The sequence below is a fragment of the Eulemur rufifrons genome, chromosome 27 (assembly GCF_041146395.1).
Source record: "Eulemur rufifrons isolate Redbay chromosome 27, OSU_ERuf_1, whole genome shotgun sequence".
Classification (NCBI taxonomy): Eukaryota; Metazoa; Chordata; class Mammalia; order Primates; family Lemuridae; genus Eulemur; species Eulemur rufifrons.
This window is the reverse complement of record NC_091009.1, coordinates 23,070,953-23,142,715: the sequence shown is the minus strand read 5'-3', so window position 1 is coordinate 23,142,715 and position 71,763 is coordinate 23,070,953. Positions and strand designations below refer to the sequence as shown.

General features: G+C 39.3%; 3 protein-coding genes across 10 annotated transcripts in view; 1 reads left to right on the top strand and 2 right to left on the bottom strand.

Annotated features, from left to right (window-relative positions):
• The window catches only part of BATF3 (basic leucine zipper ATF-like transcription factor 3), an 11,312-nt gene extending 779 nt beyond the window's left edge, over nucleotides 1–10,533 (bottom strand). The window contains exons 1-2 of the mRNA XM_069459621.1: nucleotides 10,456–10,533; nucleotides 7,738–7,884 (exon numbers count right to left, since the gene is read on the bottom strand). Of these exons, the coding sequence (XP_069315722.1) occupies nucleotides 7,738–7,884; nucleotides 10,456–10,533 (225 nt within the window). The remainder of the gene's footprint in view (nucleotides 1–7,737; nucleotides 7,885–10,455) is intronic.
• A 23,739-nt stretch (nucleotides 10,534–34,272) lies between these two features.
• Nucleotides 34,273–53,116, bottom strand: NSL1 (NSL1 component of MIS12 kinetochore complex). Of its 4 annotated transcripts, XM_069459538.1 has the most exons (7): nucleotides 52,875–53,116; nucleotides 50,498–50,576; nucleotides 46,928–47,058; nucleotides 45,529–45,583; nucleotides 35,896–35,963; nucleotides 35,087–35,153; nucleotides 34,531–34,602 (listed from the first exon to the last, which is right to left on the bottom strand). In XM_069459538.1, exons 1-7 carry the CDS (start codon nucleotides 53,106–53,108, stop codon nucleotides 34,583–34,585), a joined length of 654 nt encoding a protein of 217 aa, XP_069315639.1. In that variant the 5' UTR covers nucleotides 53,109–53,116; the 3' UTR covers nucleotides 34,531–34,582. The 4 variants fall into 4 exon arrangements, with proteins under 4 accessions (XP_069315636.1, XP_069315637.1, XP_069315638.1 ...); XM_069459535.1 differs by lacking the exon at nucleotides 35,087–35,153 and having other exon boundaries at nucleotides 34,273–34,602; XM_069459536.1 differs by lacking the exon at nucleotides 35,087–35,153 and having other exon boundaries at nucleotides 34,273–34,602; nucleotides 45,529–45,580.
• Nucleotides 53,117–53,218: 102 nt separating this feature from the next.
• On the top strand, nucleotides 53,219–71,132 carry TATDN3 (TatD DNase domain containing 3). Of its 5 annotated transcripts, none has more exons than XM_069459414.1 (11): nucleotides 53,219–53,335; nucleotides 55,059–55,091; nucleotides 56,079–56,152; nucleotides 56,368–56,452; nucleotides 60,067–60,129; nucleotides 61,047–61,156; nucleotides 61,320–61,375; nucleotides 62,684–62,796; nucleotides 65,277–65,279; nucleotides 66,990–67,088; nucleotides 70,418–71,132. In XM_069459414.1, the coding sequence occupies exons 1-11, from the start codon at nucleotides 53,270–53,272 to the stop codon at nucleotides 70,559–70,561; spliced, it is 846 nt and encodes a 281-aa protein (XP_069315515.1). In that variant the 5' UTR covers nucleotides 53,219–53,269; the 3' UTR covers nucleotides 70,562–71,132. The 5 variants fall into 5 exon arrangements, with proteins under 5 accessions (XP_069315515.1, XP_069315517.1, XP_069315514.1 ...); XM_069459416.1 differs by having other exon boundaries at nucleotides 70,452–70,538; XM_069459413.1 differs by lacking the exon at nucleotides 65,277–65,279 and having other exon boundaries at nucleotides 67,011–67,088.
• Nucleotides 71,133–71,763: the final 631 nt, after the last annotated feature.

The following is a 71,763-nucleotide window of genomic DNA, read 5'->3' as shown; positions in this document are numbered from 1 at the left end:
GCCGCTGCAAAAACGTCCCTCCTGCCCCTGTGCAGTCAGTCCCCTCAACTGCTGAGCTGCTTCCCGAAGGTCACTGTTGGGTTCATGGCTATACTCCCAGCACCCAGAACTGTACTTAGAACGTAACAAATGTTTGCTGCTTTCACGAATACATGTGCTGTCAAAGTCAGCACTTGCATGAATAAATGAATGAAAACATCCCTTGCCTTGACTTTGCTCCAGCACTCATCTATTATGTTTCCACTGTATCAGGGTTTGCAGCAGCTTAGAACTGGCGGGGATCAGAGAGACCCAAGCCACACAATATAGAAACCTTCCATGTGTAATTCTAGCGCAGACATCCACTTGTGCTGGGCACCTCCTCCTTTAAAGGACAGTCCTTGTCATTTCTGAGCTGCTCTATTAGAAAGCTCCTCTTTGTACTGATCCAAAATGTCCCTATCCTTCAAACCCACCTGTGGGCTTGGTTCTACCTACTGGAACCACAAAGAGTAAATCCAATACTTTTTGCAACATCACAGTTCTTAAAATGTTAGGAGATAGCCCCATCCCACTTCCCCTTAGGTATTTTCTGAGCCCAGCTCTCTCAGGTCCTCTGAGTTCCCTGTGTCAAAACTTGCAGCCCCTCTACCCTCCTGGAGGTCATCCCTGACACACTCTAATTTTCCAGAATGTCTGAGAAAATGTTGCTCCCAGAATGCAGTGCATGATTCTGGGGGACTTTGCAAAGGGCAAATGCATGGTGGTGGCCTCCCCTTGTGCTGGACCCCGGCCACTGGGGATTCTCTCAGAGCTTGCACAGAAGTGCAAGCTTTGTCTGCACCAGCTGCTTCTCTGTCTATGCTCGGACGATGACTGTTGCTGTGAAGCTTAAGGGTAGGGCTTTACGTCTGTCTCCAGTGAATTTCACTCTGTTCACCGGGGCATCTTGGAGCCTAGCAAATCTTTTTTTTTTTTTTTAGACAGAGTCTCCCTCTGTCACCCAGGCTACAGTGCCGTGGCATCAGCCTAGCTCACAGCAACCTCAAACTCCTGGGATCAAGCGGTCCTCCTGCCCCAGCCTCCCGAGTAGCTGGGATTACAGGCATGTGCCACCACACCTGGCTAATTTTTCTATTTTTAGCAGAGGCTGGGGTCTCGCTCTTGTTAAGACTGGTCTCAAATTCCTGACCTCAAGCAATCCTCCCGCCTCAGCCTCCCAGAATGCTAGGATTACAGGTGTGAGCCACCGCACCCAGCCCGCAAAATCTTTTTGAATCTCAATTGTGTCATCTCATGGATGTGTGGTCCCACACAGTTTTAAGCCACCCACTAACTTGATAAGCCGGTCTTCCTTTTCTTCATCCAAGTCATTAGTAAGTTCTACAATACACAGCCAATTGCAAGCCCTCGACAGGCTGACAGTCTTATTTAAATCTTGCTAAAATGTTGTTTTCATTCATTTCTAGCTTACAGTTAGGCTTTGTTGTCCCAAGCTGGTGGCACAACCTTAATGCCCATCACCCTTTCTCTCTTACTAGTAATTTTTAAGAACTATCACTAAAGAAATCTGATCTTCTTATGGCCCCTGAAGGCACATTGCAAATTCCCAATCCTGCTGCTTTGCTCATGCAGTTCTCCTCAACTGGACTGCCTTCCTCTTTGCTGTGTGGGCCCAGAGCAAGCCCACCACCTCCAGGAAGGCTTCCCTGATCACAGCACCTGTAGGAAGCATGTCTTTTATTATCTGTTCTATTCAGTCTTGTACCTTGGTCAATCTCATTCATATTAAATAATGCCTCTCCCCAAAGATCAGTAATGCATAGCACCCAGAAGCTTCTGCTACCCTCTGCTGTACCCCTGCCGGATGGGCCACAGTGCCAGCATCTACGTGCTCAGTGGCTCCCCGGCCCTCATCCTTTGACTCCTTTCCTTACCCTTTCCTTCTCTCCCTCCCCCTCTGACACCTTCCTCCCTGTCAGAATCAAGGGGTCCAGAAAGGCTGCATGCGGAGCCCATCTGAGCCGCTCCTCAGGCAAGTTCCCAGGGTGGTCTGGAACACTCTCCAGGCCAGCAGGTCTCCCGCCTTCTCCCTGCAGGCTGCCCTGGGTCAGTCTGGCTTCAGTGGCGCATGGCCCCATCCCTTCAGGCCTCCTCCCCGCCTCCTCTGGCTCTCCTCTGGCCTCTGACAAGCTCTAGTCCTGGAGTCAGAAGTCAGTCTACAAACCCAGCAACGAGCGCCCTGGGGCAAGGGGAGGGTCTGGATGGGAGGAGGGGGTGGCGGCTGAGGATGGAGGGGATGAGGGATGAGAGAGGCTACAGCGCATGCGCGCATACACACCACCCTGCAACTGGAAATGCCCTGCACCGTCAAATGAAACAGAGCGTAGACTTGAATGGTTCCAGCAAGTGAACCTTTTAACCAGATTCCAAAGAATAGATAGCTCTCTTCCTTTGGCAGAATATTCCAACTACCTTTCTACAATTACTGACGCTCCGAGCTTCGGAGCTTGGCCTCCGGAAGCCACCACGAGGAGCCTTGAGGCCTGATGCCTTCCTGAGGTTCCACAGCTTTCCCCAAACCCCTGCTCACAGCGTCTTCAGAGCTGCGTCACAGGCCGCCAAGCAGGCCCCTCATCTGCCTTCTCCACGGGGACTTTCTGTCCTGGGATTTAAGTGTTACTCATAAACCTGCTGAGGGACTTTGATTGAGCTGAGAGAATAAAAAGACGAGAAGTCGAATCTTCCCACGGGACCACAAGGAGCAGGGAGAGAAGGAAAAAGAGACCAGAGAACGTGAATGGGAACAAAGGGGAGCGAATGAAACCCGCTTCGTGCTGGGAAGAAATTACTGGATTTAATGCAAACAAAAAATAAGCACAGAACATTAAACCCTTTGTCATTTCCAGAGAGATGATCAGTCTAGCTCAAATCCCACTGAGTTTCGAACCTTTGTCACAGGAGGGTCTGAGGTTACTGTGCTGTCTTCCTGGGTATTTGGCGGGACACAATTTCAACGCAGAGAGCTAGAAATTGGAGGTGGTGAAATCACTGCGAATCCTAGTTCTGCCTCAGAAATTAAGCTGCCGAAGGCAGTGGTTCTCAACAGGGACAATTTTGGCAGTTTCCAGGGGACATTTGGCAGTGTCTGGAGACAGTTTTGCTTGTCACAGCTGGGTGTGGGGGGGATGCTACTGCATCCAGTGGATGGAGGCCAGGGATGCCACTCAATGTCCCGCAGTGCGCAGGACAGTCCCCGCCAACAGGAATTATCCAGCCCCAAATGTCAATAGTGCCGAGGCCGAGAAACCCTGTTCTGGGCATCTAAGGGTTGGTTGCCTGGGGGTCCTGGGTGCTGCTGAGGCAGAAGACAGGAGCAAGGACTGGGAAAGAAGCTGATGTGGGTACCGGGGCCAGAGATGATAATTAAGGTGGGAAGGAACGGTGGGGCAGGCAAAGGCATCAGGACAGAATACAGCCACACACAGATCCCATTTCACAAGTTAGAAAACTTAAGCTCCAAGAGGTCCAGTGACTTTTCCAAGGTCACACAGACTCAGGATCTGATCCCTGACTCCAAGGTCAACTTGCAACAATTCTCATGCAACATCAACAATTCTGCTTTCGGTTGGCAGTGCCTGGGCCCAAATTTCCCCATGGTGGTTACCAGAAGTAAGAGGCCGTTAAGATCTTAGGATTTTTACAATAAGTCTATTCCCAAGCCTTAGCACTTCCCAGCAGAAAAATTGTGTCACCAGCAAGGGCTGTCCACATTAGTGTCATCATCAGTTTCTAAATCAAGTGGGTACTGACATGAAGCACCATCTTAGAACATGTAATATCTGAAAAAACCGTGGCAACACATAACACAACCATATTGCCCAAGGCATTTGTCAGTTTGTGACATTTGGGGCTCTTGAGGATGGCATCGCCGCTTTCCTTTTCTGACTCAAAATTCTTTCTCAGTCTTACACCTTTGGGTGCCTGGTCGAACCAGTCTGACCCACTTCTGAGCCACCTTTCAGCTCGTCTTACAGACCTTGACTGTTTGCTCAGGCTGTGATTCGCAAATGTGGACCCGGGCATGCACCTAACGTTCAGAGATGAATGGAGGTTGAAATCCCCGCCAGAGGTGTAAGCAGGCTGAAGAGATGACTTGCAAACCAATAGTGAACGCTGAGGTGCGCACACACGTCCCTGCAGTCCCACTGGCAGCCACCACTACCTTGAGGGGAAACTCTAACCGAAAGGTGCCCCAGCCCTTCCCGCCAGCACCTGCTCGGCTTCTCCCCGCCCCGCCCCCCTCCCCTCCTGGGAGGTCCCGCCCCATGGGCGGTCCTCGGGACGGCAGGGAGGTGGCCCGGAAACTCGTAAGAGCTGGGGCTGGAGCTGGTGGGTGACAGACGCTCAGGAAGAAGTGGGGTGTGTGAGTGAGGTGAGCGGGATTGCAAAGTGGACATTTTAAACAAGACTTGTTATAAATGGTCCGCCTCATGGTATTCAGCAAAGTCAGGTACAGGGCTTGAGTCACTTTGAGATATTTAGGAATGCGACCCCATGGTGCGGGACGGAGGAAGGAATGAGTAAAGCCACTTGGATGGGCCACTCCCTCCAGCAGTAGCAGGCAGTCACGGCAACCCGGTGGCTGTTTTCTGGGCCCCTTGGTGCCTCCCAATGAGCTGGCCTCACTCCAGCTTTGAGGAGGTTTCCATGCATGGTGTCCCCATCCTGGATGTGGCCTGGGAGCCCCAGGGGTCCCGAGTGGCTTTCTGCTGTGACCCACAGCAGTGTGATAGGTGTTCTGCACTCAACTTACCGGAGCGCAGAAGAAGTGCTCTTTACTCTGTTTTTCAACCAGACACTCCACCCAGTATGTAGGTTTAGCCACTGAACTGTGGGCTATGCAGAGCACAGATCCCCAAAACTGTGGTGCCCTCCTGCAGGGAGGCTGGGGATGAGCAGGGAGGGGATTGTTCAGGTGTGCCCTTCGGTTTGGAAATGACATTCCTGTTATTCTGCAGGTGGTCTGAAACGAACTTCTATTTTCCCAAGCCAGTCGCTGCCCCTTCACATGCTCTTGTGACCAGTGACACCTGTGTGTGGCTAGTGAGGGTAAGGTGAGGGTCACAGCTTGGGGTCTGCATACAGATGGAGCCACTGTCCTGACCCCGTGTTGCCCAACAAAGCTGGCCTGGCCGTGGTGATCTGTCAGCAGTGCATAAGCCTGACCCATTCCTCTAGCCTCGCCGAGACAGGGGAGAAGGGAGTGTTCCCCTGTGGAGGGACTGAGCTTCAGACCAAGCCACTCCATTTCTGGAAAGGGAAGCTGGCTTAACTGTCATGCGACACACTCTCTGGGCAGGCGAGCAGGCTAGGAACCCTTATGTTACCTTCTGTGGCAGGCAGAATAACGGCCCCTCAAAGAAGTCTACATGCTAATCTCTGGAACCTGTGAATATGTTTCCTTACATAGCAAAAGGGACTTTGCAGATGTAATTAACAAGTGTAAAATGGGGAGTTATCCTGGATTATCTAGGAAGGCCCAGTGTAATCACGAGCATCTTATAAGTGAAAGATGGAGTCAGGAGAGTCAGAGAAGATGTGACAATGCAAACAGTGTCAGAGTACACAGCATGAGAAAGATGCCACCGGCCATGTCTGGCTTTGAACATGGAAGGGGACCACATGCCCAGGAACACAAAAGGCTCTAAAATCCAGAAAAAGCAAGAAAATGCATCTTCTCTCGAGCCTCCAAAAGGAAGGCAGCCCTTCTGACCCCTTGACCTTAGCCCAGGGGGACCCATTTCAGACGTCTGACCACCAAAACTGTAAGACAGTAAATTTGTGTTGTTGTAAGCCACCGAATTTGCAAGAAATTGTTACAGCAGCAGTAGGAAACTAACATAGTTTCCTTTGGAAATCCTGTGCATGCCAAGGACAGGAATGACATCTTCCTCCTCTCTCTGTGACCCAATGGTGATGCCTTGGTATTTGTGCAATGGATCTACTCTACATTGCTCCATGAAAGATCTTGTCCAAGACACATAGTCTAGAAGCTTCCTGAGGGGTAGGGCCCTGGCCATCCAGCTGTCACATGTGGTCTGAATACAGGGCCATGCACTGTGAGCCACAGGTCCCCTCTGGGGATTATTTGCTAAACATGAAGCTAGAACCACAACTGCTTCCGGAGCAAGGGGGAAAGACTAAAGGACACAAAGGGCATCGCAATTCTTCTGTGGATATTTTACAGAACGAATAAAGGCTGGAAGGACCTTCCCTGACCCTAGTCTGGAGACTCCAGTCTCCTCCTTGAGCCCACCCTTCCTATTTCCAGGAAAGAATCTGACAGGTATAAGATATGCCACACTGCTTGAAGTTATGTTAGTGGGTCACCTCTCCCTGGAGCATGTGCTTTCTGAATTTGTTCTCTGCTCCTTGTTAAAAGAGTTTTCAGAGATTGCTCTTCTCTCCCCATAACACCTCATAGTCTCTGTGCTGTCAATGCCCCAGCATGGCCTTGCTGAGACAATCTATGGCAAGAAAGCGTGGAGAAAGCAGGAGAGAGCTCAGCTAGATTCTCTAATTATGCACACCAGCCCTGGGCAAAGACAAGAACACAGAACTGTCATCAATTTCCTGGATAGATTCTTGGATGCTTTTGTGGCCAGTTCCTGGTGTGGAGCAGTTCCATGTCCTAGCTGTGGAATTATGGGGGCTTATGCATAAGGGTCGAGGAAAATGGGATGGCTTAGGATAAATCCTAGACTCCTGACTGGAGTGATGAGAAAGATGGAGCGTAGTTAATTGCTCCATTAACTATGATTTGAAAACAGTGAGAAGAGAAAGTCTCAGGGTAAACAGACATAACGCTCTTTTGCCTGCAGCAGGCCCACCTAGAGGCATCTACACTGACGTCGAAGTTAAGGGGTCTAGAGTCCAGGGCAGGGGGCTTGCCTGGAGTAATCAGTATGGGAGCTGATGCTGGAAGAACAGATTAATAGATTAATCTAATAGATTAATCTTCCGGGATGAGAAGAAATGAGGGCAGAGTCTGAAACCCTGGTCAACACCAATATTTAGGGAAATAGAAGTAGAAAAGCTAACAAAGTAGTGAAGAGTGTCAGGAAAACTAGGAACTGGTGGTCTTCCAGAAGCAAAAGAGGGGGAGGCTTCAAGAAAGGAGAGGTCAAAGTGCCAAATGTTCCAGCAAGGTCCAAGATGATAGGACCATAAAGAGGGCCCTGGACTAGTGAGTGGCCGCGGTGGGGCAGCTTGTGTAGTGTGCATGCACGTTGGCTCCGTGTGTGTGGGTGCACATGTCGTGTCTATGTGCACAGGCACGTGTGTTGGGTGAGGAGGAGGAGCAGAAATGAAATCACAGAGGCTCGGGGGATGAACAGGAGCTGAGGACACAGAGACAGCAGGTGTAAGTTACTCTTTTTAAGAAGTAGGGAAACAAAGGAAGGAAAGAAATGGAGCAAGAACCTGAAAGGGAATCAGGTCAAGAAGAGGCTTTGTTTGTTTTCTAACAGAAGAGACTTGAGTAGGAGAAGTACCGACTGGGTGAGGGAGAAATGAAGATGCCAGTGATCAAAGAATCAGAATGCTGGGTTGGAATGACCTGGCAGAATTAGACAGGAGTGTTGCTGAGTTAGTGATAATGAGGACAGTGATGTCACCACCCCCACATCCCCGAGAGGGCGGGGGATGGCCCCTTCCTGGTTGCCCTAAGGTGGTCTGCCCCGATCACGCTCTCACCTCATGGAGTTTGTCGGCCTTCTGGGTCTGCTTCTTCCGACTTCTCTGAGCAGCAACTCGGTTTTTTTCTCTCCTCCGGACCTTCCTGTCATCATCCTCAGGGCTCTGGGTGGAAACATTAGGGGAGGCGTGGTGTTGAGGCCCCATCTGTCTGCATTCAGCATTGCTCACTGAGGTTCGCATGCTGGGTGCAGTCTACAGCAGTGGGCCAGCAACAGCCCCTTGTCAAGAATCACTGGCTGTGGCTCTGCTTAACTGTTAAACCCATGACCACCTTGAGAAATGTGTGGGGTGACCACCATTTAAAAGATGAGGAATAAGAAACTCAGAGAGGTTAAGGAACTTGCCCCAGGTATCACAGCCAGTAAGTGGGTGAGTGGGAAGTGGAACTCAGGTCTGTTGGTCTCCAAACCAACGTTCATAAACCTCTACCCCACAGGGCGTGTGCCTGGAAGAGTTGTGGTGTCAGTGTCATTCAACTGGGACTGGGAAAACCAGGGGGCGTCAGCTCTCTGGAACTGGCTGTTTGCCAGCCCTTACACACAAAACAGGTACTTTTGATACTGTGTGCAAATCATGATGACACTTACAACCAATTGCAACCACCCAACTCTGCCGACACACCAAATTATCTTAACTCCCCACTGACATTGTACCCATTGGAACAATGCTAGACTGGCATTTTGTTTCAGAGATCAGAGTGAATCAGAAAGCAGATTTATGATGTATCTTGAAAGCTCTTAGCTATATGTGAGATTTGGCCACACTTAGTCAAACCCTTTAAGAGTGATCGTAAAACAGACAGGCAGAAAAATGCATCCACCACAGTAAAAACACTTCATTCAGTTGCAGAAAACATGGAAAAGTACAGCAGTATTTACTTTCCAGAACTTGTAAGCAAAGACATCAAAGTGAAAAATTACTACCCTTAAAGAGTTTAAAAGTCAAGAGGTTAGTGGGGTACAAACACAGGAAAGCCACTCAGGTATTAATAGTAATGGAAAGCAAATATTGATAACCAAAATAATGGATATATTCAGTTATCATTTGAGCTGGTCTTGAATTCCAAATAAGAAAGATGCAAATCATCTTGCCAAGTTACTGCAGGTAAGAATTTTCAGCATATGCAAGAATTATAAGGGTTTAAAAGGAGAAGAATAAGTAACACACATAACAAACAGAAGTGGCCTGGAGACAAAGCCTAAGGGAACAGAGACAGGTGTAAAAATGTAGTCTTCCAGAGGCAAAGAAGTCTGGATAAATACAACCAGAACATCTTGGGGGAATATGTGATATTAATGACAGAACTTTAGCTTTAGAGTCACACAGGTCCTAGTTTTGTCTCTTAGTGTCAATACGGCCTTGGGTAAATGATTTAAAGTCTCTGAATTTTCAATTTCTTCATTTATTGCAAGTATGATTCATTCATTCTCTCAGTGTGTATTAACTGAGCACCTACCATGTGCCAGGCATGTCTTAGGCACTGGGGATACAAGCCCTACACAAATGGTCAGTGATCTCTGCAGCCTTCGTGCTAACAGCCTAAGGCTTAGGGTTGGCACAGATGAGATTTTGTCCCAAAGCTCCCAGCCCACCGTATGCCCTCAAGAAATTACCTGCCTTTGTTGAGCTTGCATTATTTTAATTGAATCCCCCATAGTGCTTTTCACCATATCAGGCCTCTTTGTTCTCCATAATCAAAAAGTCACAGGGCACAAGAAAGTAGCCCGCATACTGCTCTCTGGGAGCTGATATTGGTCTTATCACCTATCACATATGGTCACACCTACCAACCTAGCAGAAACATTTAATCAAGACAGAGAAGCAGATTTGAGATATTCATATACTATTAATCATATCTCATTTAGTCTTCAAAAACCCTGAGAGGTTGATGTTATATTCATTTTATAGATGGGGAAACTGAGGCCCGGAGAGGTGTGTGGGAAAGCTGAGGCCCAAACTCAAGTTCTGTGTGACAGTCTAGCATCACCTGATGACACTGTGTGCCAGGTACCTAACTGGGAAGGGGGCAGGGAAGAGGGGAAGTAAGGATGAAAATACTCAGTCTTCCTCCCAAGGCAGCTGGGCGTGAAGTTTCTGAATAGCCATCACTGAGGGCAACGTGATCCTCAGTTCCTGAGTGCGCAGTTTTAAATGTTGCCCGGGACACAGCAGAGGACTGACAGGATGGGGGCGAGGGGTTTCCACCAGCGCTGGGGGTGGAGTCTGCCCACTGTAGGCCCCCACCGCACACCCCCAAGCTGACCGGTCCCGCTTTCCCCATTCGAGCGGCAGGCAGAGGAGGGTGGATATTGGGAGTGGCTGGGGACGAGCCACCCCTTCGGGCTGAATTGTCCCTCTCGGCCCTCTGGCCCCCTCCCGGAGCCGCCGGGAAGGGCTACAGCGCGCAGGCGGCGCAAGGATGGGGCGGCCCCCGGAGCAGCGCGGAGCCCACGTGCAGGGGAGCTTGGGCCGTGCGCGGCCCAGCCAGGCGTCGTAGCCCTCAGGTCTCTCCACCTCCAGGGGCGCAGGAGCCATCCTAGGCGCCACGAACACTGTGCGTGCGCCGGGATCCCTGGACCGCCCCCACTCCCACTGTCTCTGGCAGCGCACTCCACCCCCGCACCTCACCGTTCACTGCCGGGGAACCACAGCACCCACCTGCTAGCCCCTCTTGCGCCCCCATCCCCACAACCCCGCCGCCCCCTAGCCCACTACCTGCGGCTGCGGCTGGATCCCGGGCGTCGCAACGCTCCTCTGCAGGACGCTGCAGGCGACCGGGAGCACTTGCGACATGCCGGGCGCTCCTCCGGCCCGGCCCGCCCCGTCGCGCAGCCTCGCAGAGGAGCTGCCGCCCGGCCCGCCGCGCCCTGCACGCGGCGCTCTGCCTACAGACGCTGTCCCGCCGCGGGCATCCTAGCGCTCGGCACCTGCCGGCCGCAGGCCCTCCGCCCCGCCCCCTCCGTCTTCCTTCTTGCCCTCCCGCTCCTCCGCGCCGCGATCGCCCGGTGTCCCCACCCCCCAGTCCCAGCCAGCCCGCCGTCCTTCCCGTCCACGAGGCTGCCCCGCCCCCTCCTTCTCCCACCCCCGCCTCGTTTCCTCCTCCCCCGCCCTCTCGCCGCACCTCGGGGTCCTAAATCCCACCCCTGTCGCGGCTTTCTGCTGGGGCCCCCCCGCGCTTCATGGAAGTCACGTGGTGGCTCCGAAACTCCGCAGGGAACGTGAAGCCCACCCACGAGAGGCGACGCCAGGGCGGGTGGGGGTCAGGAAGGAGCGACGCAGCCTTTGGGGTCCTTGGCCGCTGTCGGGGAACTGGGGTTAAGAAACTCAAGTGGGTGGTTTGGGGCTAGTGGTTTTTTTCCCGGTCGCATCACGGCATCTTCCTGCGCATCAGCCACGCCTTCCCGCCGCCCCCTGGCATGGGGGTCACAGTCTCCGGGGACTTTCTCTGCCGCCATCAGTCATCTGGGCGCCACTCTCACTCCTGCGGCCCCGGTGGCGCAGGCCAGGGAAGGGGACAGCAGACTTGCGCACCCGAGAGCCACGGGCGCCCCAGGGCTTTTCTGCGGGGAGCACCTACCCTTCTTTTCCCGGTCCCGCCGGCCCCAAGGGTGAATTCCCTGAGTGGAGGGTGCACGGAGGGAGGTTGTCCCGGACAGGAAGGGTGACGGGCTTTCCTGAGAACGAATCTGCCACGTTGCACGTCACTAATGACAGGTTCAGGGATCTGGACCCTCTGAGTTAAGGTTAAATGGACCAGATCCTTTTTCTTTGTGAAGATTAAAGTGGCAGGTGCCCTGCCTGCGGGTGAAGACGTGTAGTTGCGGCCACGCTCATGCCAAATCGGGGACCGAGTAGAAGTACAGCATGTTCCTCTCCACCTGCCTATCAGTTAAAAGATGCGAAGTCAAGACTTGTACATGGTCCCAGCAGAGTAAAATCTAGCGGTTACGGGTTGTGGTCTGCTTGCTGTGAGCATCAGGAAAGAAAGATAACCGCGAGTCTGGCTGGGCGGGTGGGAACCAGAGCAGAAGGGCAGAGGTGCCTTCCGAGTGTGGTCGCTTAAGGCTCGCGGCAGCAGTGGGCATGGGGGACGGGCATTTCTGATTCCCAGGCCAGTGCACCTGGCCCTCCCTCAGGACTTAAGACCCACCCTCGCCAAAGCTTTGAGAGCGGCTTGAGTGAACTTGAGGGCCTGGCTGCCGGCAAGAAAGCGAGTGGAGATTCTTGCCTTGTGTGAGCAGGAGCTTTGGCCAGCTGAGAGGCGGGGAGGATGACAAAGGGTGGGCTCAGCCCTTTAGAGTCGTAGTAGTACCACATGACGCGCCAGCAAGAGTCACACTTGCAAGGTGCACAACACAGTCATCTCTACTATCTCCCTTTTATTTCATCACCCAGCGTAATTCATGGTTGCCCCGGGGCTAATATTTTGCATCCCACCAGGTACACACCAAGCGCCTAGCACATTGCTCTTACACACAAGTGCCCAGTACATTTATGGCAGTAGGTCGGCTGAGAGCACTCATTCTTGAAAAACTAAAAGGTGTCTCTAACAAGATAGGAAAACCTCTAGGTCAAGTGGTCATAATTTTCAGAAGTGATTTCACTCCCCAATGTTGTTTGTGCATGGAAAGGGCAGGGTGAAAACACCGTGGGGACATTTAGGTGCACTCCCACGCTTCAGTCGGGTTGTGTCCCCTTTTCTGCTCTCCCTTAGCCACAACACATTCTAAGTCCTTCAGGGCTGCACCTTCCCTGCCTCTCCCCTCAGAGCCTGGGACAGTGTCCCAGCACACAAGAACTCTTCATACAGGCTTATGTTATGCGAGGGGTTCTTCAAAAAATATTTAAAGGAGGAGTCGTAGTTAACTAGCATTTAGGGAAGAGAACAATTTGACCTACATGTCATACATCCAAATGAATGTATTAAATAGATACAGAAATAAAAATCAGGGAGATAAAGCATAATTAAGTCCTTATTGAAGTCCTGGGAATAAGTCAAGGAGAGGATTTTTCTAAGACAATACGTGATAGGAGAAATGACATTGGTAAGATCTGAACTATATAAAAGTGCCAAGTTGTTTTAAATGACAGTATAACCAGAAATTGAAAACAGATTGGGAAAATGCAGTGCAAATAAGAAAGGGTGAAAATCTTTATTATGTATACACCCCATGAAAAGGAATAAGGAAAATACCGAGACAACCCCTCAAAGGTAAATGGCACAAGTGACATGAACAGACATTTCCCAACAGAGGAAATAATCAAGGAAAATAGTATAGGAAAATACATGTTAAAATAAGAATCTTTTAAAAATAATCAAATTAGATAAAATAAAAAGTTGTAGTATCAAATGCTGGTGAGAGTGTGTTGAAATTAGCACTTGCATATTTCACTGGCTTCATTGTAAATTGGCACAAACCTATTGGAAAGCAATTTTTTTTTTTTTTTTTTTTGAGACAGAGTCTCACTCTGTTGCCCGGGCTAGAGTGAGTGCCGTGGTGTCAGCCTAGCTCACAGCAACCTCAGACTCCTGGGCTTAAGCGATCCTCCTGCCTCAGCCTCCCGAGTAGCTGGGACTACAGGCATGCGCCACCATGCCCGGCTAATTTTTTTTTTTTGTATATATATATTTTAGTTGTCCATATAATTTCTTTCTATTTTTAGTAGAGACGGGGTCTCGCTCTTGCTCAGGCTGGTCTCGAACTCCTGACCTCGAGCGATCCACCCGCCTCGGCCTCCCAGAGTGCTAGGATTACAGGCGTGAGCCAAGGAAAGCAATTTTATTGTAACTTTAAAGAACCATGAAAGAGCCATCACGTTTGACTCAGTTTTCCCACTTCTAGAAAATCATCCTAGGAAGATAAGATCATTGAATACTAGGGAGAAAAATACTGTATGCACTAGAAGTTCATAATAACACTTTAAGAGTGAAAAATTGTAAGCAACATAAATGTCCAGTGATGGATGAATGGCTAAACAATATATGTTGTCGCCACAGGGTAGAATTCCATGCGTCTTGAAAATTACAAGCAGGCAGACAAATTTGCTACAGGGAAGATTTATTTGATATGAGGTAAAGTGAGAAAAAAAATCAGGATATAAAAAGTACATGTATAACATGTACAGTATGTAAAAATGTATGCATCTGAGAAAAGATTAGAAGAGAACACACCAAGGTAGTAGCTTTTCTCTCGTGGTGGAATTATAAATAATTTCTTTTAACTGTCTTTTTAAAATTTTTGAATAATTGTTTTATTATGTAATCATCTTCAAACATTTCATATTTATATGTAATATAAATATATTTATATTATTCCCTTCCCTGGCACTAAGCTCATTTGCCATGCCAGAATGCCAACACTTCTCTAAGTGGGCTACTCTAATACCAGCCAGTTTTCTTGCTTTTCTGTAATATTTTCTGGTTCATTTTATTGTCCTTAAATCAAAAGGAAAAAGAAAAATGAAGAGGAAAGAAAGATAAACAAGAACAAACATTTCAAATGTCTCCTTTTCTTTTTCTGCCTTTTGTTTTCATTTTATTTGTGTTTTTTTTCCCTTGAACCAGGAAGAGAAATTATATGATTTGGCAATTTCCTATTAATACCGCAGTGACCCTGGATTACATCTTTTGGGCCTAGGGAGAGGAGGTGCAGGAGGTTTATAGCTCAGTGATCAAATCTTCTGGTGATTCACTTCACTGGAAGACTGTTTTTTGTAAACACACGACGCTCAAATGCTAGAAAACTCTGTCATTAGTTCGCTTTTGCTCTTCTCTTTTGGGGAAATTGGCCTTTCAGTAATTGCATTGTTACTGCTCTTTCTCAGAAGGTGGTCCTGTGGGCTGCCGCTGGCGCTTTAGAAAGTTGAAGGCAGAGTCCACTGTGTTTACCGGAAGTCAGCCACTGTGTGTCCGGCACCGTTTAGGCACTGGGACACAGCAGTGGACAACAAAAGATCCACAGCTCACGGAGCTCAGGTTCCAGAGGACGGAAACAGACAATAAACAAAATTTAGTAGTAGCAGTATGTTAGGTGGTGGTACGCTTGATGAAGAAATGAAAGGCAAGGAATAGGGAGTAGTGGGCAGGGGGGGGTGCGCATTTTTAAATAGCAAGGTCATGCAAGGCTCCTCTGAAGGAGGTGAGAAGGGGAGCCTTTGACCATCTGGAGGAAGTGGTCTGGACTGCATGACAGCAAATGCAAAAGCCCCAGGGGAGCATGCCTGACCATTCCAGAAACTGCAGGAGGCTCATGTGGCCGGAGTGGAGTGAGGAAGGGGTGGATATCAAGAGATGAGGTCAGAAAGGCAGTAACAGCCAGGTCCTGCAGGGCCATTGAGGCTACTTGGCTTTTGCTTGGGGCAAGATGGGAAAACACTGGAGGCGTTTGAGCAGAGGTATGACATGATCTGACTTAAGTTTTTACGGGATCACTTCGGGTCCTGTGTTAAGAATAGACCGAAAGGGGCAAGGAAGAGATGGGAGGTTCTAGTGACAACCCACAAGAGCTGGGATGAGGGCTTGGAAGATGCTGGGAATGGTGGGGGCTCAGCCAAATTTGCCAGAAAGTTAAGGAGCTTAAGCTTTAGGGCACTTCACTTGCACAGGCCTCTGTCACAGCCCAGAAGGAGCCCTAGCAATGTGTTCACATGGTGACATGTTTTAATACATAGTCCATTTGCAAAAATAGGATATTTAAACCATAAATGATTAAGACCACTATCTCTTCTCACCCCAATATCCCCTTAGACCCCTCATATCTGGTGGTGTTTTGCACCACCAGACATGGACATTTGGGGGATCCAGCAAAGAAAGTTTCAATCAGATATATTCATATATTAGGCTACATGTGATGATTTAAAGTCACTTCTGCTAGTTGCAGTCACATTTTTGCTAGCTGTATGGCTTCCAGGAAATTCCTACTGTCCATCGTGCTAACTCACCTGACGACAAACATTGTACTGAGACATAAACATCCCCTACACTGCCCTGCACGAGACATATATGCACCAGAGGGGTGGAGGAGAAAAAAGATTTGAAATGACAGCCCCAGAAGCTAGTCCGTGAAAATTCTTCAAATCATCACACACACGTTAAGGTGTAAGCAGAGGATTCAGTTCTAGTTTACATCTCATCAAAACAGAATTCTTTCCTGTTAGAAATAAAGTCAACAACACAGCTTACACAATTATAAATGTAAAATAGGGTTTTTTTTTCCTTTGTTATCCAGAGTGACATATTCAATAAAGTTTGAATATGACATTTTAACTATTTGGAAATACGTTATGAAAGATTTCAATAAAATGTTAGAAATTATAGACTCCTGATGGGTTTGTATATGGCGAGCACCGTCCTCTGTCATCTTTATATTTATTTACATATTAAAGCACTGAAAGAAAATATATTGAATTAATGAAATGTAAAAAAGAGGTCAAATAAGCAATTAAAATCAATAGAAATTTTTCTTAGACCAATAAGCAAATGTTCACAACAAATTTCAGGTGATACTAGAAGCAATAGTTTATTTAGAGGGAGAGATAAATGTCACATGGAAGCAAAGAAAAGGCTTTTGGATTGTTTGATCCAAAATGATCCAAAAATGAGGAAGAGTGGATCATATAAATACAACAGAAAAACACAATTCTTGCTGGTCTCAGCTGAAATAATGACATCATTGAGGATAATGCCAACTCAGGCCATGACAGTGAGGACATGGATAACAGATTGGTTAATGAGTGTCATCGATTCTACGAATATTTAAGATGCATCACTGGAAAAGAAAGCATGCAATTCCCTGAAATATCACAACTCATATATAAAAACAATAAGAGTTTTTTCCAAATCTGATAATTCAAAAAAATTACACGACATTACCAGTAAATGATGTGTTGTGAGGCTCAAAAAAAAAAAATTATCTAAATATTTTTCAAAACCAAATTTTCACCCATTACATGGAAAGACTGAATTCTCTTTCTAGTCTCTATAGCAAATGGGATTATGGAATCATTGCCTCATGAGTAGGAGAGCAAACAGCAAACAGCTGTTAGCTTAGCAAACAGCTAAAGAGTACAGTGTAAGAAAAAAGTATTTAACCAGCCTGAGCAAGAGCAAAACCCCATCTCTACTAAAAAATAGAAAGGAATTATATGGACACTAAAAATATATATATAAAAATTAGCCGGGCATGGTGGTGCATGCCTGTAGTCCCAGCTACTCGGGAGGCTGAGGCAGGAGGATTGCTTGAGCCCAGGAGTTTGAGGTTGCTGTGAGCTAGGCTGATGCCACAGCACTCTAGCCCGGGCAACAAAGCGAGACTGTGTCCCAAAAAAAAAAAAAAAAGTATTTAAGCGATATATCAGGATGTTAATTAGTAAATATATAGCACTTTTCTTGATTTTCTGATATTTTTGTATTTGTCAGCTTTTTAAATTTGTAATTTTTGTACTTTTTTTTTACAATGAGAAAATTACTTTCCTAACTCCAGCTGTTGTCCAACATTCTGTGATACTGTGATAGAAGTGGGCAGGTATCTAGCACTTACTAGCTAGCTAACTATAAGCCTCAATATTTTTATAATACTTGGTCATACATGATAATAAAATCTAGAATTAATCAAAAAGTATATAGAAGAAAAAGATTCCCCATCATCCAATCACCTACACAGAGGTAACTGTTAATACTTTGGCATTTATTGCTGTCCTACAGTTTTCTGTACAAGTATATGCGTATATATGTGTTTATATGCATGACATCATACCCTAACTTGATTTTTCACTTAAGAACATTATAAACATCTTTCCATGACCATAAATTTACATCTGCATCATTATTTTAAAATATGCGTTGTTTCCATTGTAGAGCTATGCCATAACTGATCTAAGTCATTATTATTTTGTTCTCAATTTTTCATATGGTGAAAAAACACTGTTGTAAATATCATTGTGCCCACGTGTCTGCATTTGTCAGATTACGGTGTTAGGTTTAATTCCTAGGAATAGAATTGCTGAGGATAAGGAATAGGTATATTTTCAAGGTATTTGGCAGGTATTGCAAAATGATCTTGGAATTAATAGTCCTACCAGCAATGTGTGCAAATCTTAGTAGCTAAGTAGGCAACATTTTTAGGTGGGCTACATTTCAGGGTCAGAAGAACTTCTCAACTTGTTGGATTCCTGATAAGGAAAAAGAAAACAGGAACAGATAATATAAGATAGGGACCTGTCCCCCAACGCCCCCCCAAACGTTAAGGTTGTTTTGGCAACTTCCCTTTCATGGGCACTTCTCCATCCATCGCCTCCCCGAAGCCAAGCAGCATCCCTAGAGCCCAGCAGCCCCCAAGGAGCAGGCAACACAGATTGACTCTCTGGGCTCTGCAGCCTAATGCAAAATGCATTGCCAACATTACTTCTCCAGCAGGCTTTTCTCTCCCCCAGCTCTCACAGAGGAGATTAGGAAGAAATCAAATCAAACCTGGGTGTTTATCTTACCTGTACTAAGGGTATTTCCATTTTAAAAGGCGAAAATACAGATGATACAGAAAATAGCATACTTTTCGTCAATGTCTGACACATCCACATGCTTTTGTTTTCTATATTTTTGGCTACGGCGTATTCTTTAAATTTCCACCAGCAATATATAAGTGGTACAACTTCTTTTCAGGCTTTCCAGCATTTGGTGTTGTCACTATTTTTTATTTTAGTCATTCTGATGGGTGTGGGATGATATCCTGTCATGGCTTAATTTGCATTTTCATGAGTAATGATGTTGAACATCTTTTCATGTGTTTATTTGCCATCTAGATATGCTCTTCTATGAAATGTTTAATTGTGTCTTTTGTGCATGTTATAATTAGATTATTTGTTATTCTGCAGTTGAGTTTTGAGAGTTCTTTATATATTCAAGATACTAATCCTTTGTCAGATATGTGATTTGTAAATATTTTCTCCTATTCCATAGCTTGTCTTTTCATCCTTTTAACATAGCAAAATTTTTAATTTTGATGAAGTCCAATTTATCGATTTTTCCTTTTTTTTTTTTTTTTTAATAGAGACAGGGTCTTGCTCTGTTGCCCAGGCTAAAGTGCAGTGATGGGATCATAGCTCACTGCAGCCTCAAACTCCTGGGCTCAAGTGACTCTCCCTCCTCAGCCTCCCTAGTAGGTGGGACTACAGGTACAAACCACCAATTTTTCCTTCTATGAATCATGCTTTTTGTGTCAAGTCTAAGAACTCTTTGCTTAGCCCTAGATCCTGAAGATTTTCTATTTTTTTCAAATGCTTTACAGTTTTACATTTTATATTTAAGTGTGTAATCCATGTTAATTTTTCTATAAGGCATGAGACTTAGGTGGATGTTCATTTCTTTCTTTTACCTATGGATGTGCAATTGCTCCAGCACCACTTGTTGGAAAGGTTATCTTTCCTCTGTTGAATTGCTTTTGCACCACTGTCAAAAATCAGCTGGGCATATTTGTATGATTCTGTTTCTGGGTTCTCTTCTCCATTCCATTGATCAATGTGTCTATCTCTCTGCTGATAGCCCACAGTCTTCAATATTATAGCTACATAGTAATTCTTGGAATTGGATAGACTTATTCCTTCCACTTTCTTCTTTTTCAAGATTGTTTTAGCTTTTCTAGTTCCTTGCCTTTCCATATAAATTTTAAAATAATCTTGTGTGTATCTGCAAAAAAAACCTTGCTGGAATTTTTATAGAAATTGCATTAAACATGTATGTGAATATGGGGAGAATTGATCAGGTTGAGTCTTCCAATCCACGAACATGGTGTGTTTCTCCTTTATTTACATCTTTGATTTCCTTCAATGGCATTTTATGCTTTTCAGCGTACAAGTCCTATACATGTTTTTTTAGATTTACACCTAATCATTTTTTGAGTGATTACAAATGATACTGAATTTTTTATTTGTCCATGTGTTCATTGCTAGTCTAGAGAGATACAATTGATTTTTGTAGGTTTATCTTGTGTCCTGTGAACTTGCTGCACTCATTAGTTCTAGGAGTTTTTTGTAGATTCCTTGGGATTTTCTGTGTAGACAATCATGTCTTCTGTAAATAAGACAGTTTCATTTCTTCCTTTCTAATCTGTATACTTTTTCTTTTCTTTTCTTGCCTTACTGCACTAACTAAAATTTCCAGCATTATGTTGGATAAAACCTGTGAGAGCAGACATTCTTGCCTTGTTCCAGATCTTAGAAGGGAAAGCATTTGGTCTTTTACCATTAGGTTTAATAATGTTGGCCGGGCGCGGTGGCTCACGCCTGTAATCCTAGCACTCTGGGAGGCCGAGGCGGGCGGATCGCTCAAGGTCAGGAGTTCAAGACCAGCCTGAGCAACAGCGAGGCCCTGTCTCTACTAAAAATAGAAAGAAATTATCTGGCCAACTAAAATATATATAGAAAAAATTAGCCGGGCATGGTGGCACATGCCTGTAGTCCCAGCTACCCAGGAGGCTGAGGCAGTAGGATCGCTTTAAGCCCAGGAGTTTGAGGTTGCTGTGAGCTAGGCTGATGCCACGGCATTCACTGTAGCCTGGGCAACAAAGCGAGACTCTGTCTCAAAAAAAAAAAATAATAATAATGTTAGCTGGAAGTTCCCCTTTATTTCTACTTTTCTGGGAATTTTTATCATGAATCATTGTTGGATTTTGTCAAATGCTTTTTCTGTATCAATTGATATGATCATGTGATTTTTCTTCTTTAGCCTTTTAATACGGTGATTGATTGATTTTCAAATATTGAACCAGATTTACATCCCTGGAATAAACTCTACTTGGTCGTGGTGTATAATTCTTTTTATATATTGCTGAATTCTCTTTTCTAATATTTTGTTGTTTTATTGTCTATATTAATAAAGGATATTGGTCTATATTTTTCTTTTTTTATACTTATTTTTGTCTAGTTTTGATATCAGAGTATTACTAGCATCATAAAATGAACTGAGAAGTTTGTTTCTTCTATTTTTCTGGAAGAGATTCTATAGAGTTGGGGTTACTTTTTTAAACGTTTAGTAGAACTCTCCAGTAAAACCATCTTGGCCAGGAGATTTCCTTTTGGGAGTTTTAAAAGTATGAAGTCAATTCCCTTTGTAGTTATTAAAATTATCTATTTCATGTTGGATGAGTTATGATAGTTGGTGTTTTTCCAGGAATCGGTCCATTTTGTGCAAGTTGTCAAATCTATATTTGTACAATTGTCTGTAGTAGTCCTTTACTCCTTTACTATCCTTTGATATCTGGAAGTTCTCTAGTGATATTCCCTGTTTCATTCGTGCAATTCACTGATGTTAGTGCTCTTTATCTTCTCTCTTTTTTTCTTTGACAGTCTTGCTAGAGGTTTGTCAACTTTATTGATCTTTTCAAAGAATGAGCTCTTTGTTTTAGTGGTTTTCTCTATTGTTTTTGTTTCAACTTCATTGATTTCTGCTCTTTATTATTTTTTTCTTTCTGCTTGCTCTGGGCTTATTTTGCCCTTCTTTTGCTAGGTTTTTGAGATGAACGTTTCGAGACATTTGGTGCTATAAATTTCCCTCTTGGCACTACTTTGGTTATTTTGCACAAGTTTTGATATATTGTGTTTCATTTCTATTCAGTTCAAGTTTTTAAAAAATTTCCTTCAAAACTTTCTATTCCCTATAGATTATGTAGAAGAGTGTTTAGTACACGTGTTTGGAGATATTCTTATTACCTTTCTGTTATTGATTTCTAGCTTGATTCCATGTGGTCAGAGAATACTCTCAGTATGATTCTAATTCTTTTTAATTTGTTGGGGTTTGTTTTATGGCCCAAGAGATAGTCAACCTTGGTATATGTTCCCTGGGCACTTGAAACAAATAGGTATTAGGTAAAGTGTTCTATAAATAGCAATTTGATCCTGTTCATTGGTGGTGCTGTTGAGATCTATATCCTTGTTGGTTACCTGTCTAGTTGTTCTATCAACCATTGGCAGATATCTTAATTTTTCCCTATTAGGTGTAAAATATTATCTTATTGTGGTCTTAATTTGCATTTCCCTGAGTTCTAGTGAGATTGATCATCAAATTAAATGTTTTCCTTCCTCTTTAATTATACTTTTTAAAACATAATAGTTGATACTTGACCCGTTATTCAAATCTATTGCTTTCTTTTTCCTTATTTCTATTTTTTTCCTGTTTTTGTTCTTATTTTTATATACATAGTGACCTCTACCAGTGCATCTGAATAGAGAAGTCAGGAATATGTCTCTGGGTGATTCTCCTTGTGTATTTCCACCTGGCACAGTGCCACCAGTAATTAGACGCATACTCAGGTCAAAAACCTCCAATTACTTCCCCATTTTCTGACAAATATAATCCTAAACTTTAGCCTGACATTTAAGGCCTCTATGGTATACTTCTGAGTTGCCTAATCCACCTATGTCAGTGCCTTGCTATGCCCTGGCAAAGTTGGTCCCTGCTGCCACACTTTTAGCTATGCCATTCCCCTTGCCTACAATGACCTTTGTCAACCAAAATTTTATTTATGCTTTAAATGTGGCTCAAATGCTCCCTCTATGGAGACTTTCCTGCTCGTTCCAACTGGAAGTGATTGCTCCTTTTCTCTCAACTCCTAAAACGGCCCCCATATGACGGCTGCATGGCTTGGGATCATGATGCACACATCTGGGAAACTACCGGGCAGTCTCACCTCAGTCATTCAGACCAGGACTGTCTTGTCTCTTTACACCTATTTTCTGGCTTGTAGGAAAAGTGCCTCTCTTTTATTAGTATTCTAGCTCACATAGTGAGCATTGTTAAAATTACATCTCAAATGACTATTTCAACCAAAAGTGGCATAGTAGGCAAACTGCCAATTTGGTGAGCGAAAATATTACCAATATAACAGATTAAAAGAATGAATTACTCAGAATACGGATGAATTTGTCTATGGAAGTGATTTCCATATACATGTCGGTTAGATGTGGGAAATGAACTATCCTCTCAACGGCAAAAAAACCAAAAACACATGTTTTTAAAATCTCATTTGTTTTATTGTGAATGGAAGTTCATACTCCACTAAGTTTGAACTTTTGTTTCAAGCTACTTAGTTGATCACAGATTTGGGAGTAATTATTGTTTGCTGATTGTTTCAGTAAATTGTATATTAAAAGGACTTGAAAGAATAAGTCTACATAACACCCTTTTGTCATTTTTAAAAAGATTCCAGGCAAGTACAGTACAACAAATATATAAAAGTAGCCATGAATTTTTATATCTTACATGGATGCAATTTCATATACCAGGCAATTTATTAAAAATCGAAACATACATTTTTAAGTCTTAAAAGACTAAAAGAGATTTTTTAAAATAACAATTCTTATCTTATTATAAAAATGAAAATTTAAAAATACATAAAATAGCAAGATAATGCTTATTGATCATTAATAATAAAATATTAATATATTTGATTACTAAATAGTTAAAATAATTAAATTATTGTTACCACCCATAATCCCTTTATCCAGAGACAATTGCTGATAACATAGAAAGACCTTGGAGATATTGTTCTAGATTTTTTTGGTTTGTATCTAGGCAAGATTGTACTTGATAGTTTCTGGGTTTATTTTTTTTTAACGAGGAGTCCGTATTGCCTTCAGTGTTCCAGGACTGAATAACACTGACGGTCGGCAGTTCTTAGTGTTTATTTTTGCTTCCACATGCTATTCTTCAAACCCATTTTCTCTTGTTCTCTCCCCAGCAGAGGCAGAGGAGTGCTGGCTTCACACTTCTGCCTAAGAATCTTTCACAGAACTGAATCACTGCGCCTTAACCTGCTCTTCTCCAGGGTGAGTCAATTAATTGTCTTTCTCCTTGGTATTTGAGTCTCATTCTCCAATTTTTTTTTTTTTTTTTTTTTAAGTCAGAGACACTGACCAAGATGAGTAAAAGCGGGGTGGTGAATAACTGTAAAGAATGGAGGGCCTTTTGGGAAGGGGTTTGACAGAATAGTCCAGGCATTTCCTGCAAAAGTTTAGCAGTGCCTCGGATGCCTCTGCATAGGGTGAACACTGGGTGAGGCTGAGATTTCCTAAGGAAATCACTTTGGCGCTGTCACTCCACTGCTGGGGCCCCCTTCCCTCTGGCCTCCCAGTTACTTCTAGAGAGGTTCAGTTTGAGGCACAGGATGAGCATGGCTGTATCTCTTAGGTTCACCGGTGTCGGGGTGCAGCAATGCCCGTCTCAATGCCTCCACGTTTAAAAGTGGCTTCCCTGGAAAGAGACAAGGAAACAAGGAAGAGCCAACTTAGGTGAACCCCGACCACCTGGAGCTCCCTTCCAAGTTGAGTAAAAGCAGTCTCTATGAAGCCCAAGCTCCTTGAAGAACATAATCCCCAGGACATGTCCCCTGCCAGGAAACACATTGCCAGCAGTCGCTGGGGTCTCTCACACCATTCTTTGTGGCTCTCCCTTTCAGGATGAATGTGGGGAGAAGTGGCTGGGAAATGGGCAAGAAGCCTGCATTTTTTTTCCTGCTTCATCTACTACCATTGAATTACCATTAAATTCCTGGAACTGCCTTTACTGTTTTTTTGTGGCTCTTATTAGGAACCACATTCTTGAGTCATACAACCAGTAAGGCTTACTAAATATTTGCCATGTGCAGAATCCCAAGCCAGGCTAGAGTGCAGTGTCATCATGATAGCTCACTGCAAGCTCAAACTCCTGGGCTCAAGTGATCCTCCTGCCTTGGCCTCCTGAGTAGCTGGGACTACAGGCGAGCACCACTATGCCCAGCTAATTTTTCTATTTTTTGTAGAGATGGGGTCTCGAACTCCTGGCTTCAAATAATCCCCCCACCTCAGCCTCCCAAAGTGCTTAGGATTACAGGCGTGAGCCACCATGCCTGACCTCAACTCCCTGCTGTCAGGAAGGTGAATGTCAAATAAACAAGTAAGCTAGTTGTTAGAAGAAATATGCTTTGCTCTCACTCTTAGAAGGCTCAAGGGTTGCCTCAAAGTGATTAAGCTCATACCATTTGCCCAGAGTACCCCAATCAACCTCTATCATCTCCTGTCATTCAAAGGTTTCCTGAAACCACCTCTTCCAGGAAATCTTCCCTAACTAGAACAGTGAAACCTCCTGGCCTTCCTCCACACTAACCACTCTTCTCAAAGAACTTCCCCTTTGTTCTCACAGAACATAAATGCTGCAATTTATTTATTAGTTTAATGTGTGTTTTGAATAGAATCTTGGGAAGGATATAATTATAGGTCATGCCTTCTGAGAAGGAGAATCGTGTTTAACTTGAAGTGCAAATGACCGCAACGCCTCAGAGCAGCAAAGGCTGATGTTATAGGTGTGATTTTGCAAGTAGTTTGCTCAGACTTTGCCTTCAAAACCTGAAAGTCTGTGTTTCCAGTGGTGCTGCTTATATGTGCAGCATTAGCCAGATGCTTCAGTAGTATTCATTCAACAAACGTTTACTGAGGGCCTATTATGAGCCAAGCACTGTGTTAAGGTACTGGACATGCAGTGCCCATTGAAAGTTTTTAAGATTATTGTGGTGGACCACCAATTTGGTGACACATACTAAACCATTTTTCTAAGTATTCATGCCATGTGTAGTCTCCTGCCCAATTCCTTCTTGAATCTGTGCTGGCCTGTGATCTGCTTTAATTAACAGAATATAGAAGTGATATTATGCCAATTCCAAGTGATACTATGCCGCCCAAGAAGGCCTGGCAGTTTTTGCTTTTGTGGTTTTGAGATCTCTGAGCTACCATGTGCAAAGGCCAGTTACTCTGCTGGAGAAATCACTTGGAGAGTCCACCTGGGAAGGAAGAGGTTCTGAGACTACAGGGAAAGGGAGAGCAGCTCAGCTATCCCAGTGTTCCAGCAGAACCCAGCCTCCAGCCAACCCAGCTGAATGTAGCCACACGAGTGACCACCAAGAAGACCAGCAGAAGAAGAACCATCCAGCTGAGCCCAGCTCAGATTTCAGAATTGTGAGCAAAGAACCATTTCATTGCTTTTTTAAGCCATTATTTTTGGGATGGTTTGTTATATAGCAATTAATAACCAAAAATACTCATCATTCCTAAAGAGAGGAGGGGAATCCTCCAAAGCAGCTTCGGTTCCCAGTGGCACTGCATTATCCTCAAGGATGGCTGTGACTTCCCTACAATGTCCGGATGGATGGGCTACTCTGCAGTCCTCAAATGCAGGATTGGGGCACTCTTCTTAATGTTCCCCTGAGAGGCTGCCAGGCACCTCAACTGGCACCAAATGCCTTCTGTGCAACCACAGAGCTAAGGCAGGTTCCAAGAGCCAAATGGCGTCCCTCCTTCTGACGAAGGATTTTACCATCCTGTCTTACTTATCTTGGTGGGCAAGGGGCAGGGACAGTGTGCTTCCTGGCTGTGTCCTCTCAGAGACCCTCCAGTCTACTCTGGCCTCTAAGAGGGGAGATCAGGCTCTGGCTCCACTAGCTTCACCCTCTTTGTCTTCCCACAGTTCACCAGGGACAGAAGGGACAAAGGTTTCCCCATTTCCCTTCTCTCCTAGACTGTCCCTAGAACTACTCCACCAGGCCTGGCTATTAAGGTGTTAAATGGGAGCTAATGGAATTTAGAAAATACCCTGCTTTGTGAACAATATATAGCTTTCAAGACTTGCCATGAGACTCGCAGCTGATCCATACCATAGCTGATCCCAGCCTTTGTTCCAGGCAGGGCCAGTGCACCACTTCCAAATCACCGAGGGGCAGTAAACCGCAGTGCTCAGCACGTGGAAGGAAGGTCAGCAAGGAACAAGGTTTAACTGGGGAAATGAATATAAGTCAGCTTAATGTTTTTGAAACATTATCCTTGTAACAGACACTACCTAAATTTGGAAACCTGATATAATTTCAAGCAGCAGGGTGGGCGCAGTGGCTCACACCTGTAATCCTAGCACTCTGGGAGGCCCAGGCAGGAGGACTGCTTGAGCTCAGGAGTTCAAGACCAGCCTGAGCAAGAATGAGACCCTGTATCTACTAAAAAAATACAAATAATTAGCTGGGAACTACTAAAAATAGAAAAAATTAGCAGGGCATGGTGGTGCATGCCTGTAGTCCCAGCTACTCGGGAGGCTGAGGCAGGAGGATCGCTTGAGCCCAGGAGTTTGAGGTTGCCATGAGCTAAGCTGATGGCACGGTACTCTAGCTCAGGTGACAGAGCAAGACTTTGTCTCAAAAAAAAAAAAGAAAAATTTCAAGCAGCAGTCAACTAAAATGATTCCTTTTATAATTTAGGTTAATATCATAAATATGCCACCGAAGAGAAAAGACAATGAATTAGATGTGTGGTACATACTTCTCTTAAAAACTTTATGACTCAGTTGTCTGGAAGTTGCTTGGAAACCTTATTAATTTACAGTTCACCAATTCAGAATTTCTTATCATTATAATCCTGAATAATCAGGACTGTTAGCTTCCCACAATGGCAGAACAATTGGCTATGATGATTTGTATTTCCCAAGAACAGTGAAAGTACATATTTAATCTCATTAAGATAATCAATTGCATTCAACAACTCTGGGTACTTTCTTAGATGCTGTTATTACCTGGGAATATTAGCTATTCATTAACTCCTGGGAAATTTAGAGACATTCATTAATACCATATGTTGCCATATGTCATTGGAAAAAAATAAAAGAACTAACGAGGTAGCTGTGATGTAACAGTAAGGGCGTGTGAGACTCTGGACAAGGCCTTTGCTGGGGACCCGTGGACCACAGGGAGAAGCTGGAGGAAGAGCTTGGAGTCAGAGGCCTCGCTCTGATCTGTATAGGTGGGAAGCTGGCCAGGTGCTTACCCTCCCTCGTCTCCATCCCTTTGTCATGAGAACAGGGATGGCAATAGCCCCAACCTCACTGGTTCTCTTGAGGATTGAGATGATGCATGTGAAGCTCTCGGTGTGTTCCTGGTGCACAGTAAGCACTCAATATGTGGAAACTACTAGTATTTTATTACTATTACCTTCAGCAAATAAATGCATAAGATTATACTTAAATATTTACAAAAGAAAGTAAATGTTTCAATTGTACAATTCTGGGCATATAGTGGATCCTTTATAGGTCTGTTTTAAAAATATTCTGCTTCAAACAATTCTATAATTCACACTATTTATTAATGGCCTTTCGCCCAATTTGGGGGCACTGTCACAGTTGTGGCTTCACTTAATCCCTTCCTTTTCTTTGCGTAATCTTTTATCTTGAACTACCAAGAGTAGATGAATTGTGGCCTCATGTAACTACAACAAATCTGACATTGTGGGTTTGTTTAAACAATTTTTTTTCAAATCAGATTTATAGGGAGATATGAAAAGTTTTTTTGGTAGGAAAAAGAAAATGGTTTCTGAGAATTCTGAGGCTCGATCTGATGTATTGAATAGTGAAGGGGACCACAGACTTATCTGCACATCACATATTCCATTTGTGAGCTCTCTGGAGAGTGGAATCCCTTCACAGACAGCTCGGGGTAAACTTGATCGTGCACCCCTTTGCTGCCACATCTCGGCTTGTCCCTTCTCTGTTTCCTCTCGTGGGCAGATCACAGCTCAGTCCCCCACCCCCACTCCAGGGCAGAGCAAACTCAGTCCAGTGTCTCTGGGAGGGCAAGCCTAGGAGTGCTGGGAGTGGGCCAAGAGCAGTGGGTGTTTATGTGTTTGAACTTTTGTTCCCTTTGACTACAAAAGACAGAAGAAACGAGGAGTAATTTTAGTAGGGAGTATTTCTGAAGAATCAATCATCTGTCCATCTGAAAAACTTTTAAAAAGACAGATTCATGGGTTGGGCTTACAACAAAAAGAAATTGCAGTAACTACTAAAATTTGCCAGTAAATTACAGGAATATCTTAGTGCCCCATCAGTTTCCGAAAGCAGATGAAGCCATTTCTTGCAAGCAGCTAATTCCACAGAAGTCTCCAAACCCATGAGTTTCACTCTCGTGTTCCCTCTGGGAGCAGAAGTGCCGGTTTGCTCCAGCTCCCTCTCTGACCCCTGATGTCTCCCATAGCTGATGGCAAATGGCTTGTGAGCAGGGTCAGGCCTTATATCCACATGCCTCTTGGCACACTGTTTTAAGTCATTGAGTATTTGTGGAATAAAAGAAGATGTGATGATGAAAAATGATTCTAAAATATTTGCCCCGTGGTTGGGAAAGATCACAAGGCCCTGGAGGCAGAGGTATCCTACAGGTTGGCCAACTTCTATTATTCTGCCAGTGTTATCTCCTAATTTCTACACCTTCACAGAGACAGGCAGACAGGGTGTAGATAGACTATGACAAATTAGAGGCAATTCATACCCACACTTTTTTTTTTTTTTTTTTTGAGACTGAGTCTCACTCTGTCACCGGGGCTAGAGTACCATGGTGTCAGCCTAGCTCACAGCAACCTCAAACTCCTGGGCTCAAACAATCCTCCTGCCTCAGCCTCCCGAGTAGCTGAGACTACAGGCACTTGCCACCATGCCTGGCTAATTTTTTCTATTTTTAGTAGAGATGGTCTTGCTCTTGCTGAGGCTGGTCTCCAACTCCTGACCTCAAGCAATCCTCCCACCTTGGCCTCCCAGAGTGCTATGATTACAGGCGTGAGCCCCCACACCCACCCACCCACACTTATTTTAACCCTTTCCCCACCACATTTTTATCAGGGAAGGAAATGAAGCAAGATACCAAGGTCAAAGCCTGCTCTCTTTTCCTAGCCACTCTTCTGGTGGAGATGCTCAGCTGTGAAATGGCTCAAAAGAAAAGGAATTTCAAACGTAGGAACAAAGGAACAAGGGAGCCCTAACATGGAAAAAAGCAACTGAATCAGCTGGTGCTGCAAAGGGCAGAGGTGGGCAGACTACAGGCTTGTTGGAGTGATCTAGGCAGCAAGCACCCTGGGGGAAGGGCAAGCAGAGGCTGCCTTATGGAGGAACTGAACCTTCAGAAGAATTTGAAGAAAGAACAAGAATGAAAAGCTTGAGCCTCAGATACTTATGGGCCTGTGAAGAGATGCACGGAGGGGTCTCACTCCCATCAGGGAGTGAGAGGGGCATCAGGGGCAGAAGTGGACAGAGAATTCCACTGCCATCATAGCAGGTGTGGGCCACAGAGCCACGGGAGTGGGCAGCAAGGGGGGTTCTTAAAATCTGCCAGTAGTATGAGCCCAAAGGCACTGGAGCCATTCTCTGAATAAGACTAGTGAAGGTGATGATACCCATAGCCTGATCTTTCACAGGCACAGGAAGCACCTCAAGCAGAGGACCCAGAGGGGAGGAGTCAGGTTTTATTATCTGTCTATGCCAGGTAACCCAGAAGTCAAGGGAATGTAACTGAAGGAAAAGAGGCCGAGGGGGTAAGGATACCTGCTAGTGCCATGAGGTCATTCTGAGGGGTGTCCATGCAGCCTCTGCTCCGATGTCTTGCAAGGATGCAGGGACTAGACTTTAGCTCTAGTAGCTGGGAGACTCTGGAGTCCTAATGCAGGTGAGTTTCCCAGTGATTTGCCCTCCTCAGTCCTTTAAATCTCCTTCCCACCCACCCCCAGCCCCAAGCAATAATAAACCTATCTCTAAGCTCAATTAATCATGAACATAAATGCCCAAGTCATTAATGCCTGAAATTGTGATTGAGGGAAACTGACAAGTTAGAAATTTGCAATCTGAAATAATTCATTCATTCAACCAATGTTAGCGGAGGGCGCATGGGGTATAAGTAACGTAGAGATACAGCAATGAATCATGGGAGGACTCTTCACCCTCAAAGCTTTGAACGAATGTAATACTAATTTCCCCAGATCCTTTCACATAAAATCCCCAAGAACTGTTCAGTGGTGCTCCAGATTCCACCCCCCCCCCAGTTTTGTACACAGAGGCTGGCTAATACACTCTTATTTGCAAAACAAATGGTCAAAGAGGAGGAAACAAACCAACACAAAGAAACCAAAACTAAAACTCTCAGCCCAAAACAGAATACAAGTCTCATCTGAAATACACTGTGATAATGCAACTGAAACCCTGAGAAAGCTTCTGGGACATAATTTGTTACTTAATTCTCAACAATACCAAGAGTGGAAGACAGTGAGATTATTCATGTTAACTTGTATTTGTGATACAGTTTTAAAATGATTTTAAAATCAAATTTATTTTTACCCAAATTTTATATGCACATAATTTTAAAAATCAAACCTATAAGGTGTATATCAAAAAATATCAGTCCCCGGCCCACTTCCCCTGCCTAAGTTCATCCACAAAGTTAACACTTTCCATTCTTCCAACTCTTTATTCTTGTATTTGCTGAATAACATCCATATTGTATGAACTTGGTTCAGCTATTTTAGACATTACCCACTTGCAATTGTGGTGAAGACTTCACTCCCCCACATTGCCATTTGAAGGCTCCTCATCACCAACTCTAAGCACTAAGTTTTTGAGAGCTGACCTTGCCTACCTCTGCAGATTCACCTCTACCAAGTCTCTTTAGACAAGACCAACATATAATAGGCAGACCTGAAAGTCCTCCAGTACACCACGCTCTCTCAGAACTACCTGCCTTGGCAAATTCTCCTCACACTGCTGGGAATCTTCTTCCCTGATTATTTGTCTAAAACATTCGAGACTGCTCAATTGTTACCTCTTCTACAAAGACTTCCGTGACTTCTTCCCCGCGCATACATCTATTATGTCATTTGTTGTATTGCATTATCATTTGCATACTTATCCTTTTCACTAGAATATGAGCTTCCTGAAGGCAATGTTTGTCCTACAAGTGTTTGCATCTCGTTTATGAAAACAAGTAATAAAAACAGTGTTCATAGAATACTCACAACGTGCCAAGTTTTAGTCTAAGGACTTTATGTTATGAACTCATTTACTTCTCATAAGAACCCTGAGGTAAGCATTATCATTACCCCCAATTTGCATATGAGAAAACTGCAGCACAGAGAGGGTCAGTAACTTGCCCAATGCCACTTACCTAATAGTGGGAGAGCTGAAATCTGAATCCAGATGATCTGCCTCAGAGGCTATGCCCTGACTCTGGATCTGAACATTTGCTAAATAGATGAATAAATGAATAAAGGTGAATAGGGAAAAGTCAAGGCCTCCAAGAGAAGTCAAACAAACTCAGTCTTAGAACTAAGTACATTTTATAAGATGAAATCATACTTTAATGCAAATTTAAAAAACTGATTTTATTAACTTTGTTCTCTATCTAGCTCAAGCCGTAAAGACCCTAAACCCTAATATGGCTGTATTTGGAGATGGGATCTTTAAGGAAGTAATTAAGGTTAAATGAAATCATAAGGGTGGGGTCCTGATCTGACAGGATTAGTGTCCTTATAAGAAGAGACACTAGTGAGAATTAAATGTCAGTTGTTTAAGCTACCCAGTCTGTGGTATTTTGTTATAGCGGCCCAAGCTAAGACAGTTCTAATGGCAAAAGTTTAAAAAAACACAGATTTTCCTTTACTAATTTGAGAAACCAGCTAGATAACAGCATTTTCTCTCCCTTGGGACTAGATTTGACCTTCTTGTGTTTTATTTTTTTCCAAAGGAGAATTTTAAGACCCTATCCAATCTACCCTTTTTATCATAGAGAGATCAAGATTTGATTTTCAATCTTTTCCTTCAACCTTTCCAACATTCCCTAAAACTACAGACTTACTTTTAATCCTCTTAGCTTGCTAGTTCTTGGCCTATGCAGAAATGCAACTTCTCCTCTTACAGTGTATGCTTATTCAATATTACTACTCATGTCAGTTGTGTTTATCTTAGTTAAAAATGCTAATATATTGTCTCTTCCAACAGTAATTCTTTTAAACTCTGCCATAACTATGGAGTGAAACTTTGAGCTCTCAAAAAGATTTCAAGTCTCAGCTGTCTGGGGGCTTTAAAATATAACAAACTTTTTTCTCTAATTTTAAAAATTTCCAGACACAAAGTAGAAAGACTAAATCCATCAGACATTTTCAACATTATCAAGATTTTTGCCACATTTGCTTAATCTATTCCTTTTCTTTTTTTCTTTGCTGAAATATTTCAGAGTAAATTCACAACATCAAGTCATTTGGCGGAGGGGTATTCTCTTATATAATCAAAATGCAATCATCTTAAATAATAGAATTAACAACAATTCTTTTGTTTGGGGACTTTTGAAGTGAAACATCATATGGAACTTTAATACCATGAAAGTTACCACTGCAAGAATAAGAATGAACCTCAAAACAGTTTTAAAGTCAAGTCTAATATGTTCTGAACTATAGGGTATGGATCTACTATTCAACTAAAGCTGAGCTCATGAATGCCTAAGACAACTCTTAAAAATACACAGTATCAAGATTTCAGTCTTTGTATATTATTTTAATAAAAAACACGCTGCTTTGTACAAATATACAGATCTCAAATTGTAATATTAAAACACAAATGCAAGAGGGTCTTTGTAAGTTTTCTTCACTGAGACAGACCTATTAAATCTAGACAGTTACAATTATTAAGACATACTGAGCAACAGAAGTACAGATTTTCCAATCTCATGATTAATAAATTCCTCTGAAAATGGATGAAGGTATTATAAGCTTCAAAAAGGGAAACAATAAGTTAGATGGCCCTGCCTACATTGTATAACAAGAGTAAGAGACACAATAAGAGCTATAAGAAACTGTACTTAAATGTTAGAGGTAAAGGCAATATAGCTTTCTCAGACTCCTACCAATGATTAAATATCTGATATATAAACATTCTCAAATGTGAAAGAGTTCATAGTATGACTGCATCTGTTCCACAAAGACAATTTTCCAATGTATTAATCTGATATATATTTTATATGAGAATGATCTATAAAGAAATAAATGAGAAATCCTAAAAAGAATTTATTAGCTCCAAGACAAATTATATTAAAAGGTCTATGGAAAACAAAATCGTGGAAAGGGAACCTTGGCTATATGCCAATTTTTATTTCTAAGAGTAATTCCTGCATAAATAACTTCATATCTTACAAAATAAAACAAAAACAAAAAAAAATTAATCCCACAGATCCAAATTAGCTAAACACAGAGTAACAAAGTCAAAGCCAGTCTTGTCACCTACACATTAATTTGGTAAATCAAACAGCATCTAAAAAATACTGCACCTGCTGTTGTGCAGAACTGATGATGATTACTTTCCAGCACATAAATGAAGAATGATTACACAGCTTTTTTTCTTTTTTAAGAAAGATATATATCAGGAAAACCTAACAGAATATGTTACTCATGAAATTCCACAAAAGCTATAAAGCAGCCAAGAGTTGATGGCATTTAAGGACAGTAAAAGTTTGCATTCTTAATGCCCATTGATGGGCTTTGTGCCAATACTAAAAAAAAAAAAAAAAAAAAAAAAAAAAAAGCTTTTCATTGAAAATAAATGAAATGGTGAGGAAAGAAATACAATATCATATCACATGCTAGCATAGAGCTACTATATTTGTATAAATCAATCACTAGTAAAAGAGTTATTTGTTGTTTTAAATGAAGTCTTGTCTAGGTATTAGGCTATAATCTAAATGTTGATATCGCCTATTTTCAACTCCCAAAATAAACAAAAAGGGCTTATGTGTAAAGATTAATTCTCTTTGGCCGCAATGGATACCATTTTCTTTGGGGGCAGTCTTCAGTTCGCTTCCTTTTCAACACCACATTGGAGGTTTTCCTGGAAGCAGTCTCTGTTGGTGTGGTTTCTATTTGTGCAATTAAGCTCTCAGATTTAGCCTCTGGTTTCCTATAACAACTGGAAAACACTTCTTGGTGGATCCTCTGAAGCTGGACAATAGGCTGCATCTTTAAAACTTGGGAAAATCCGTCTCCTTGTTCAATTAATGTAGGCAAGGACTTTAAAAAAAGAAACAAACAGTAACAGTCGGCATTAATCTCAGGTTGAAACACAAACACAGAGAGAGGGACACAACGTTCTAGATTTAATTCTTCAGCTCAAGGCTTATTCTGAGACCTAACGTTCTGGAGTCATAGATATTTGACTTTACCTTCAAAATACTAGTTTAAGCTGAGGAATTTTTAACTAAAAGATATGTTCTATTCCTACAATGCCTGGTAGTAAAATACAATCTTGGCAGAACAGGAGTAAGAGTATTTCAGAGCTAAGGATTTAATGTCTGAAATTCCATATGTTAGAAATAATGAGTATTTTAGAAATTTTAATCATCACAAGCATGGATCAGTACATCTTTCCTGTAAAGGACCCCAGAGTAAATATTTTTAAGCTCTGGGGGCTTTACATCTCTGTCACAAAAACTCAGCTCTGCTGTAGGAATGTGAATGAATGAACATGGCTGTGTTCCAGTGAAGTTTTACTTACAAAAACAAGGGCAGGCGGAATTTTGGTTTGGCTCACCATGGTTTGCCAACTCCTGATCAAAAACAAGCTGTGAGAGAAGGATGACCACCAGAAAATCATGGAATCAACCCAAACCACAAACGAATGTTATAGAAAATTAACATTAGAACAGGGGAGAGTCTGAAGGAGTTTAAAAATAATTTTCATATACTAGAAATCTAAATGTTTTTCTACCTGGGTAAGTAAATGTCAATAATATAAAATAATTCTACTATAGTAATATTAAAACTCCCAAGTTGGAGACGTAGTCTAATATAGTGGTTAAGAGTACAGATTCTGGAGCCAGACGTCCAGGGTTTAAATCCTGGCTCAGTTACTTACTTGAGCAACCTATTAGTTAGCCTCTCTGTGCCTCAGCTTCCTCATCTATAAAATAAGGAAATAATGGTACCTATCTCACAGGGTTAGTAGAAGGATTAAATGAGGTAATACATGTAAAGTAGTTAGATGGTGCCCATAATAAGTGCTCAATTAATTTTAGCTAGTATTACTATACAAAATTATCTGATGAACTGCTAATGCTCAGAACCCCAAAACATAACCAATCTTTAAAGAAGTCAGGGATGATACCTGGCACATAGTAAGTACCTGATAAATGGAGTTTATTCTAAATCTTACTGTCACTTAATAAATTCGTTAAAGATCTATTTATAATAAAAGACTGCTGAGAATTCCTGTCACAGAAGAAATAAAACACATATGAATGTTGAAAGCAAATACCTAGCCATACATTTTGTTCACTTTATAATTTTTTGGTGTGTAGCTCTCACCTTCATGGCTTCACTCATCTCCTTAGCTATTGTTTCCCCTCTGCATTTCAGATTTTCCATATGAGAGGCTGCAAAGAAATCACCAAACAGTATTTTAGGTGTTTGATCAATAGCAAATCATAAAAGGCATGCAGATGCTATCTGGACAAAAATCTGCTATGACTATTCACTTTAATTTTTCTCAGAATACTTTGCAATCTATTAAAACAAGTGTCCTATTAAATTTATCTAGATAAATGAAAAGACTGTGAGAACATTATAACACTAGAGTAAAACTAAAAGTTATAAGCCTAAGATGGCAGACAACATTCTATCGAGTAGTCATAACACTGTGTGCCCCTAAAGGAGAGCCCAATGTTCACTCTATACATTACCTACCACTGTGTTCAACATTTTTGAGCACTATCATCACATTTTCAATATAGGCTAATACTTAATTTTTGTGTTACTCTGAATTTTATAAAAATAAAATGTATTTGAACTTAGAATATACAATCACATTGCATTAAAGCCATACCTAGATGGAATTTCTGGAAAAAAAAATCTAGAATAGATGGTCTGTAATATTAATTTCTCCTTCTTTACTTCTTTGATGCTTTTCTGATTCCAAATACATTTTATTTTCTTCCAATCTTTGTTATGAATGTTCATGGCTATTCCATAACAGAACTGCATATTCAATGATACAGAGGGATAAAAATCTTACTAAAATTGCGAACAAAACTGGAAATAAGAAAAATCATTCCATTATGAAATGATCACATATTAGGGGTTTTTTTTAATTTAAATTTTTTTTTTTTTTTTTAGAGACAAGGTCTCAGTCTATTGCCCAGGCTGGAGTGCAGTGGCAGGATCACAGAGCTCACTGTAACTTCAAACTCCTGGGCTCAAGCAATCCTCCTGCCTTAGCCTCCCAAGTTGCTGGGACTACAAGTGCATACCACCATGTCCAGCTAAAAATTTTTTCTTTTAAATTTTTTGTAGAGACAGGGGTCTCAATATGTGGGTCAGTATGTTGCCACACTCCTGGCCTCAAGTGATCCTTCCGCCTTGGCCTCCCAAAGTGGTGGGATTATAGGCATGAGCCACCGTGCCCGGCCCAAATTAGTTTTGAGAAGAGTAGTTCTCAAGAGAAATTTCTTAAAAGTCAAAGCAAGTACATAATCATGTTAGGAGTGGGCAGGAGGTTGGTAGTAGAGGATGTGCTACACCAAAACAAGGGAACAAAACAAGAAAAAGGAGAAAAAAGGAACCAGGAAACATGATTCAAAACAGGAGAGAAGTAAAGGAAATTCCCAGGATGATGAAGAAAGGAACAGATGGGATGAAAGCTCTGCAGCAGGCCTAGAGAGCAGCTAGTTCAGAGCGGAATAGGAAGAAGGAAGGCTGCCAGAGGAGCAGCCCCAAGAAAAAGAAAAAGAAAAAGAATTTAAAAGTGGATTTGATGGATAACCTGAAGTGCCTGCCACATTGACAGGACCTTTACAGTTCTGTTACAATAGACAGAAGAGAAAACAAAGCAAACAGAAAAATAAAGCAATTATCATTCCAAAAGGGGTGGGAAGCTGTTCAAGAAAAAAAAATATTCATAGTAATAATTACCTGACTCAGATTGAAGAACATTTACATAGTCATAACAATAGAAACACTAAATACTAATTTTTTTTTACAAGAATGAGATTAAAAGTGAATCTGTTAGGTACAGATTATTCTTTTGAGAAACTTGGCTATGAAAGGAAAAAGTTCAAAGAAGAGAAACACAATGGCATGAAAGCTTTCCCTACCTGTTATACCATCAACCCGTTCCCACAGTAGTATCGGTCAGCAAACATTCCCAATCAGTCTCATGTAATTTGAGCAACCCTGTGAGGTAGGCAAGTTTCCAAGCTGAGAAATGTATCTAGACTTGAACAGAACTCTTACCTCCTAGCATCCAAAGTACCACACTCTTCTACATTCTACATGTAACTTTCCAAAATATCACTCTGCCAGGAATTATAATTCTGTTTATATCGTCATAAGACTATGTTAACAAATGGTCAAGAATTAGCTCCAATGCAATGAAAACCTCTTGAAATAAAAATAATTAAATAATTATGTCTGGTAAAGAAGTAAAAATAGAACTCTAGAGTTTTAACTATTAACTTTACCTTTTTTTCCAGTTAAATGAATTAAGTCCTTTGCATTTAAAACTAAGTAGCATCAATACCTTTAGTAATAAAACCAAACAAAGATTTTTTTTTTTTTCCCAAAGACAAAGAAATTGGCATGGTGGCACCTGCCTGTAGTCCCAGCTAGCTACTCAGCAGGCTGAGGCAGGAGGATTGCTTGAGCCAGAAGTTCAAGGTTATAGTGAGCTATGATTGCACCACTGCACTCCAGCCTGGGCAACAGTGAGACCCTATGTCAAAAAAAAAAAGACAAAGGAGGGAAAAACACACACAACTAAAAATGATCACTAAATATGTGAATATGTTGTTTGTAAATACATCAAAAAGGTACTTTCCAACAATAATATCTGCTTAGGAAATTTCAAAATATATAAACTTTTCATTCCCTCACTCAAAATGATTCTAAATGATTGTTTCACATTTTGTAACTAGTAAGAGTATTACAGAAACACCCGACACACAAATATCTGACTTAAGAATGTCTTCTATGCAAGACGGCTGGTCCATGCCATGCAGGAGATGGATGGGCTTCCTCCAGAAGGGTTCTCAATGCCTCCTCTCTAGAGCCTCATGGCACTATTTACTCTTCTCACCACAAACAATGGCACCGAAGGATCCAGACCATTCCCTGTAAAATCCTACTTAAATGTCATATAGTGGAACTAATATGCATCTTAAATATGATTTTCCTAGTGTTTTTCATCATAAATGTGTAGCATTTCAGTTCCACTGTAGGTTAAATAGGCCTTTAAAGGGCAGCCTAGAGACTTACTGATTTATAATACCATTTATAAATTTTTTCCAGTGGAAAATACATTTCAAATTCCAAATTTCAGACTTAAATAGGAACTTTTAAAACATAACCATTCGTAAGTGAGTGGCTACCTGTAGGTATTGTGGCAGTGGTTTAAGCAAGACAGAATTATTGGGAAAGAAGAGGAACTGCCTCTCAGTCCTCTATTTGTAGGGTCAGCAAAAGAACTGGAAGTATCATTAAGTTTACTGTAGAGAAACTTAAAATAGCTCCTTGCCATTACTACATGTTTAGTGAAGGATAGGGAAAAGGGGGAGTCTTTTCAACTAATTTCACAGGACTTTTTTTAAAAAAAGAAGACAATATGGAAGCAATTATTAGTTATACTGGTAGGATTATAAAAGGTTATAACTGGCAAATGAGAACCGTATCTTATTGGTAGGTAGCTAATCAGTAGATTGCTGCAAAGATTTTTTTTTTTAAAGTTTTCTCCTAAAAATGTGGAAGTTAAGCACCATTGAGAACACTGCCTTCCCTAGTCACTTGCTTTCTAAAACATAGGGAAATGAAAAAGTGGAAATGAAAGATTGAGTAATCAACCTAGTTTTGCTTTCAGGTCACTGCACTGACTAAACTAGGAAACATGAACTTCCAAAAGCCTGCCCAAATTCAGAAATTCAGCAAAAGGAAAAAAAAAAAGGCATTAAGTGAGTGCTTCCTTTCTATTTCCAATGTATTTTATGAGTTTGAACAAGCAACTATGCACAGGACAGGACGTGTGGCTTGTACTGGCTTCTAAAGAGGTAACTAAAGCCATGAATTAGAACCATGAATTGGAAAGCAGCATCCCTGGTAAAAATGAAACGAAAAACTAAGCAGTGATTTATGATTTTCTGGAAGATAACCCTTTGCTACAACTTAGAGATCAGCTGAACCTACCTGCTTGGTAGACACAACCCTTTGCACCCACTCCCTCCTTCGGTACCTTGTTGTATCTCTCTCAAGGCACACTTTCAGACTGCTGGCCCTAAGCTTGTATTATCTGCCCTCAGCCAAGTCTCTGATCTGATCCTGTAATGCTCTTTCCCTCTATTCACTCCACGACAGCCCCAATGAGCTTTTGTTCCATGAATACTCAAGCTCATTCTTAAAAACTCTGTTCTACCTCTTCCCTCTGCTTGGAAAGTTCTTCCTCTTGATCATCACCAGATAAACTCCTTCCTGTTCTACCTCAGAAAATTGTTTCCTATCACCTAAACACATCACCCTAGCACTGATATTACCAGCTTATTTTTATATTTATTACTTTTCTTCTCCCACTAGAATACAAGCTATATAGAGCAAGAACTTTGTGTTGTTCGTTACAGCCTCCACATTGAGACACTTCTGTCATACAGTAGACATTCAGTATATATGACTGAATCAGTAGGTGAGTAATAGTCACTCACTATTTATTGAGCTGGTGCTATATGCTGGCTACATGTGATGCAAATATAGTGTAGAAAAACTAACGGAGCTTTCAGTTTTGTGAAAAAGAGACCATAAACAAGGAAATAAAAATATCTGTAAATTATAACAAGTGCTATTAAGGAAATAAACAGGTGTCATAATAAAGAACTGGGGACAGTCTATTTTAATTAGGGTAGTTAGGGAAGATCTTTCTGAGGCGGTAGCATTTAAATGAGAAAGAATTGGCACCTTTGTTGAAAATCAGTTGGCTGTAAATAGGTGGATTTATTTCTGAGTTCTCTATTCTGTTTCATTGGTCTATGTGTCTGTTTTTATATCAGTACCATGCTGGTTTTGTTACTATAGCTTTGTAGTATATTTTGAAGTCAGGCAGTGTGATGCCTCCCATTGCTAACTGCTACGGCTGACACCATGCACACTGCCAAGGGACCCAAGGACCCACCCAGCTCAACTGTATCACTGCCAGCACCTGAGCAAGCCACCTGGAGGCCTAAGAATTGTGTGCATGAACTCACTAATACTGATGCCTGTGTATGCTGCCTAGGGGACCAAGGATGGGCACAGTTGGCCCGCTACTGCCACCACTGGGGCCCAGAAACTGGCCTGCCTGGAGTCCCTGACCCCAGCAAAGCCTCACCACGGCCAAGAACCACAGCCTAAGCCACAGAGGAAATCACAGACACCCCTGACACTGATTACAGATAAAGAAATCATACTATACTACTGTATGCACCCAGAATCAAAGCTAAGCACCCTACCCAACCAACACTACAGCTACATCTACAGGAAAAAGTCTTTCCCTATGAAAGCCAATCAAAAAAATTAGAAGAAGCAGCAGTTACACCAGATGCACAGATATCAACGTTAGGACACAAGAAACATGAAACTAGACCCCTATCTCTCACCGTATTCAAAAGTCAAATGAAGATGGATCAAAGACTTAAATATAAGACCCTAAACTGTAAAATTACTAGATGTAAACATAGAGGAAACACTCCACAATACTGATCTAGGCAAAGATTTTATGGCTAAAACCTCAAAAGCACAGGCAACAAAAACAAAAATAAGACACATGGCATCACATCAAGCTAAAACCACCTGTACAGCAAAGGAAACAATTAACAGAGTGAAGACACAACCTGTTGAATGGGAGAAAATATTTGCAAACTATTCATCTGACAAGGGACTAATATCCAAAATACATGAGAAACTTGAACTCAAGAGCAGAAAAACAATCCCATTAAAAAGAGGATAAAAAAATCTGAACATTTTTCAAAAGAAGCCATACAAATGACCAACAGATATGTGAAAAAAAATGCTCAACATCACTAATCATCAGGGAAAGACAAATCAAAACCACAATGACATATCATCTTACCGAAGTTAGAATGGCTAGTATCAAAAAGACAAAAAGCAAATATTGGCCACGAGGTAGAGAAAAGAGAACTCTTACACACTGCTGGTGGGAATGTAAATGGTGTGACCACTTTAGAAAACAGTTTGGCAGTTTCTCAAAAAACAAAATATAGAGTTACCATATGACCTAGCAATTCTATCTGTACTCAAGATAATTGAAAACATATGTCTGTACAACAACTTGTATATGAATGTTCATAGCAGTATCATTCATAATAGCCAAAAAGTAGAAACAACTTAAAAAAGTCTGTATACTCATGAATGGATAAATAAAACATGGTCTATCCATACAATGGAATATTATTTACCAATAAAAAGAAATGTACTGATATATACTACAACATATAATATAAATGAAATTTAAAACATTGTTTATGCTAATTCAAAGATGCCAATCACCAAGGACCACATATTGCATGATTCCATTTACATGAAATGTCTGGAATAGTCAAGTCTATAAAGACAGGAAGTAGATTAGTGGTTGCCAAGGGCTAGGGGAGAGAGATGAGAGATTGGGGATAATGATTAAGGGGTGTTGGGTTTCTTTTTGGGATGAAAATGTTCTAAAATTAATTATGGTAATCGTATCATTCTGTGAATAAACTGAAAGCCATTGAGTTGTACATTTTATGTTGGTGAACCGTATAGTATGTGAATTATATCTCGATAAAGCCATTAAACAGAAGTGTCAAAGATAATGGTGTAATATATTCAACATGATGAATGAAAGTAAATAAAACAAAATTCAAGAGCAAGGATGAAAGATAAACTAAGAGAGTTTAACACCCACAGACTTTTACTTAAAGTATCTAAAGAAGCACTTCAGCAAGAAAAGTGAACCCAGAAAAAAGATATGAAATCCAAGAACCAACAATAATTACACAATTTGAAAAATCTAAATAATAAATTTAATTAATCATTGAATACAAGAAAGGTAGTAACCTTTAAATTGTGTTTTTTAACAATAGAAAAATTAAAATTCTAGATAAAAACAAGAAGGTAAATTAGCAGAGGGATGTGCCTATTCAGCGAGTAAACTGTGCAAAGGTCCTTGTCTTGCTCATGAGAGGACTTAAAATACTGAATAATTCCAAACTGTGTTAGATAATTTTAGAATTATAGTATGTTAAAATTTTATAGGAAACACTAATGGAATAGAAACACAGTATATAGTTTCCAAATAAAAAAAGACAAAAATAAGAAAATAAAGAAAACTTTATCAGCCCAATGGAAGGCAATAAAGAGGAGAAATGGGTTAAAAAAAAAAAAAAACCCACAAAACTCCTACACAATATTTGGAAACTAAAAAATATTTAGAGCTGAACTATGAAGGTTCTGTATGTCAAGGCTTGTGGTATGTGGCTAAATCAGGACTTAGAGATAAATTTGTAGCCTTAAATGCATTTAGTAAAAATAAGACTGAACTAAATGAATTAAGAGCTCAATTCTCTTAAAATAAAACAAAATAATAACAGACATAAACCCCACATGCTATTTTTATGCTAAAAGTAATAGAAAACAAAAGCAGGAAGACTATACTAAAGATAAGATCAGAAATCAAGGAACTAGAAAACTGGAAAAAAAAAAATAATAGAAAACTCAACTGACTTAAAAGCTGACTCTTTGAAAAGACTTATTAAAAAAAACAAGCCCAGAGCAAAATATCAAGAACAAAAGAATCTAAGTGTTCCTCAAAAGACGAATGGGTAATTAGTGGTATATTTATACAATGAAATACTATACAGTAGCTAAATGAATAGAGAGTCATGTGTGTATCAATGTTCAAGGGGAAAAAAAGTTGCAGAATGATATCATCAGTATGATACAATTTATATAAAAATTTAAAAACAAATGCCATACATTATTTATGAACACATATCTACAAAGTAAAGCATAAAAACATGGATAGGAAGGATTCACACAGCCTGAGGATCATGGTTATACTTCTGAGCTAAAAGGGAGTGGAATGGGATGGTGAAAGGCACAAAGAAAGTTTCAACTGTATCTGTACATTTTAGTTGCTAAAAAGGTCTGAAGCCAGTAAGACAAATGTGAACAGCCCTTAAATATGGATGGTAAGTACAAAGATGTTCATTATGTTATATTCCATATTTTCTATATGTTTGAACTATTTCAAAGAATAAAAAAAATCACTTTGTCTATGCAGAATGAGATGGAAGACGGCAAGAGTGAAACAGGAAGACCAATATTATAAGGTATACTACTGTAAATAGGATGCAACTTAAACAGGGTTATCATTACATAGCATCTCCTTATAAACAAATACTTACGCATTGTTTTAGTTATAGTTTATACAGCCCCTTATCTGATTTGGTTTATACTACAACCTTGATAAGTAGGCAGACATTCTGTAATGTTTAATGACATCAGGCTCCAAATCTAGAATTCGCCATTTTACCACTAAAGAAACTGAGCCTTGAAGAAGTGAAGTGACTTCTTGGCCAAGGATATGAAGTTAATAACTACACATTAATTTTGCTATCTTTAAGGAACTGATGTTATTCTGAGCTTATAAACATTAATATAAATGAATAATGATAAAAATCTCAAAATGTATCCAAAAGATAGATTCTAATTATTTTTTTGCTTACTTTTGAAGTCAGAATCATATGATACATTAGATTCTTCCACTAATACCACATAATCAGAATGGTGGGAGTAAAATCATGTACAAAGAATCATTTATGGTTTCCCTCCTAAGATAACAAGGTAACCAAGTTTCTTTAGAGAGAAATGAACTATGTCTAAAAAGTAATACTTGAGTATATTATGATACCACAAGTTTCAATTACCATTTTTATGTTATTCAAAACCAAAACAAGCATATGTCAACCACTGCATTTTGGCAACTACCCCTTTTTAGTGAATGATGACAACTTATTAAGTGTTAGGTCAATTTTTAATGTCAAACATTGTGAGTGATGTGATTTTTAACCAACTTTGATGTAGCTTTATGCTTGTATTTCCTCCTCTCAGTTTATCCCATTGGCTTAGGAGATTTGGGAAGGCGCAGGGACATGGTAAAAAGTAGTTCAGAATTCAACAAAGGTCAGGTGCTCAGAGCTGTAAGTATACATATTCTATACAAATAAATCAAGAATTTAACTGTTCTTTCTTAATTTGCATTTTTGAGTACCAAAGGCAAATTTCAAAGATTCTCTTAGGAAAACTGTTATAAACTTTAAAATGTGAGAATAGAGCCACTTGAAAATATATATGATCCATGTTTTTAGCAATGCCAATTCTGTTGCTGATTTACGTAAGTCTGTATCAATTGTATTTCTCTATGTTTTAGGGAATGCATCTAAATGGAAGCAGAACTGAGTTCAAAGGCATAATGAATGTACTTACCTATTCTTAAATTCAACATTAAATTTTTCATTGTATTTTATTTTCTATACAACTAGAAACCAACGAAGGTTACTGTACTGGGGAGTAACACTATGAGAATATGCTTTAATATTATAACTTTGACTGTAATGCAAAGAATGGTATAATAGCAGTTAGAGACAGAAGGGTATTATAATAGAAATTAGAGATGGGTAGTGTTATAATAGTCTAGATCGGGACAGAGCTTTATAAAAGTTCAGATTCCTGGGTCCTACTCCTGGAAATTGAGTCAATACGGTATAGAGCAAGTTCTCGTAATCCTAAGTGAAGAGCTAAATATGGATGACGGGTAGGAAGTTAAAGCATCAGAGGGAAGATACTCTTGACACTGACCCTTTTAGAAGAGTATCAGGAACTCATGAAAATTACATGCTGATGCTTCATTTTTACCATAAATAAACACTGACTCACCTGGATCAGGGTCACATTTTAGGTCCAGTGTATGTACAGTAGGATGGTACTGCTTCTAAACAGAATACAAATTAAACAGATTTAATTTAATCACTTAATGCCTCATATAGACATTTTCTTCAGCTAATGTAGGCAAATATACCATACTATCAGCAGTATCATTGTTTTGGGGAAAAAAATAATTAGATCCTAAAATCGATAGGGAAGGGAGAGAAAAAAAGATGAGACCAAACTAAGTCTGAACTATACCTTTTACAGTACTGCCACCTACTGCATATACTAAGGAACAGCATTATAAAAAAGTATAACCAGAAAAAGCATCAAGCAAATAAAAAGCGCAAAGACTGAATGCTTGTGTTTAAAGTGCAGGGTAGTCTCCAAATTTTGAATGGACTGTGTTTCAAAAGTTTATTTAGGACAAGTGTTTGGAACTCAAAATTCATATTTCATCCTGAGCAAGAGCGAGACCCCATCTCTACAAAAAAAATAGAAGGATTAGCCAGGTGTGGTGGCCCATACCTGTAGTCCCAGCTAGTTGGGAGGCCGACGTAGGAGGATGGCTTGAGCCCAGGAGTCTGAGGTTGCAGTGAGCTATGATGATGCCACTGCACTCTAGCCTGGGTGACAGAGCGAGACTCTGTCTCAACAACAAAAATTCATAATTCCACAAAAACCCCATTCTAAAAAGTGGGTTGGCGCCACCACCACACTAAAGGCCATACCTCACTGGAGGGGCAATGCCATTACTAGCAAACCTCCTCCCTACCACATGCAAGGGAAGATTAGGTCTTGTGGACTTCATCTTTGTTTTTTATTTATTCCCAGTCCTAAAAATCTGAAAAGATGGGAGTGTGATATGGTTGGTCATTGACATCTATAGTAATTATAAGTAAGAAGCAAGTCTATGGCTCTGCCTATCTAAAAAACTCAGGCTGAAGGAGCTGACTTCCTGATCTTGTGACCCAAATGGTCATGATTTTTAGAGCAAAACAAATTATACACAATTAATAAAGCAAATTTCAGTATTATGAACATGTATTGAAACAATCTTCATCATCAGTTTAACTAAAAGATCTTTCAAAACATACTAATATGTACAAATAATGTGTCAAACACAAGACGACAAATAGAAAGAAAAGGGTTAAAACATAAATTTCCTTTTCTATCCTGGTCTCAGAATCATAATGTCATTGTCAGTCTTCCATCTCCAATTTCAATTTTAATACCAGCTATATGCAAAACTAGTATGACTAAAACAGGAAAAAGTCTTATAAGAGACAATACTGAGGCAGGAAAGAAAAAGACAACAAAATGTCATGTATCTCCATGTGGATCTTATACTTTAATTTTTTTTATTGTGGTAAAATATATATAACATTTTAAAGGCAAATCATCTTACCAGAATTTCTTGTTTTGCTTTTATGGTGTTGATGACACATTCCAGGATCTTTCTGGGATACTGCTTACGTTTTGTGGCTATATCTACTATGATTTCATCAAACTCATCTTCAAGTACTTTGATGTCAGAATCTATTTCAGGGAAAAAAAAGTATGTCTAAAAAGTGCCTTAAAACTCGTTGTTTATATCCTATATGAAAATGTGATATACACTAAATTTAGAAAACATAAACTAATTAAGGGAAACAAATAAAGCAAGTTAATGGATGCCTCTACTTTTGTGATTAATTAATTTACTCATCGAACAATCAATTATTGAGTATCTATGGAAGCTAGGCCTAAACCAGAAAAATATAAAGATGAGCACATGATCCCTACTCTCTAAGTGTTCACAGTTCACTGGAAGAAAAAGATAACTACAAGGCAACCCGATAAATGCAATAGAGGTATGAATAGAATGTTATCAGGCCACAGCAAAATGAAACACTTTGCCTGAGAAACTTAAGACTTCAAAGAAGTAACACTTGAGTTCGAAATATAAGCATAAATCCAATGGATATAAAATGGTAGAGAAAAAAATAATAGGGAGAAGCATTTTAGGCAAAAGAAACAGTATTTGAAAGATCATAGAGTCCTTGGGGAACAGAGAAAAGTTCTAAATGGCAGCACAATAAAGTAAAGGAAAAAGGGATGATAACTAGGCTATTTTTTTTTTTTTTTCCAGACAAGGCCTCACTCTGTCACCTGGGCTAGAGTGCAGTGGTGCCATCACAGCTCACTGCAACTTCAAACTCCTGGGCTCAAGTGATCCTCCTGCCTCAGTCCCCCAACTAGCTGGGACTACAGGTGTGTGCCACCACACCTGGCTAATTTGTAATGTTTTTTGAGAGATGGGGTCTCACTATGTTGCCCAGGCTGGTCCCAAACTCCTTGCCTCAAGTGATCCTCCCACCTTGGCCTCCCAAAGTGCTGGGATTACAGGTGTGAGTCACGGGACCCAGCAATATTTTTTGAAACATTTTGAGAAAGTGCTGATACATATCAGCATATACATGAATATCAAGTAAAGATTAATGAAGTATATTAATGAGATATGGTGTTTCACTCATGTAACAAATATTCACTGACTCCAACTAAACTGCTTCTTTAGAGGACATACTAAGAGATATTTTTTACTTTGAATACTCATTCAAATGAGCAGCCCTTTCTAAATTTTAATTTATCCATTAAAAAAGTTAAATCGGTAGCCTGAAAATAATAATGTACTATTTTACAATCAGTTAAAAAAAACAAAAAAAAAAGGTCTCCCAGCTAAATATTTTTTATAGGGAGGAAAATGGTTTCTTAGCGTCACCTAAGGATAAATCTGCAAAATTGAAATGTATAAACAAATCTGAATAGGAAAGAATTACTCATTGACTTAAATATTTAATGGGTGCCTACCATGTGCCAAACTAAGAGTTGAGAACATAGAGACGAGAAAAACAGATATAGGACCTTCTCTCAAGAAACTTACATTTCAAATCTTAAACTTGCCTGGTTCAGCCTCCTGGAATCAAGCCCTTTCAGAGTAGTTACAGAGGGAGAGGGGAAGACGTTTGTTTCACTTTTATATTCATTCATTCATTTTTTTGTTGGTTCACTCATTTACACAATGACTTCGTGTGCCAGGCACTCGGAAATCTCAGTTAATAAAACACAAAAACCTCTGCCCTTGTGAAGCTTACTTATTGCTTCTATGTATTACATCAGAAACAAATCCTATTAATTCTATCTTCTAAATATCTCTTGAAACTTTTTCTCTCCTATTGTCTTGGGGCAAGACTTCACCATCTTTTGCTGTACTATTACAATAACCTCCCTAAGATCTGACTGCCTGGAATTTCTTCCTTCTCCAATCCATCCCTCACACCACCAGCAGTTAGCTTTCAAAAACATAGACCTTTCCATGTAATTCTACTTTAAAACTCTTCATTGGTTTCCCATTGCTGACAGAATAGCCTTCAAAGCTCTTCATGCTCTGGTCTCAACTTATCTTTCTGGCCACATTTGCCATTAGTTTTCACAATTCACTTCTGACATCTTCCAAACATATCACTCCTTTGTGCCTTTGCACATGCTGTTTTGTTTCAAATGTCCTCCCTACCTCCTATCTAGCAAACTCTCACTAATATAATTTAATATAACATAATACAAATTTAATACAATAATATGATGTAATATTATAATATAATTTAATTTAACAAAACCCTACTGTGTTAGGTCTTCTCCCACTTTCCAAAGAGTGTAGTAATTCCTTGTCCGTTTCCTTCCATAACAATGAGTTCCTATATGGTAAGGACCAGGTTTTTTCATCTATTTCCCAGCATTTGGCATAGGGCCTAGCATTTAACTGGTACCCATGAAGAAGATAAACATGTAGTATTCTCAATTATCTCCCCTAACAGTCATGAAGGGAAAAAGGGCCAAAGGACAACCACACTTCCCCCCGCATACTAATCTATCGGAAAATACATTTCTTAATCCATAAATTGATGAATCACATTACTATAGGCAGCCTGAGACCAAAGGCAATTCCAAAGTAACTTAATAGAACAAGTCAGATAAGGACAGTGAAAAGCTGTACCGTTGAAAGTATTCCTAGGTGATGCTGATAATAAACCCAAGGACTATACAGTGAAATCTCCTGGGCAAAATATTATCTTAATGTTGAGAATAAAAATTATAACCACAGAGGGTTGCTTGGTGGGCTTAGAATCAACTCAAGGGTATAACTGGATAATCTGAACCTCAAGCAGTGACATTGAGCTATGCTGGTCAGATCCAAATAACATCACCATAGAGACAGACAAGCTACTCTGGCCCTCTTGTCAGGGTAGCTCTTCTCTGGACATTGCTGCATATGCATTGGGGAATGCTGCCTCTCTTCCCACACTTACATTCCTTTTCCACTAAATTTTTTCCTCCCTAATCATCTTTATATTAAAACCCTGATTTCTTTATATGTCAACACCATTAGTTACGGTACAATCAAGTCTGCTTTGGACCAAGAAAATATTCTGTCTTTTTAAGGAGCCTTCTACAAGTATGTGACCTCATCTTTTACGTAGTAAAGTTTTTAACTTCACACTTAATATTCTATGTTTATGCTAAACATAGTATAGTTTAACTTCACACTTATAAAGGTATTTCACTATCTGCTCTAAGGATCACTTTCAAAAATACAACTTGCTTTATATAATTACATGAATGCTTTGGGCCTGTTTCTTCATCTGTTGATAATTCTACAGTATTTTCCAATAAACTATTAACAAGGGTACTTTTGAAGATTAATCAGATGAAAGTCCTGTTTAAAATTCCAGATAGCATATATGAAGGATTAAGGTACCTACTGTTTTGGCCTCAGATTATGACTTAAATAGTCTGCTATATTAGTTTTCTCTTTTTATTCCCCTAGTAAAGAATTTTTTAAAAATAAGTGACACTGAAAACAGGGATTAAAAAACAGCATTCAAAACATTAGCTGCAAAAATAACCCAGAAATTAATGACATAAGGAAAAAGTCACATACCCATAAAACAATTATCTGAAGCTTCCTGCCATGCTTGTCCATTAATGCTGACATTCTCTTGCACAGCTGATTCAAAAGTCTGCAATAAATTCACAGCATTCAAGTCACTAAAAATAATTTTAAACTGAATTCAAACATTTTGGCAAAACAACAATCTCAAATGTGTGACAGAGGATATAAAGAAAAATAGCAGACTAGCCTATTATTCATTTTTTTTTTTTTTTTTTTTTTTTGAGACTGGGTCTCTCTCTGTGTTGCCTGGACTAGAGTGCAGTGGGATCATCTTAGCTCACTGCAACCTTGAACTCCTGGGCTCAAGCTATCCTCCTGCCTCAGCCTCCTAAGTAGCTGGGACTATAGGCACACAACACACGCCTGGCTAATTTTTCTATTTTTAGTGGAGACAGAGGTCTCACTCTTACTCAGGCTGGTCTTGAACTTCTGAGCTCAAGCAATCCTCCTGCCTAGGCCTCCCAGAGTGCTAGGATTACAGGTATGAGCCACCCACACCTGGCTCCATTAAATTTTTAAATACGCATTCCCTATTACCCAACAATTTCACTTCTAGCAATGTATCCTAAAGGACTATTCTCATAAAAACATAAAGAGGATGTACTAGGAATATTCATTTCAACACTGTTGGAAATAATGAAAATTTGTGGAAAAAACCTAAATTCAAAATTAGAAGAGTTAAATAATATATCCAATTCACGCATTACTCAAAAAGGATAAAGATTATCTCTACATAACACTGACAAGTAATAGTCAAAGATATATTTGGTTAAAAGAAAGAAAAAAAGCAGATTGAGGGATGGGGAAGGAGAATTCAAAGACGACTTATGCTTTATGCTATTTTTTGAATTTTTTACAATAAGCATGTATTTTGTAACATTTGTATAATTAAAAATAAGCATAAACCAAATGACTGATAAGTACATATTCTACACTTTAAAGATTTTACACAGTAAAACATTTACTTGATGCATGGACTTTCAAGGATTATCTGAGAATACAAATTGTCTTTGTAATATTCATTGCAGAGTCTTATCAATACTATTTTTAAAGAATATATGCCACTGTTATGCAGTTGTAGAAAAAGAGATACATCTATATAGTTAAAGCTTCTACCTTATTTAAAATAAAACACAAGTGAATTTCCTTGGTAGTCTAAATCCTCAAATCTTTACCTTCAAATTGCTTTACTGTCCCATTAAACAGAATATAGTAGCTTAAGCCAAGTTCCTTTTTCTGTAAGGTAACTAAAGGTTTAAGCACCTTAGCATTTCGTAGAATCAGACAATTTCTAAGACCATTATAGCAACAAAAGTCTCCCCAAAAAAACTACTAAAAATTTCCTGAGATGTGTCTTTATTTTAGTCTTGCTTGCAAGGAGGGAATGACATAAAAGCCACTGTATACAAAACCAGAATACAGAATCACAACCCATGGAGTCTTTCTTCATTCTTCTTCCACTTAGCCTTTATTTTTACTGTTTGTACTGTGGTCATTTAAACTCACAAATGTGCTGCTTTAAAGCTTTTAAACTTCTCCTTCTACATATAAATAGATTGTGTTTCCTTATGACAGGCACCAATATCCTCTATTTCTTGTGCTCCCAAGAAATTATCATCTCAAAGGCTCTGCGAAGTATTTGAGAAAGGAAGAGGAAATGTGCTATAAGGGCCACTGTGTGATCTCAGATAGTGACATTTATAACAAAGAAAGTTTCTTTTGTCTATTTTAGACTTGTAAGGAAAACGTTTTCACTCTATTTTCAGGATGTTCTAAAATCGGCAAAAGGAAAGACCAAAAGCTGGCTGGGTGAAGGACTGGTTTCAGGATTACCCTTTCCTGGGGAATTCCTCATAAAGTCTATGCCTGCACTGTCCCACAAGGAAGCTATTAATACTAGCCACTTTGCGGTTACTGAGCACTTAAAATGTGGTTAGTTCGAAAGATGTACTGTAAATATTAATACGAGACACTAGATTTAAAAATCTGAGTATGAACAAAAGAATGCAAAATATTCATTTGTGTTATACGTTAAAATATTTTGGATTTGTTGGGTTAAATAAAATGTTTTATTTCAATTAATTTCACCTGTTTGTAATTTGAAATGACACAAATTATGCAAAATAACATAAATTTTAAGCTTGCCTTGTATTTTCACTGGACAACGCTGGTCTAAGTAATTAATAATACCCAGCTGCCATCAGCATCTATTTCGTTCTCCCCTCGCGTTTTTCAGGCTACTGCGACAGTAGCCTGGGGCAACTTTAACTCTGCCGAAGCCTGGCGTACGGTATTTCTGAGCCCTGAGACCCGTGGTGTGGGGTAAGGGGGTAATAAGTAAAGAAGTGGCTAACTGGGCGCGTACCCACTGCGCATCTCGCAGCGCGGGCTCCCGAATCTCCTCCGGCAGAGCGTCCCCGAGCTTTTGCACAAAGCTACGGCAGAGTTGTAGCATTTCCGTCACAGCCCGCTTCGAAGTGCAGCGCACCCGAAAGTCCTCTCGGGGGATGACAGGGACCAAGGCCTGTTTGTCTGTCCCGGCCACTCCCTCCCCGTCCCATGGAGGGTCAAGGACCACCAACTCAGAAGCCCCAGCCATTTTTCCAGTTTGAACTGTGGGCAGGGGACTCTGGGAGCGGAAGAGCGCGTTCCCGCTGGTGGAAGACGCACACGTCCGGCCGGAAGCTCAGGCCGCAGCAGCTTCAACGTTCCGACTCAGGCTCGGCTGGCGCGTTCAGGGCGGCAGAGGCAGGGACGGCAATGGGGACGGTGGGCGTAGGGCTGGTGGATTGTCACTGCCACCTCTCCGACTCGGACTTTGACCACGTATGTGAGGGCAATGCGGGGAGCGGGAAGGCCCCCGTCCTTTCCTCTCAGGTTATCTTTGCTCTCCTCCCTTAGAACGAAGCCCCATATCCTCCCCAGGCCCTTGTATGTGGCCCTGTGACCTGCCCCTCATTCCCTATTTAACCTCACATATACCGATATTTATTTTATTTTTTTCTGATTTAAGAGCAGTAAGCTCTCTATCTCCATAGGCTTTTGTTTGCTGTTCTCGGTTCCTGCAGTTCTCCCCACTACCTCCCCTTGGCCGGAGTGTTTTTCCCACCGGCCTCTCACCTCCTGGCTAGGATGCCACTTTTCCCAAGAAGTGGTCCACGAAACACTTTCTAACCGGGCAGAAGGCAAACAAGGAGAATAAAACATACACAAAATCAGTTACAAAGTATTTTACCTGCTACAGTAGAAACTAGAGACTGGTAACAGAGAAGGAAGAGCGGGAGTCTATTTGAGGGGCGGAACCTCTCCGGAGGTGACGCTTCAGGCTGGGAGGACGAGGAGCCGCCCAAGCCAAGAAGAGGGTGAGGGTATAGTGGTGAGGAAAGCAGGTAGGTTGCTGGCACAAGTACATTCCAGTTGCCAAAAGACTGGATGGAGCCTGATGAGCTAGAAAGAGAGACGTGAAACAAGACTGGGAATAGATGAAGTAGGTTAGTAAGGAGTTTGGATTACGTTAGAAGCACACTGTGAGTCCATTGAAAGGTTTTTTGGTTTTTTTTTAAAGGGAGAATGACAAGATCTTATATCCGTTTTAAGACCATTTTGCTGCTGTGTGGCAAATGGATGGAGGAGAGGCGTGGAAGCTAAAAGACCAGTTAGGAGGCTTTTGCAGTATATAGACAAGAGGTGTTGGTTGTTGGCATCATGGTGATAGTAGGGAAGTTTGAGAGATGTAGATGGATTCAAGATATATTTTAGAGATAGAATTCACAGTACATGCTGAAGAATTGGATGCAGAGAGCAAGGGAAAGGCGGGACTAGAGGATGGCTCAGATTATTAGCTTGTGCTAATATGAACCATAATTGGTGGTGCTGTTTACTGAGATGAGGAAAGATCAAGGTTTGGGATGAGGGTGGGGAGGATGGCAGAAGGAATAGGCTTGTGGGGAGAAAATAAAGATTTATGTTTGGGATATGTTGGAAAATCTAATCCCATCCAAGCAGAGATGTCACAATAGTTATTTTAAACATGAATCATGGGTTCAGGGGAGAGGTATAAGCTGGAGATAAAAATTGGGAACTCAACAGAATGATGATATTTAAAAGTGTGAGAGATAAGATCACTTAAAGCAAAGAAAGGAGCAGAGGGTCCTGAAGTCAGAAAGAAGAGAGAGAGCCAGTCAAGAAGACTGAAAAGCAGCCACCAGTGAGAGAGAGTGGTGTTGCAGAAGCCAAGAGTGGAAAATATTTCAAGAAGAAAGGAGCAGGCAAGGGAGGGGTTCCAAATGCTACTGAGGGGTAGAGTAAGAGAAGCATGGAGAAATGTCCTTTATATTTTACAATTGAAGTTTCTTTCTTACTGGAGTGGGAACAGAAGGCAGACTTTCCTAACAGAAGGAGGCGGTTCAGTGTAGCCTCTTTGCTTTCCACCACGCTGTTCCTTGCTATCATTGTCATTCTTACGGTGTCTCAAATGCATTGATACACACATCCAAAGGGCAGTTACTTATTCATCTGAAATAATGGTGATTACTTATGGTTATTTTAGGATCTGGATGATGTGTTGGAGAAAGCCAAGAAGGTAAGTCAATATCTTTAATTGTTACTAGGACACTGGTCTTTAAGAATAACAACAAAAAAAGAGAAAATATCTATCATTGCCCTTTTGTTTTTTATTTTTCCTACTAATTTTAAGCTAAAACATCTTGAAATTTGCATATACTGTGTTGATGTTGTTTCAGTCACTAATAATAAGTAGCTTTTATTAAGCATTTTCTATGTGCCAGTCACTGAGCTAAGCCCTTTCTGAACTTTATCTCAATAAATGTTTCACAACAGCCTTCTGAGAAAGTTACTATTTCATAGCCAACCACTCTCCATTTTATAGATGAGGAAACTAAGGCCTAAAGATTAGTAACTAGTCCAAAGACACACACTAGTAAAGTGATAGAAACAAGTTAGTCTGAATTCAAAACGTGTTCCCACAGCCACCATGTTTACTATGGAACAGATTGGTCCATCTTTCAGTTTTTAAATTCACATTATTCTTGAGATATGGGATATATATATAAAAGTTTTCTGAAACATTTTGATTTTCTTGGAAAACGATTATCATTTGGGGATATATTTATGAAATTTATTGTAACTAGTATTTTGTGGTCTTCCCAGAAAGTGATAGAACCAAAACTGGTTGCCAGTACATTTTTATATACAGCCAACTTTAACTGTGGCAACTTAATTAGGAGCCTGGGCTTTGGAATTACATAGGCGTAATGACCTTGAACAAGTTATTTGACTCCATCCAAAAATTTGTCTTCTGATCTATACAGTGGATTACAGCAATGCCTACCTCACAGGTTTGTGTAGATTAAATGAGGGAATATTTATATTCACTGAACATAGGGCCTGAAACATAGTAAATACTCAGTGATAACCATTATGATTATATTGATGGAGCATGAGTGAACAAGGATAACTAATGCACAGAAAACTTTAAAATTTTATATGATTTATATTATATGTGTGTATTGTTTGGGACTCTGTTCTATTCTTTTTTTTTTTTTTTCAGGCCAATGTTGTGGCCCTTGTGGCAGTTGCCGAACACTCAGGAGAATTTGAAAAGATTATTCAACTTTCAGAGAGGTGCTTCTTCTAATTAAGATTTTAAAGAGCTGTGAATAAGGACATAGTTATGATGTCCAATTTACAACATCAAAGATCCATTTTAAAGGGAATAAGAAGGAAAAAGCATTTTAACATAGCCCTTAAAAGAGATTCTTTTCTACTTGTTCTTTAGAGTAACATTGTAGTCTACTTGTCTACAACTGCTGGGTCCTTAATTAGTTCTACATTTTCAGGTATAGTGGGTTTGTCCTGCCATGCTTGGGTGTTCACCCAGTTCAGGGACTTTCACTAGAAGACCAAAGAAGTGTCACATTAAAGGTAATGGTCATATAAAACAAGAACCATAAAAAATGATATCTTTAGACTCATTAATCCTCCTTTTTCTAATTTATATTCTAAGAAAGTAGTCCAAAATAAGAAAACACAACCTTCTTTCACAGAGATGTTTGTTACAACATCATTTAAAGAAAAAGTGGAAATAGCCTAGAGGTTAAGAAATAAAAGAATCATTAGTTAACTTGTATAGTGTTAAATATAATGCATTTGTAGAAAAAGTTGATGTAGCACATGGAAAATTTGTACAGTATATTACAGGGAGAAAAGCAAGTTACCAAATGGTTTATTCACCATGAGTGACAGCTACATAAAAATATATTCCATAAGGAAAAGACTGGAGAGAAAAACACAGAAATGATAGAAGTTTGTGATGATCTAGTAAAATTATGAGTAACTTTTTTTCACATTTTTTTTCCTGTGGTCATATTGCTTTAGCAAAAAAAGTGATCGAATATCTAGAAAAAGAAAGATACAAATTCACAGGTGCCATACTATAAGGAAACAGATGAGTTTAAGTAAGTAGTATCTTCTGTGAATATAGAACCATTGCTATAGGAGTGCTCACAATCTATTAAATTGCATTGATTTTGTACCCTCTCTTAAAACACAATACCCACAAGGCCTCACTGACTCACAATAGTCAGTATGTCTTATATTTCATACTTGTCTCCTAACTCAGCATCAGGAGGATGCAGTTTCTTGAGTGCTTTATTACGTAATGGGTTGATACCCCCATTTTGAAGAGGTAATGACTTTTTATTGCCTATGAATAAATTAAGATGGGGGTCATTTTTTATATATAATAATGTATCTCTATTTGTATATTAAGATACCCCAGGTAGCTCTACTTATTTCAAAATAAAATTACTTTTAATTCACTTCAGGTAAAAATGCTTATCCTGTAGCTTAGTTGTTGAGTGTAATAAAGTTAGCTAAATTGCCAGAGTTATAATTCCCGAAATGTTGGGAATCATAGCAGGGCAGCTCTTCTCTCTTTTATGTAGAGGTTTCTATTAATACTAATAGGCATTTAGTTAGTCAACTGGTGTTTACTAAACACCTACCTTATGCCAGGCATTGCTCTCAGCACTATAGATCCAACAGTGAGTGAAATCCCTCAGCTAGATTCTAGATCGGGCAGACAGACAATCAACAATTACAAGAACAGGAAAAATTTAGATAGCACTAAGTGCTTTGAAGACAATAAAACAATATATATATATATATATATTTTTTTTTTTTTTTTTTTTTTTTTTTTTTTTGAGACAGAGTCTCACTCTGTTGCCTGGGCTAGAGTGCCGTGGTGTCAGCCTAGCTCACAGCAACCTCAAACTCCTGGGCTCAAGCGACCCTCCTGCCTCAGTCTCCCAAGTAGCTGGGACTACAGGCATGTGCCACCATGCCCAGCTAATTTTTTCTATATATAGTTTTAGTTGTCCAGCTAATTTATTTCTATTTTTAGTAGAGACGGGGTCTCTTGCTCAGGCTGGTCTCGAACTCCTGAGCTCAAATGATCCTCCCGCCTCGGCCTCCCAGAGTGCTAGGCAATAAAACAATATTATGTGATAGGTATTATGAATGCTGGTTTTTAGACTGTGTCATCAGGAAAGGCCTCTTTGAGGTGACGACATTTGAGCAGCAACCTGAATGCTTCTTAGATTTTAGTTTACATGCAATGTTAAGAACTAAAGTAATAAGTAACAAGCTGTGGTTTATATTTTAAGAAGATCCCCTTGGCTATGGTGTGAAAAATGGAAACAGCATGGGCTTTGAAGTCAGAGAGACCTGACCTATTGGTTTCTGTGATCTCTGGCATGTTACTTAACTTTGCCAAGTCTCAATTTCCTCATTTATAAATCATGAATAATTATGTAGTAGTTTTACTCCCAGTCATAAGGTATAGGATCTTTTTTTAAAAAAACATAATGAAACCGTTAGCCATTAAGGAACTTGAGACTTTATGGGGGAAGTGGGAATAGAACTTAGGTGAGAAATAGAATTATAAATATCCTTACAATATGTTCACACCTACTAAAATGAAATGATAAAGACCACACACACAAATGTATATATTAAATAATATGAATTATATTCTATTCATTTCTACTTGTCATCCTTTACTTGCTAAAAACTTCTAGATCTATTCCATTAGGAGTTTGAATAATTTCACTGTAAAATTGTTTTCTTTTTTTTCATAAATAATATATAGTCCAGGAGTCATGGTTTTTTCTACATCTGATCTTCATCCAAATGTGCAATTTCTTTGTGACTTGTACTTTCTAAGTATCCAACATTTCCTGGGTAATTTCTCCTACTTCTCTAGTCCCTTTGGGGTCCCAGAGTCATAGAGTAGCTTGGATGTTTGATATGGAAAAATCTTTGTTTGATACTGTTTAACCTACTCAGCTTGTTGTCAGATAACTTCTCTGATACCTAGGGTTATATACTCTTCACTCCTCATGACAATGTTAATTCCTCTTCATCAAGTCCACTAGAATATATTTCTAAGGCCTCAATTTACCCTGCTTCACCTTTTCTCTCTTTGAAGAGGCATAATTATAAAATCTCCTCTTGTTCCTCTATGGCCTGCTTTACCTCTCGTTTCTTAATTCTCTCTTGTTCTGATTATCAGTAGAAATACTTTGCAATTTACATATCTTAAAACTAAAATCCACAAAGTAGTCTAAAAAGTGCCAAGAAGTAATTTTACATATATTTATCTTTCCCTTCCTTAGAAGGAAACTCTTAACAAATTTTCTTAAGTGGAAAAGGTAATATCATTGAAACTAATGATACACAGCTACTTCAATAGTTAACAAACAAGCATGTGTGTGATATTTATTGTTTCTATTGCTGAACCTTTAGGACAAATAGGCCCAGCAGGACTATGAAGATAATAGGAATTAGTGAAGCCAGACACAGTGGCATATGCCTGTAGTCCCAACTACTTGGAAGGCTAAGTGGAGGATTGCTTGAGCCCAGGAGTTTGAAATCAGCCTGGGCAACATAGTGAGACCTTGTCTGAAAAAACAAAGAAAGAAAAGGAGAGAGAGAGAGAATGGGAGGGGAAGGAAGGAGTATAAAGAAAGGAAGGACTACAAAGGAAGTAGTATGGGATCATCATTCTTATAAACTCATCAACCAGTAGTACTCTGAAGAGGAGAATGTAACAATGCAATCCCAAAAACTCACTTGTGAAAATGACCACCTGGTGGCTTGCTTTTCTCTTTCTGTGGTGTTCTAGGAAATCCAAATGCCTCCTAAATGCCAGGAAATACCTCCTAAACAGAAGTGGGAATCTTTATAAAATTCATGTTCATAAAAGTTCATGTTCTTATAACCTGAATGGATATGGGATATCTCTCCTAAATTCTACTCAAATTTAGAGGTAGAGGATTAATATTAAAGGGTATTAATATTAAAGGATTACTATTAAAGGATATTACTATTAAAGGATTACTATTCCTAGTTCTTTGGTGAAGTGGATTAAATGTATGTATGTAAAGCATCTTACTATGTCTGGCACATAGTAAGTGCTTGTGAAATATCAGTTCCCTTTTCTTACCATTTTAATGATTATACTTTTTTCCTCCCAGGATTTGGACGTAGCTTTGCCCATTATTGAGCATTACAAAGATCGGCTGTTGGCAATTGGAGAGGTAAACACCCATTAACTAATCAAACAACTTGTAAGCTAGACCTCCATATGATATATGAAAATAATCCTTAGTTCAGTATTGATGATTATAACTGACTTGGATAGTTATGTTCACCTCATTCAGCTGAATAATAATTTGTTACTACTTTCTCAATAAGCAAGACAGCTTGGGGATGAAACAATGGAAAGCCTTACCATAGGCTTATCTTAATGGGAGAAAACTAATAGCATTTCTAAACACTGCTTTTTTTCTTTTTGCTTAAATATGGGTCATTGCTCTGGTGAGTTAAAGTAGTATATATAGCTCTTCATAAGTAATTTAGAAACATACTTTATGTAGGCTAGAGTTTGTAATTAAAGGACATATTTTACTTAAATAATTTATAAATGTGAAATATTTCATTGCTTGGTGATAAATTCCATTTTTAATAAGAGATAAAAGACAAGAATAACACTTAAATTCAGAATATAGATTATAGAATGTATGTCAGAATACTCTCAAGGGAAGCAGTCATCTATAATCTGTGCTGTCCAATGCAGTGGCCACATGTGGCTGTTGAGCACTTGAAATGTGATTGCTCTGAATTTAAATGTGCTGTAAGTATAAAACACACTATGGATTTCACAGTTTTAGTACCAAAAAAAAGAATGTAAAATAACTCAATTTTTATATTAATTACATGTTCAAATAATGATATGTTGGATGTACTGGGCTAAATAAATTATATTAATAAAATTAATTTTACCTGTTTTTGTTAATATTTTTAATGTGGCTACTAGAATCAGATTTTAAAGATTTTTATGGGGCTCACATTTGTGGCTCATGTTATATTTCTGTTGGACAGCACTGATTCATATTATCTCTTTTGAGGTTCATTAAATCATACATAGGTAATATCTTTTATTTTTCTGTTACAGGTTGGACTAGATTTCTCCCCTAGATTTGCTGGCACTGATGAACAGAAGGAAGAGCAAAGACAAGTTCTAATCAGACAGGTCCAATTAGCCAAAAGACTAAACTTGCCTTTGTAGGTTAATTATCTTTCTATGTTAATAGCTATAGAGTAAATTAAATAATGATCAGAATCCTTCTGAAATGGAGGACTCTACATTTCATCTGAAATACTTTAGTAGAACAAAAATAATACTTTCAGATTGGTATTTAAAAGGAAATTTGTTGTTGTTAAACAGAAATGTTCACTCACGCTCTGCTGGAAGACCTACCATCAACCTCTTACTTGAGCAAGGTATTTAGGTTCCTGAGAGAAATGTGCCTAATGTTCACTTTTGACAATTCCAGTCCATATTCTCATAGAGCAAGCCATGTTTAATCTGATTTCTTAAAGGGAAAGGCAGGGGCAAAAGTAGAAATGGAAATCATCTAAGGTAATGTTACAAGTCAGGCTATTATTTGCAAGGTTGTCAGAGCAATTGTAATATTTATCAAGCCAGGATAACATAAATGAAAAATTGAATCAAAGAATTGATATTTTTTAACTTAAAAATTAGCGGCTCTGAATTCTTAATCAGCTCTGTCAGCTGATTAACAAGGAAGAGAGAAAAACAAGACAAAGAAGGGCAATTATACAGCAGTCACAGTGGGTCACTGTTTTGTATGTTTTCTGGATGCTCCTTCAGAAAATGGTATTAAGCAGATTGTGACCATCATTACATAAAGTATACCGTCATCACCAGTTCCGAAAGTAAAAATATATCTTATAGCATTATTTTTAAAATGCCATCCACAGTCAGAAGTATACTTTGAGACTTATATACATGTAAAGAAAAGTAACAAAAATTTAATAAGCAGTACATGTATGTGCATGTGTATATAGGTATCTATACAGCACATATATACACACATACATATAAGTGCACATTGATTGGTTGTGACCTATTAAATTGATTTCGAAACAGATTTATGGTTATAACCCACTAATGGTCACACCCACCATTTGAAAAAATACTGTCAAATAGTGAAGTCAATCTAACTGCCTGTGACTAGAGAAATCATATTCCTCAGTGATGAATACTGAACCCCTCTGGAATCACTGAAGGCATGATTTTAATGCAGGCTGAGGAGCTATCTTTAAGAACTGGAGGTGGTTTTGTGAAGCCAACTCTGACTATTAAATTTGTGAGTCATTTATTAATACATAGTTCTTCATTTCTCCTTTGCTAGCATTTTTGTTAGGAAAATCAATTTGACTGCCTAAAAACCCCCTATTAGGAACAATAATTTGACAGTTCATAGACTTCTAGAAAAGCTCTGATGGTGCAGGCAGTTTAAATAATTGCTTTTTAAACTGTATTTCAATTTTACTTAATTTTATTCTGAAGAAAAGAATTGACTATATTTTTACTCTACACTGTAACATTTTTTTACTCTACACTGTAACATTTATCCACCCTTTAGAAATCATAGAACTTCACCTTTATATCTTACTGACCAACATTTTACTTAAAATTTCAGATCTCTGTTTAATTTGATTGATGGGAAAACCTCTAGTTCATAAAATAAAATGGAACTCTGATTTATCCTTTATTTCTGAGAGGTGCTGACAAGGTACTGCTGCATGCATTTGATGGTCGGCCATCTGTAGCCATGGAAGGAGTAAAAGCTGGGTACTTTTTCTCAGTACCCCCTTCTATCATAAGAAGTAAACAGGTAAATTCTTTCATTAAAACTCACCTATACATTGTGACATACAATTTAAAATATGAACTTTTATTACATACTGTGATACTAATCTAGTTACATTACAAAAATTAATCTTAGGTCTCTACCCCACACATATATAAAAATTAACTCAGAAAATGGGTCAAAGGCCTAGATGTAAAAACTAAAATAAAACTCTTCAAAGGAAATAGGTCTTAATCTTTGTGACCTTTAATTGGACAATAGCTTCTTAGATACGAAGTCAAAAGTACAAGCAACCAAAGAAAAAGTAGGTAAATTGAACATCATCAAAATTTTAAATTTCCATAATAAAAAAATTTAAGACTTTTGAATTTCAAAGCACATTATCAAGAAGTGAAAATACAACCCACAGAAAGAGAAAAAAATTTGTAAACCACGTATCTAATAAGGGACTAGTATGTAAAACACCATTACAACTCCATAAAATGATAAATAACCTGATTAAAAATGGGCAAATGATTTAAATAGATATTTCTCTAAAGAAAGCATACAAATGGCCAATAAGCACATAAAAAGATGTTCAACCTCATTGGCCTTTATGGAAATGTAAATTAAAGGCACAGTGATATATCACTCATTCCTGTCAGTTTGGTAGTTCTTCAAAAAATTAAACAAAGAATTACCATGTGACCCAGCAATTCTAGCCCTAAGTAGATACCCAAAAGAAATGAAAACATATGTCCAGGCTGGGCATGGTGGCTCACGCCTGTAATCCTAGAACTGTGGAAGGCCAAGGCAGGAGGATCGCTTGAGCTTAGGAGTTTGAGACTAGCCTAAGCAAGAGCAAGACACCATCTCTACAAAAAAATAGAAAAATTAGCTGGGTATGGTGGTACATGCCTGTAATCCCAGTTACTCAGGAGGCTGAGGCAGGAGGATTGTTTGAGTCCAGTAGTTTGAGGTTTCAGTGAGCTAAGATGACACCACTGCACTGTAGCGGAGGTGACAACAAGACTCTTGTCTCAAAAAAAAAAGTCCACACAAAACTTGTACATGAATGTTTATAGTAACATTATTCATAACAGCCACAAAGTAGAAACAGTCTAAATGTCCGTCAACTGATAAATGGATAAACCAAATTTGCTATATCCATACAATGGAATATTATTCAGTCATAAAAAGAAATGAAGCTCTGAGTCATGCTACCACATGGATGAATCTTGAAAACATTACATTAAGAGAAAGCAACCAGACACAAATGACTACATCTTGCATGATTCCACTTATATGTCCAAACTAGGCAAATCCATAGAGACAGAAAGTAAATTAGTGGTTTCCAGGGATTTCTAGGGAATGAGTACAGAGAGTGACTGTTAATGGGTATGGAGGTTCTTTTTGGGGATGATGAAAATGTTCTAGGATTAGATAGTGGTGATGGTTATACAATCTTGTCAAGATAGTAAAAACCACTGAACTGTATACTTTTAAAGGGTGAATATTATGCTATATGAATTATACCTCAAAAAAAATAAAAAACTAATCTTAGGAAACTTACCATATTTCATTAATTTTGAGACATTAATTCTTTCATATTTTATTTGTGAAATTGAAGTGCATGTTACAATCAATGGCACCCTTAAATTCTGAGAAATACAGTAAGTTGTCTATCTTAAAATAAGTTGTCTTTCAACTTAAAAACTAATACAGGTAAAGAGAGTGTAGAACTACAGCCAAGATTTTCTTAAATATCTCCATCAGCAAAGTAATTTATATGTTTTGTTGTTTTTGATCTGTAGTTTTTAAAGTCAGGTTTATTGAGGAGTACACCTATAGTGATTCACCCTTTTTAGGTATACAATTCTGTGAGTTTTGACAAAGGGATGCTGTCATGTAACTACCACCACACTTAAGATATAGAATATGTCCATCACAGAAAGTTGCTTCACTCCACATGTACCTTTCTACTCAATCCCCTCCCTTCACCCCCAGTCTCTGGCAACCACTGATCTGATTTCTGTCCCTATAGTTTTGCCTTTCTAGATGTCATATAAATGAAATCATGTATGTGTGCTTTGGGGTCTGATTTCTTTTACTTAATGCTTTTAGATTTGGCCATATTGTTGCATGTACAGGTAGTACTTCTTTTTCTTGCCTTATTGCACTGGGTACAGTCACCTGTACAATGTTGAATAGAAGTGCAAAAAGCAGACATTCTTGCTTTTTTCCTCACCTAGGTGGAAAGCATTCATTATTTTACCATTAAGTATATTAGCTGTAGGTTTTTCATAGACGCCCTTTATCAAGTTACGGAAATTCCTTATATGTCTAGTTTGCTGAGAGTTTTTATAAGAAATGGTTATTAGATTTTGCCAATGCTTTTTCTGCATCTACCAAGATGATCATATGGTCTTTTTTTTTTTTTTTATTTTTGGCCTATTAAAATTGTGAATTATATGGATTGATTTTCTAATGTTGAACCAACTTTGCATTCTTGGGATTAATTTTAGTTGGTCATGATATATTATCCTTTTTACAGTTTCTTAGGTGGAATCTTAGTTTATTTATTTGAAACCTTTGTTGTTTTCTAATATAAACCTTTAATGCTATAGATATCCTTCTAACCACTGTTTTAGCTGCATTCCACAAATTTTGATATGCTCTGTTTTCACTTTTTTCAGTTCAGAATATTTTCTAATTAACCTTTGATTATAAAGATTATTTAAAATGTGTTGTTTAATTTCCAAATACTTAGGAATTTTCCCGATATCTTTCTATTACTGATTTCTACCTTGTTTCCATTGTATTCAGAGAACCTACATTGTATGCTTTTAATTCTTTTAAATTAGTGGAAATTTGTTTAATGGCCCAGAATATGTTCTATCTTGGTGAATGGCACATACACACTTGAAAAGGATGTGTATTCTGCTGTTGTTAAAGGGAGCGTTCTATAAATGTCAGGTCAAGTTAATTGATGGTCTAAGATTTATTTTTATTTTTGCTACTTTTATCATTTGTGGAGAAATTTCTTATTTAGTAGTAGTCTTTAGCTGTGGTACTGTTTCTTTCCCAAGTCTGAAAATGCTATTTTTTTAATTTTAAAGCTATCAGTTATATATTATAGAAAATTAAAACACATCAGAAAAGAAACAACAAATTTCAAATAAACCTAAATCCTACCACTCAGAGAGAACCATTGTTAATATTGATTCAGATAAAATAAATGAATATGCTACTCTTTTTGTTTTATTTTGACTAGCTTCATGACTATTTGTGTCTATAATATAGACCTACCTCTTCTTTTATAATGAATCCATAGTATTTCATGGTGTGTACCATAAATTGTGTACCATAATTTATTTAAGCACTACCTTAAATAAAAGTTACTTTTTCCCAGTTTTTCACTATTTTAAAGTGTCTCCATGAATACCTTTTTATATTTACAAACTCATATGCACACTTATCCAGCTGTCTCCTATAAATAGAATCACTGAGTAAAAGTTATACATTTTTAAAATTTTGGCGTAAATTGTCACATTTCTTCCAAGGAAGGTTATGCTAGTTTAAACTTCATCTACCAACAGTACATGAGAATATCCATTTCTGTGCTTTTGAAATTAATCTTAAATAATTGATTTTAACCATGTTCCACTATGCATCATTTGTATCTCTTTCCCATTTTTAAATTTTAAAAAGAGCAAGAGAATTGTGTTCTTGGCATAAAACTTACTGAGTTAATTGCAGTGCTTACAATCCATACACAGAAAATCATAAACAAAAAAATAAACCATCCACCACCCAATCTAAATTTATATGTGCGTAAGAACCTTAGGTTTATAAACATTAAGCTTTGAGTGCCTTAAAGTGAATGGTAGAAACACTGAGTGTGGTGATGGTGGAGAAACAACAGAAGTCATTTCCTTGGATCTTTCAGTGGGCGTGTGATATCAGATGTTTGGATTTCTTGCTGGGTATACCTCATTTTTGCTATGGCTGCTACTCTTTGGTTTACGGGAAGCTTTGGATAATTTTTGGCAATGAGGGTTTATATTTTTACATAACTTGTTAGTAGTGGAATAATGAGAACATAGTAGGCATTCAGGTAGCATTTACTAATTGAACATTAAAGCTTAAACATTAAGTTCTTACAGAATAAGATGCTTTAGCATGTAGATTTAATGCTCCTTATTTTATCTTTATTTCTCATATTTTAAACTTACTAGCTTTCTCTTTTCTTTAAGAAGCAGAAACTTGTGAAACAGTTGCCTTTAACTTCCATATGCTTAGAAACAGATTCACCTGCACTAGGACCAGAAAAACAAGTAAGTGATTTTCTAATTTCTACATTATTCAGATTGTAACTTTCATTTGAGCTATTTTCAGTTTTGCTGTGTTTCTCATAATAGTATAAATACAGTGGAATCCTAATAATGCTAGGTTGAGGGGTTATATTAACTTTATTTCAGGTTTTTTCTAAATATAGTTGTTATACTCCAGTGAGTATTTGATAAGGAGTTATCAAATTTATGTAATAATGAGAGTCAGACCAGTATAGTAAAAAGCACAATGTCCACAGTAAGAAAGACAGATTCAAATCCTGTCTGCTCTCTGCTACCTGACTTTGGGCAAACTACTTAATCTCTCTGAAAGTGCTTTTTCATTTATAAGTGAAACTGCTTTTTCATTTATAAAATATGGGTAAAATAATAAAACTCTTTAAAGAATTATGATGAGGATTACAGAAGTAATGTATGTGAAAATACCTAGCAGTGTCGGGTATATAATAGGTGCTTAATAAATGTTCATTTTTCTTTTTTTAATTATCATATTATAATGAGGTTCTGTTTCTTTCTGGTGTGTTAAAATAGTCATTGATTTATTTATGTGATCTTGGTTGTAGTATCTCATTTTATTGTAGGCCACAAAGAATCACATTTTAAATGTCATGCTCTTTCATATTGCTACTCTTTTAAGTTACAATTTTCTGAAAAGAAGCCACAGTATCTGCTGTATTTGCTTTAGACAGTGCCTATTACAATGACCTCTCAATGTGCAGTTTAATAAGTGCCTTTGACTGCTCATCACATCTGTGTATTGTTGCCTACCAAATTCAGAGAACTGGCACTCAAAATTTAGAGGTTTGGGAGCAGTAGTGATTATTATGTGATTATTAACAAACTATGATTATGTATGATTATCATATGAATTTTGCTAGCTGATGTCTAATTAATTACATATTTTTTATAAATCAGCTTGTGTAAGAATGTAAAAGACAGAAGAATGACAAAGTAGAGGATAACAACTCTAATTTTTTCTATTTGGGTACAGGACAGAATGGTACAAAATTGCCTTCCTAATTAGTGTAAAATGGAAAGAAAAGGACCTGGCATTTTTCTCCCTAAACAGGAATAAATGTTGAATGCTGTTGTAACTCAGTTTTATGTTTGTATTTAGTTGATTTGATGAAAATCATGAGTTTCTGGCATAGTGCCTTGTGCAAAATAAATATAGGTTGAGCCTCCCTCCAAAAATCTGAAATTTGAAATGCTCCAAAATCTGAAACTTCTTGAGCATCAACATGATGCCACAAATGGAAAATTCCACATATAAGTACTTAACATAAACTTTGTTTTGTGCACAAAATTATTAAAAATACTTTATAAAATTACCTTCAAGCTATGTGTATAAGGTATATATGAAACAAATGAATTTCATGTTTGGACTTGGGTCTCATCGTCAAGATATCTCATTATGTATGTGCAAATATTCCAAAATTCAAAATCCAAAATACTTCTGGTTCCAAGCATTTTGGATAAGGGATAATCAACTTGTATTGAATAAATGAATTTGTTCAGCCAGATATGCTTTTTGTTAAGTAAAATGTGTTTGTTCTAGAAAGTTAGAAAACACAGAAAATCATAAATAAGAAAAAAAGTCATCTACCACCCAAAGGTTACCACTATACTGTAGTACCTAGGAGCATAAACTCTAATGAACCTTAGCCGGGTTACTAACTAGCTGTTTAGGATCCCTTCTTATCTATAAAAAAGGGAATGCTAATAATAATAGTACCTAAGTTACTATAGTTACTCTATGACCTAAGTCATAGAGTTATTTTGAGGATTAAATGAGCAATTCCATGAAAATCTTAGAGCAATGCCTTGCCCACAGAAAACACTAAATATGTCCTTCTAGACTTTTTATATTCATGTATGTGTATGTATATATATATTTCATAAAAATAGGATTAGCCTGAACACATTATTTCATAACTGGCCTTTATGTGGTGAACCTCTGTATATATTAATAAATATGCTTTTCTTCATCATGTTGAATAGTTATGTAATATTCCATAATATATTTAACCTGATACTGTTCATCTAGATTATATTATAAGCAATATAAAGAATGTCCTTGAACTTGAATCTTTGTGTATATTTTTTATTATTTTGTTAGGCTATAATACCAAAAATTTTTTTTACCATAACAGTAATCTTATTCCTCTGAACATTATCATTCTGAGTAGATACTTAATCATTTATTTCATCAAATCTAAGTACTACTGATTGTAGATGCACCATTGTATATCATTGTTTTATGACCATTAAGATAGAAAAAAACACTGCCAGTTATAATATTATATGCCACTGAATGTAAATAAAACATACTATATCGATTTCAGAGATGTTAAAATATAGGGGAAATGGCTAGGCACGGTGGCTCACTCCTGTAATCCTAGCACTTTGAGAGGCCAAGGCGGGAGGATTGCTTGAGGCCAGGAGTTTGAGACCAGCCTGAGCAAGAGTGAGATCCCCGTTTCTACAAAAAAAGGAGAAAAATATTAGCCAGGTGCAGTGGTGTGCACCTGTAGTACCAGCTACTCGAGGGGCTGAGGTAAGAGGATCTCTTGAACCCAGGAGTTTGAAGTTGCAGTGAGCTATGATGACACCACTGCACTCTAACCCAGGTGACAGAGCAAGACTCTCAAAAAAAAAAAAGAAAAGAAAAGAAAAAAATACATATAGGGGAAACACATCTTAGAATCAGTGAAATACCAGTAGTACATAATTTATTTAGTCTTTCCAAAGCATGATAACAGTTCTTGGATCAAACTGTCATGTAGCCTGTGAGGAAAGGGACCAAGCAGCAGAACAGTAACTTTTACAAGCATTCACTTAAGCAACAAACTAAAGGACAATTAATCCATCAGTCAGACAGATCCCCAGGTATTCACTATTTGCAGACTGCTCCATATGCTAGGAGGTAGGGACCTCAATTATTAATACCCCAGGGTTCTTTTTAAGAACAACATAGACTTACGGTTGAAATTGCAGGCATACCTCCCCTCACTCCTCCTCCCCCCATAAAAAAGGGGGAGTTCATCAGTTATTTTTTTTTTCTTAGTGAAGTATTTTTTTTTATTTGTTTTTGTTTTTTATTTTTCATCTTATTGTTATGGGGGATACAGAATTGCAGGTTACATACGTTGCCCATGTACCGCCTTTCTCCCCAAGTCAGAGCTCCAGGCGTGTCCGTTCCCCTCATCAGTTATTTTTACCAATTCATTTTTTGCTATTTTATCTACAGTCTCCAAGGATCTGCTTCCTTTGAGTGTTATGTTTGACTTAGTGTTTGCTTTGTTCTGTTTCAGGTACGGAATGAGCCCCGAAACATTTCCATTTCAGCAGAATATATTGCCCAGGTGAAAGGGATCTCAGTAGAAGAAGTCATAGAAGTGACGACACAGAATGCATTAAAACTGTTTCCCAAGCTTCGACACGTGCTCCACAAATAGCTTCATAACCATTTATTGCAAACCAAATCAACTGCAGGGGTCACCATTTGAAAAAAAGAAATGTTCTGTTGAAGAATCTGAACTGAGGAAGCCGTTTTATAGGGATATAGAAGATTATAATTTGAGAGCAATATTTCTCTCAGTAATAAAACTGGGCTTAGATGCTGAAACCCTAGGATCAGATTCTATCTAGCCTTGTGCTGTATTTCAATTAGCTGAGTCTTGGCAGGATATTGGGAAAATATTGCTACTTCTTACATTGTCACATTAAATAGAACCACCATCCAAACTGAAACCATTGCTTCTGGGAAGGGCGGCTCCCACCGGTAAGACTAAGTACTACTGTGATGAGGATGGAGTAGGCTAAAGTCTGATCTGTCACCACCTGTTTTACTTCTCATAGGATTTAACTAGTGAAGGTAGGAGTGTCTGGTTTCTTATACTATCAGAAATCTTCTCTTTTCTAGGTCTGTAAAATTGGACATTTAGTATTTCTAATTATTTCTCTTTAAGGGAAAAATGCATCTAAGGTTTTCACACTGATCTTAGATGTTGACTTACTTATAAGGCCAATAGTTTGAACAACCACTACCATTATAAATACTAAGCCCAAAAGTTTAGTTAATAAACTGATTTTAGGTTCCAGTCTAAATTTTGTCACATATTTAAAATGTAAATGGCTTTATTAAAAATGTCTCTGACTTTTTTTGTGTACAGTAATATTTTATATTTTTAAGTTTAAAAATCTTAGGCATAAGCCAGGCACAGTGGTGCACACCTGTAACCTGTAGTCGCAGGTACTTGGGAGGCTGAGGCAGGAAGATCTCTTGAGCCCAGGAGTCCAGCCTAGGCAACATAGTGAGATGCAAGACCCCATCTCTAAAGAAACAAATAAATAAAAATCTAAAAATATTGGGTGTAAAAATAGTTCTGTGGATAGATGGTGGTGATGGTAGCACAACAATATGAATGTACTTAATGCCCCTGAACTATATGCTTGATAAAGGTGATAAATTTTATGTTATGTGCATTTTACCACAATTTAAAAAAAAAATTGTGTGTATTTTACCAAGTGTTGTGATCATACCAAAGGAAAGTAGTGAGCAAGAGATAGAGAGCAGGCCGGGCACAGTGGCTCACACCTGTAATCCTAGCACTCTGGGAGGTCGAGGTGGGAGGATTGTTTGAGCTCAGGAATGCCA

What these genes read in the sequence shown, in the direction of transcription:
- NSL1 (XM_069459535.1), bottom strand. Translation starts at nt 53,108, where the DNA reads ATGGCTGGGGCTTCTGAGTTGGTGGTCCTTGACCCTCCATGGGACGGG. An exon ending in AAAATGTGACCCTGATCCAG is followed by an intron (nt 35,964 to 45,528) that starts GTGAGTCAGTGT and finishes ATTTCTTTGCAG; the next exon opens with CCTCTCATATGGAAAATCTG. An exon ending in AGATGAGTGAAGCCATGAAG is followed by an intron (nt 34,603 to 35,895) that starts GTGAGAGCTACA and finishes CTTTTTTTAAAG; the next exon opens with TCCTTGCCTACATTAATTGA.
- TATDN3 (XM_069459414.1), top strand. Translation starts at nt 53,270, where the DNA reads ATGGGGACGGTGGGCGTAGGGCTGGTGGATTGTCACTGCCACCTCTCC. An exon ending in GGCTGTTGGCAATTGGAGAG is followed by an intron (nt 60,130 to 61,046) that starts GTAAACACCCAT and finishes TTTCTGTTACAG; the next exon opens with GTTGGACTAGATTTCTCCCC. An exon ending in CAACCTCTTACTTGAGCAAG is followed by an intron (nt 61,376 to 62,683) that starts GTATTTAGGTTC and finishes TATTTCTGAGAG; the next exon opens with GTGCTGACAAGGTACTGCTG.